This window comes from Capricornis sumatraensis, chromosome 15 (assembly GCF_032405125.1).
Source record: "Capricornis sumatraensis isolate serow.1 chromosome 15, serow.2, whole genome shotgun sequence".
NCBI classification, from domain to species: domain Eukaryota; kingdom Metazoa; phylum Chordata; class Mammalia; order Artiodactyla; family Bovidae; genus Capricornis; species Capricornis sumatraensis.
The window spans coordinates 71207780-71279868 of record NC_091083.1 but is presented as its reverse complement, the minus strand read 5'-3'; the positions used below and the strand labels follow the sequence as shown (position 1 = coordinate 71279868).

Here is a 72089-nt window from a genome sequence, read left to right as displayed (position 1 = left end):
TTCATTTGAGAAGCCTCTCTCCTTGTCCAGCCTGGGTCAATTGAAGTTGTAGCTCGTTGGAAGATTAGCGTACCCAGGGCTCATTACCATATTTAAGGCTCTGAGAGGTCCTACAGTAAAGGAACCTGGGTCACTGTGTTTAACACTGTTCTCCAAGCTCATTTGCACCTGGAACACTTTTTTTTTCCTTGAAACCCTAGTTAACATCTCCCTCTGTCCTTTTCTGAACCTAAGGTCTGCACAGTAAAACCTATGATGAGGAGAGAATCAAAGATGGCGGAGGAATAGGACGGGAAGACCACTTTCTCCCTCAGAAATTCCTCAAAAGAACATTTCAACGCTGAGCAAACTCCACAAAACAACTTCTGTAGGCTGGCAGAGGACATCAGGCAACCAGAAAAGCAGACCATTGTCTTCAAGAACAGGTAGGAAAAAATATAAAAGACGAAAAAGGAGACAAAGGAGGTGGGGAGGGAGCTCCGTCCCGGGAAAGGAAGCCCGTCCCGGGAAGGGAATTTTAAGAAGAGAGGTTTCCAAACACCAGGAAACACTCTCCCTGCCGAGTCCGTGGAGAGCCTTGGAAACACAGAGGGCAACATAACAGGAAGGGAAAAATAAATAAATAATTAAAACCAACAGATTACAAGCCCAACAGTAACTCCCCCAGCGGAAAAGCAGCACAGATGCCTGCATCCGCCACAAGCAAGTGGGGGCAGGGCAGGGAAGCGCGGGAGGCACGGGCTGTAGAGATTTGTAAGAATCGGGCAGGAATGCCCCATGAGCAACCAGAACGATCTAACTTGGGCTAGCAAACAAGACTGTGGGATAGCTACAGCATGAAAAGCTCGAACATAAGACACCGCCAGGACCGAGCACAGAGCAAAGGATGGAACAGAAAAAGCCGGCTGCAGACCATCCCCCACCGGGGACAGGCAGCCAGAGCCGTAAGGGCTGGAAAGGGGCAATTTGCAGACCCAGAGAGACTTTACTTACCTAACTGCAAGCAGGCTTCTTTGCTAAGACTTCTGGGGGTGCTGGACAGTCACCATCTGCCTCACAAGGGGCGCCAGCGGTCCACCCAGAAAACTGAGCAGCAGAGGCAGAAAAGGCGACAAGTCGCAGCGATCGCGCTCGCCAAACTCCTGAGCTACTCGGACCCGGGAAGGGCACAAAACGCAGTCCCAACCGAATCTGTGCCTCTGAGGGCTACCTGAGCACCGAACCTGAGTGGCTTAGACCGGGGAAGTGCACGCAGCCTAGGGCCGGCCTCAGACGGTTCCCGGCTGAGCATCGTAGAGCCGGAGCGGTTTGTGCGCCGCGAGCAGGGACAGGTCAAGCGGGGCTGAGACACTGTGTGCACACGACAGTGCTATTTGTTTGCAGCATCCCCCCTCCCCACAGCGCAACTGAACTAGTGAGCCTAAAAAACCAGCATAAAGAAGAAGTTAAACAGAGGGAACTGCCTTGGAAGTGACCCCACACTGCCCACAACATCAGAGAAGGGCCAGATATATTTTTACTATTTTTTAAATCATTCCTTTTTTTTTCTTTTTTCTTTTTTTTCTAACTTTTTTTTAATTGTTAAGTCTTTTATTTCTCCTCTAATTTTTATTTCTATAACCTACTATTACTATTTTTTAAAAAAAAACTTTTTTTTTTTTTAAGGCAAACACTATATATAGTCTTTGGGTGGTTGTTGGTGTGTGGGTTTTTTTTTTAATAATTCTTGTGTTTTTTTTTTTAATAATTCTTGGATTTTTTTCTTTTTACTCTCTCTCTCTCTTTTTTTTTCTTTCTTCCTTTTTCCTTCTGCTTCTTTTCTTTAATATTGTATTTTTGAAAATCCAACCTCTACTCTAGATTTTTAATCTTTGCTCTTTGGTTTTTGTTGTCAATTTTGTACATTTAAAAACCCAAACTTCACTACCCAATTTTACCTGAGAGCGAGATTTTTGGCTTGACCACTCTCTCCTCCTTTGGACTCTCCTTTTTCTCCACCAGGTGGCCTCTGTCTCTTTCCTCCCCCATCTCTTCTCTATCCAACTCTGTGAATCTCTGTGTGTTCCAGACGGTGGAGAACACCTAAGGAACTGGTTACTGGCAGGATTTGTCTCTCTCCTTCTCATTCCTCTCTCTTATCCTCCTGGCCACCTCTGTCTACTTCCTCCCTCTCCTCCTCCCTGTATAACTCCGTAAATACCTCTGAGCGGTCCAGACTATAGAGCGCACATTAGGAAGTGACTACTGGCTAGCTTGCTCTCTCCTCTTTTGATCTCACCCCATCTCATTCCAGTCACCTCTAACTACCCCCTCCCTCTTCTCTTCTCCTTGTAACTCAGTGAACCTCTCTGAGTTTCCCTCAATGTGGAGAAACTTTTCATCTTTAACCTAGATGTTTTATCATCAGTGCTGTATAGATGGAGAAGTCTAGAGGCTACTGTAAAAATAAAACTGAAAACCAGAAGTAGGAGGCTTAAGTCCAAAGCCTGAAAACGTTAGAGAACTCTTGAATTCAGGGGACATAAAGCAATAGGAGCTCATCAAATGCCTCCATACCTACACTGAAACCAAGCTCCACCCAAGGGCCAACAAGTTCCAGAACAAGACATACCACGCAAATTCTCCAGCAACACAGGAACACTCCCCTGAGCTTCAATATACAGGCAGCTCAAAGTTATTCCAAAACCTTTGATGTCTCATAACCCATTACTGGTCACTCCACTACACTCCAGAGAGAAACCCAGCTCCACCCACCAGAACTCCAACACAAGCCTTCCTAACCAGGAAACCTTGACAAGCCACTGATAGAACCCCACCCACAGTGAGGAAGCTCCATAATAAAGAGAACTCCACAAATTACCAGAATATAAAAAGGCCACCCCAAACGCAGCAATATAACCAAGATGAAGAGACAGAGGAATACTCAGCAGGTAAAGGAACAGGAGAGTTGCCCACCTAACCAAACAAAAGAAGGAGAGGTAGGGAATCTACCTGAGAAAGAATTCCGAATATTGATAGTGAAAATGATCCAAAATCTTGAAATCAAAATGGAATCACAGATAAATAGCCTAGAGACAAGGATTGAGAAGATGCAAGAAAGGTTTAACAAGGACCTAGAAGAAATAAAAAAGAGTCAATATATAATGAATAACACAATAAATGAGGTCAGAAACACTCTGGAGGCAACAAATAGTAGAATAATGGAGGCAGAAAATAGGATTAGTGAAATAGAAGATAGAATGGTAGAAATAAATGAATCAGAGAGGAAACAAGAAAAACGAATTAAAAGAAATGAGGACAATCTCAGAGGCCTCCAGGACAATATGAAACGCTCCAACATTCGAATTATAGGAGTCCCAGAAGAAGAAGACAAAAAGAAAGACCATGAGAAAATCCTTGAGGAGATAATAGTTGAAAACTTCCCTAAAATGGGGAGGGAAAGAGAGTTCCAAATAGGATAAACCCAAGGCGAAACACCCCAAGACACATATTAATCAAATTAACAAAGATCAAACACAAAGAACAAATATTAAAAGCAGCAAGGGAAAAATAACAAATAACACACAAGGGGATTCCCATAAGGATAACAGCTGATCTTTCAATAGAAACTCTTCAGGCCAGGAGGGAATGGCAAGACATACTTAAAGTGATGAAAGAAAATAACCTACAGCCCAGATTGCTGTACCCAGCAAGGATCTCATTCAAATACGAAGGAGAAATCAAAAGCTTTACAGACAAGCAAAAGCTGAGAGAATTCAGCACCACCAAACCAGCTCTCCAACAAATTCTAAAGGATCTTCTCTAGACAGGAAACATAAAAATGGTGTATAAACCCGAACCCAAAACAATAAAGTAAATGGTAACGGGATCATACTTATCAATAATTACCTTAAACGTAAATGGGTTGAATGCCCCAACCAAAAGGCAAAGACTGGCTGAATGGATACAAAAACAAGACCCCTCTATATGCTGCTTACAAGAGACCCACCTCAAAACAAGGGACACATACAGACTGAAAGTGAAGGGCTGGAAAAAGATATACCACGCAAATAGAGACCAAAAGAAAGCAGGAGGGCAATACTCATATCCGATAAAATACACTTTAAAACAAAGGCTGTGAAAAGAGACAAAGAAGGACACTACATAATGATCAAAGGATCAATCCAAAAAGAAGATATAACAATTATAAATATATATGCACCCAATATAGGAGCACTGCAATATGTAAGACAAATGCTAACAAGTATGAAAGGGGAAATCAATAATAACACAATAACAGTGGGAGACTTTAATACCCCACTCACACCTATGGACAGATCAACTAAACAGAAAATTAACAGAGAAACACAAACTTTAAATGATACATTAGATCAGTTAGACCTAATTGATATCTATAGGACATTTCACCCCAAAACAATGAATTTCACCTTTTTTTCAAGTGCTCATGGAACCTTCTCCAGGATAGATCACATCCTGGGCCATAAATCTAAACTTGATAAATTCAAAAAAATCGAAATCATTCCAAGCATCTTTTCTGACCATAATGCATTAAGATTAGATCTCAATTACAGGAGAAAAACTATTAAAAATTCCAACATATGGAGGTTGAACAACACACTTCTGAATAACCAACAAATCACAGAAGAAATCAAAATATGCATAGAAATGAGTGAAAATGAAAACACAACAACCCAAAACCTGTGGGACACTATAAAAGCAGTGCTAAGAGGAAAGTTCATAGCAATAAAGGCATACCTCAAGAAACAAGAAAAAAGTCAAATAAATAACCTAACTCTACACCTAAAGCAACTAGAAAAGGAAGAATTGGAGAACCCCAGAGTTAGTAGAAGGAAAGAAATCTTAAAAATTAGGGCAGAAATAAATGCAAAAGAAACAAAAGAGACCATAGCAAAAATAAACAAAGCCAAAAGCTGATTCTTTGAAAGGATAAATAAAATTGACAAACCATTAGCCAGACTCATCAAGAAGCAAAGAGAGAAAAATCAAATCAATAAAATTAGAAATGAAAATGGAGAGATTACAACAGACAACACAGAAATACAAAGGATCATAAGAAACTACTATCAGCAGTTATATGCCAATAAAATGGACAACGTGGAAGAAATGGACAAATTCTTAGAAAAGTACAATTTTCCAAAACTGAACCAGGAAGAAATAGAAAATCTTAACAGACCCATCACAAGCACAGAAATTGAAACTGTAATCAGAAATCTTCCAGCAAACAAAAGCCCAGGTCCAGATGGCTTCACAGCTGAATTCTACCAAATATTTAGAGAACAGCTAACACCTATCCTACTCAAACTCTTCCCAGAAAATTGCAGAGGAAGGTAAACTTCCAAACTCATTCTATGAGGCCACCATCACCCTAATACCAAAACCTGACAAAGATACTACAAAAAAAGAAAACTACAGGCCAATATCACTGATGAACATAGATGCAAAGATCCTCAACAAAATTCTAGCAATCAGAATCCAACAACACATTAAAAAGATCATACACCATGACCAAGCGGGCTTTATCCCAGGGATGCAAGGATTCTTCAATATCCGCAAATCAATCAATGTAATTCACCACATTAACAAATTGAAAAATAAAAGCCATATGATTATCTCAATAGATGCAGAGAAGGCCTTTGACAAAATTCAACATCCATGTATGATAAAAACTCTCCAGAAAGCAGGAATAGAAGGAACATACCTCAACATAATAAAAGCTATATATGACAAACCCACAGCAAACATTATCCTCAATGGTGAAAAATCGAAAGCATTTCCCCTAAAGTCAGGAACAAGACAAGGGTGTCCACTTTCACCACTACTATTCAACATAGTTCTGGAAGTTTTGGCCACAGCAATCAGAGCAGAATAAGAAATAAAAGGAATCCAAATTGGAAAAGAAGAAGTAAAACTTTCACTGTTTGCAGATGACATGATCCTCTACATAGAAAACTCTAAAGACTCCACCAGAAAATTACTAGAGCTAATCAATGAATATACTAAAGTTGCAGGATATAAAATCAACACACAGAAATCCCTTGCATTCCTATACACTAATAATGAGAAAATAGAAAAAGAAATTAAGGAAACAATTCCATTCACCATTGCAATGAAAAGAATAAAATACTTAGGAATATATCTACCTAAAGAAACTAAAGACCTATATATAGAAAACTATAAAACACTGATGAAAGAAATCAAAGAGGACACTAATAGATGGAGAAATATACCATGTTCATGGATTGGAAGAATCAATATAGTGAAAATGAGTATACTACCCAAAGCAATTTACAAATTCAATGCAATCCCTATCAAGCTACCAGCCATATTTTTCACAGAACTAGAACAAATAATTTCAAGATTTGTATGGAAATACAAAAAACCTCAAATAGCCAAAGCAATCTTTAGAAAGAAGAATGGAACTGGAGGAAGCAACTTGCCTGACTTCAGGCTCTACTACAAAGCCACAGTCATCAAGACAGTATGGTACTGGCACAAAGACAGAAATATAGATCAATGGAACAAAATAGAAAGCCCAGAGATAAATCCACACACATATGGACACCTTATCTTTGACAAAGGAGGCAAGAATATACAATGGAGTAAAGACAATCTCTTTAACAAGTGGTGCTGGGAAAACTGGTCAACCACTTGTAAAAGAATGAAACTAGATCACTCTCTAACACCGCACACAAAAATAAACTCAAAATGGATTAAAGATCTAAATGTAAGACCAGAAACTATAAAACTCCTAGAGGAGAACGTAGGCAAAATACTCTCCGACATAAATCACAGCAGGATCCTCTATGATCCACCTCCCAGAATTCTGGAAATAAAAGCAAAAATAAACAAATGGGATCTAATTAAAATTAAAAGCTTCTGCACAACAAAGGAAAATATAAGCAAGGTGAAAAGACAGCCTTCTGAATGGGAGAAAATAATAGCAAATGAAGCAACTGACAAACAACTAATCTCAAAAATATACAAGCAACTTATGCAGCTCAATTCCAGAAAAATAAACGACCCAATCAAAAAATGGGCCAAAGAACTAAATAGACATTTCTCCAAAGAAGACATACGGATGGCTAACAAACACATGAGAAGATGCTCAACATCACTCATTATTAGAGAAATGCAAATCAAAACCACAATGAGGTACCACTTCACACCAGTCAGAATGTCTGCGATCCAAAAATGTGCAAGCAATAAATGCTGGAGAGGGTGTGGAGGAAAGGGAACCCTCCTACACTGTTGGTGGGAATGCAAACTAGTACAGCCACTATGGAAAACAGTGTGGAGATTCCTTTAAAAATTGCAAATAGAACTATCTTATGACCCAGCAATCCCACTGCTGGGCATACACACCGAGGAAACCAGAATTGAAAGAGACACATGTACCCCAATGTTCATCGCAGCACTGTTTATAATAGCCAGGACATGGAAACAACCTAGATGTCCATCAGCAGATGAATGGATAAGAAAGCTGTGGTACATATACACAATGGAGTATTACTCAGCCATTAAAAAGAATTCATTTGAATCAGTTCTGATGAGATGGATGAAACTGGAGCCAATTATACAGAGTGAAGTAAGCCAGAAAGAAAAACACCAATACACATATACTAACACATATATATGGAATTTAGAAAGATGGCAATGATGACCCTGTATGCAAGACAGCAAAAAAGACACAGATGTGTATAGTGGACTTTTGGACTCAGAGGGAGAGGGAGAGGGTGGGATGATTTGGGAGAATAGCATTGTAACAGGTATACTATCATGTAAGAATCGAATCGCCAGTCTATGTCTGACGCAGGATACAGCATGCTTGGTGCTGGTGCACGGTGATGACCCAGAGAGATGTTATGGGGAGGGAGGTGTGAGGGGGGTTCATGTTTGGGAACGCATGTACACCCGTGGTGGATTCATGTCAATGTATGGCAAAACCAATACAGTATTGTAAAGTAAAATAAAGTAAAAATAAAAATTTTAAAGATAAATAAATAAATAAATAAAACCTATGATGAATCAGGATCAGCCATGCTTTCCAAAGGACAGCGCATGGTGAGTCACAAAGTACTCAACTTTATAGCCAATGGTATGTCAACAAGAATGAGGTCATTGCTCAGTTAACATCCAGACACTTTCAGCCTTGACAGCAAAGACACAATTTGGTAACAGACAACTCTAGTGTGGACCAAGTAGGAAAGGCTTCCCAAGATCCACAGGAGCTGTAAGAAGAAATTGAGGCCTGTCTGAAGGTTCATGGATTGATGCTTTCATTAGATTCAGGGAGAGAAGTGGTGATATTTATGTTTGATTGAAATGAATCTGTTCTTGAGGCATTTACTACTGACAGAATAGAATTAGCTGAATGCAGTGGTTTCCAAACTTGGCCAAGCATCAAAATCACCTGGGGCATTCATTTGCTGCACCAGTTCCTGGGCTTCAGCCCTCAGTATCCTGATTCCGTAGAACTGAGGTACTGCTGACGCTGCACTGCTAAAGTTCACCATTTCCCTCAACTGCATTCTGTGAGAACCAGTTCCAGTGAATGCTAACACATCTCACCCAAAAAGTATTCAATGTAATGATAAGGTGTGTTGAGCTCATGGTGAGTACAAAGAGAGAGAGGCAGAGATAGAGAGATCTTACTGGATTCTCACACAGCCTGATGAGATTAGCTCCCACGTTCTGGCAAGGAAATCAGGCATAGAGAGATTGATAACTTCCTACAGTCACATAGTTAATAAGGGCCCCATCCCTTGAGAGGCCAAAGATGATACCATGTGATGGGTGATGGGATGGTGGTATCACTCCCTGAGATGGGAAATTGAAAATGGAGCTGTTCTGAAGATGAGAGGAAGGAGATGGTGTGTTCTGTTTCAGACTCTGTACTTGAGGTGCTATAAGATTCACAGGTAGAAATGCCCACCAGGCATCAAATTATGAGTGTAAAGACCACGGAGGACATTTAGGCAGGAGTTAAAATGCTGAGAGTTGACAGCAATACAGATGATAGCTAAGGTCATTCTGGGCCTCCATTTCCTCTTCTCTAGAACAGAAGCTAACAGCTATCATCAATATGCTTTGTATAGATTTCTCAATCAGTTAAATATAAAATTACCATAGGACCCAGGGGTTCCACTCTTAGGTATGTACCCTAAAGAACCAATAACAGATATCCAAATCAAAATGTATACACAAACAACTATATCAGCTCTATTCACAGTAATCAAAAGAAAAACCAATCCAAATGCTCAAAAACTGATGAATGGACAAACAAAATGTGGTGTCTACATGCTGTGGAATGTTATTCAGCCATAAAAAGGAGTGAAGTATTGATACATGCCACAACATGTACCATCAGATGATACATCTTGATAAGCCTTGAAAACAGTAATGTAAGTGAAAAGGCTAAGCACAAAAGGCCCCATCGTGCATGATTCTATTTACATGAGATGTCCAGAATAGGTAAATCTATAGAAGGTGATGGCACCCCACTCCAGTACTCTTGCCTGGAAAATCCCATGGATGGAGGAGCCTGGTGGGCTGCAGTCCATGGGGTCTAGAAGAGTCGGACACAACTGAGCAACTTCACTTACACTTTTCACTTTCATGCATTGGAGAAAGAAATGGCAACCCACTCCAGTGTTCTTGCCTGGAGAATCCCAGGGATGGTGGAGCCTAGTGGGCTGCCGTCTATGCACAGAGTTGGACATGACTGACGTGACTTAGCAGCAGCATAGTGACAGGAAGCCTATTAGTGGCTGCCAGATGTAAAAGGAATGGGGAGCGACTGCTTAATGGGTACAGGGTTACTTTTCAGGGTGATCCAAGTTCTGAAACTAAGGGAATTACCTGGTAGTCCAGTGGTTAGGACTCCAAGCTCTCTGCTGAGAGCCCAGGTTCAATTCTTGGTCAGGGAACTAAGATCCCACAAACTGTGCAGTGCCACCAAAAAAAAGTTCTGAAACTAGATGATGACAGTTGTACAACACTATGAAGGTACTTGATATCACTGCATTGTACACCTTAAAAGGATTTAAGTGATATATTTTGTTATAAATATTATACAAGAAAAAATATGCTTTATACAAAAGTTACAAGACTAAATGTAGGTTTCAAAAGCATACATTTACATGGTGTCAGAACTCATGATGGGGCTTTGATGAGGACTTGGGAAATTTGATGTCACCCTTGACAAACTAAAGTCTAATTCTGATGTATAAAAAACAACCACATAATTTCTGGTTTCTGTAAAAATCACCTGTGGGCAAGAGGTGTGGAGAAAGGACTGAATAGATTCATACAACACTCATTCAAAAAAGTTACCCTCCTCAGAGGACAGCCCACTTAAAGCCCATAGCCATCCACCAACCATTCGATTTCTCTTCTCTCTGCTGCTGCTGCTCCTGCTAAGTTGCTTCAGTCATGTCCAACTCTGTGCAACCCCATAGATGGCAGCACACCAGGCTCCTCTGTCCCAGGGATTCTCCAGGCAAGAATACAGAAGTGGATTGCCATTTCCTTCTCCAATGTATGCTAAGTTGCTTCAATCGTGGCTGACTCTGTGCGACCCCATGGACTGTAGCCCGCCAGGCTCCTCTGTCCACGGGATTCTCAAGGCAAGAATGCTGGAGTGGGTGGCCATTTCCTTCTCCCTTCTTCTCTCCCCTCCTGATAAATAGCTCCTGCAGAAACCAGGTTGCTCAAGCCAGAAACCAGAGCATTATCTTCATCAGCTCCTTCCTTCTCACCTCCACTCCCAATCCATCAGCAAATTCTGTCAGGTCCATCTCCAAAATCTATCTCAAATGAGTCCCCCTCTTTTGTTCTCCATTGCCTCCAATCTTGGTCAAGCCGCCATCTTGGCTGGTGCACAGAGTCCCCTCTGTCTCTTTGCTCTGTTCTCCCATCCTACCATCCATTCTCCAAGCACAGTAACCAGAATGGTCTTTTTCTTCAAAAGGCAAATCTGATCGTATCAGAGGAGTAGCACCTGGACACCTCCTCCAATAACTGCTCCTTTGGGTCTAGGCTTTGTTGCTCTCCTAGCCCTTCCTCTGGGACATTCTCAATCTGTACACTTGGTCAATTGGTTGGAATTTGTATTAGTTGGCTCAGGTTGCCATTAAGTACTACACATTGAGTGGTTTAGGCAACATAAGTTGATTTTCTCACAGCTCTAGAAGTCGGGAGTCTGAGATCCAAGGTCAAGCAGAGTTGATTTCTCCTGTCACCCCCTCCCTGGTGTGTAGGTGACACCTTCTCCCCATGTCTTCCCTCTGTGTGTGTCTGTGTCCTAACCTCCTCCTCTTATAAAGACACTGTTGGTTTGGGGTTAGGACTTTTCTTCTAATGACCTGATTTAACCTTGATCACCTCTTTAAAGACCTTTTCTCCAAATAGGGTTATAATCTAAGGTATTGGAGTTTAGCACTTCAGTGCATGAATAGGGTTGGGGAACACAATTCAGCCCATAACAGAATGCAATGTGCTATTTGTGATGACTAGGTGTTCACTCAGCTTCTCTGAGCCTCGCTGCCCCTTCCATTCAGACGGATGCTATCCGCCTCTCCAAGTGGCCAGCATCAGAGAAAATTCACGGAAAGCCAACAGTTCCCTGCCAAGCATGGAGTCGGCACTGATCCTGGGGAACTTTCCTTCAAGACCACTGTGGGTGGAGGCTCCCCTGTGAGGAGGCATTTGGCTACATCAGCCCCATAGACCCCACTGCCAGCTTCAAAGGGTTAAGGCAGCAGGCAGAATTATTGACTGGGGCTTCTTGGCGGGTCCAGGGAAGCGTGACTGATTGGAAGCCTGTTCAGAGGAGGAGCCCACTTTGCAGGCCCGAAATAAATAAGGGCCTGTCGATAGCTCAGATCCCCACGCATCGACAGAGTCTGCAGTCTCAATAGGCAATTAACACTTTACAGGGGCCATTACCCAGCGGCCTCCCCACGTTTTACTGCACATTTTCTGCCATCAGGTCTGGTATTGAAGCTTCTAAATAAAAACATAAAAGTGAGCTAAAGCAGGCCAGCGCTTTGCCTGACTGCAGTCACAGGGCCCACACACAGCAAAGAGATCATATTTCCTCTGTGCTCCAACGCCCCTGCATCCCCCATCCTGCACTCGTGCTTGTGTGTACACACGCACCTGTCCACACACATACACACACAGACCCATCTCCTGAGTGTGTCTGGGGAGGGGGTGTTCTGGAATCAGACCACCTGGATTTTAACTGCCTCCAACACATCAGCTGTGTGGTCTTGCACAAATGAACCTCAGTTTCTTCATCTGTAAGATGGGAATGATAATACAGTCCACTTCACAGGCCAGTCCTGAAGACTAGATGCTTTTAGCACAAAGCCTGGCGCATAATAGTTCAGTTCAGTTCAGTTGCTCAGTCGTGTCTGACTATTTGTGACCCCATGAATCACAGCACGCCAGGCCTCCCTGTCCATCACCAACTCCTGGAGTTCACTCAAACTCACGTCCATCAAGTCAGTAATGCCATCCAGCCATCTCATCCTCTGTTGTCCCCTTCTCCTCCTGCCCTCAATCCCTCCCAGCATCAGGGTCTTTTCCAATGAGTCAACTTTTCGCATGAGGTGGCCAAATTAGTGGAGTTTCAGCTTTAGCATCAGTCCTTACAAAGAACACCCAGGGCTGATCTCCTTCAGAATGGACTGGTTGGATCTTCTTGCAGTCCAAGGGACTCTCAAGAGTCTTCTCCAACATCACAGTTCAGAAGTATCAATTCTTCAGCGCTCAGCCTACTTCACAGTCCAACTCTCACATCCATACATGACCACTGCAAAAACCATAGCCTTGACTAGACAGACCTTTGTTGGCAAAGTAATGTCTCTGCTTTTCAATATGCTATCTAACTAACTTTCCTTCCAAGGAGTAAGCATCTTTTAATTTCATGGCTGCAATCACCAACTGCAGTGATTTTGGAGCCAAAAAAAAAATAAAGTCTGACACTGTTTCCCCAGGATCAAGACCATCCCCATGGAAAAGAAATGCAAAAAAGCAAAATGGCTGTCTTGGGAAGCCTCACAAATAGCTGTGAAAAGAAGAGAAGTGAAAAGCCAAGGAGAAAAGGAAAGATATAAGCATCTGAATGCAGAGTTCCAAAGAATAGCAAGGATAGATAAGAAAGCCTTCTTCAGCAATCAATGCAAAGAAATAGAGGAAAACAACAGAATGGGAAAGACTAGAGATGTCTTCAAGAAAATTAAAGACACCAAGGGAACATTTCATGCAAAGATGGGCTCGATAAAGGACAGAAATGGTATGGACCTAACGGAAGCAGAAGATATTAAGAAGCGATGGCAAGAATACACAGAAGAACTGTACAAAAAGGATCTTCACAACCAAGATAATCACAATGGTGTGATCACTCATCTAGAGCCAGACATCTTGGAATGTGAAGTCAAGCGGGCCTTAGAAAGCATCACTACGAACAAAGCTAGTGGAGGTGATGGACTTCCAATAGAGCTATTTCAAATCCTGAAAGATGATGCTGTGAAAGGGCTGCACTCAATATGCCAGCAAATATGGAAAACTCAGCAGTGGCCACAGGACTGGAAAAGGTCAGTGTTCATTTCAATCCCAAAGAAGGGCGATGCCAAAGAATGCTCAAACTACCACACAATTGCACTCATCTCACATGCTAGTAAAGTAATGCTCAAAATTCTCCAAGCCAGGCTTCAGCAATACGTGAACCATGAAATCCCTGATGTTCAAGCTGGTTTTAGAAAAGGCAGAGGAACCAGAGATCAAATTGCTAACATCCGCTGGATCATGGAAAAAGCAAGAGAGTTCCAGAAAAACATCTATTTCTGCTTTATTGACTATGCCAAAGCCTTTGACTGTGTGGATCACAATAACTGTGGAAAATTCTGAAAGAGATGGGAATACCAGACCACCTGACCTGCCTCTTGAGAAATCTGTATGCAGGCCAGGAAGCAACAGTTAGAACTGGACATGGAACAACAGACTGGTTCCAAATAGGAAAAGGAGTGCATCAAGGCTGTATATTGTCACTCTGCTTATTTAACTTCTATGCAGAGTACATCATGAGAAACGCTGGACTGGAAGAAACACAAGCTGGAATCAAGATTGCTGGGAGAAATATCAATAACCTCAGATATGCAGATGACACCACCCTTATGGCAGAAAGTGAAGAGGAACTAAAAAGCCTCCTGATGAAAGTGAAAGAGGAGAGCAAAAAAGTTGGCTTAAAGCTCAACATTCAGAAAACGAAGATCATGGCATCCAGTCCCATCACTTCATGGGAAATAGATGGGGAAACAGTGGAAACAGTGTCAGACTTTATTTTGGGGGGCTCCAAAATCACTGCAGATGGTGACTGCAGCCATGAAATTAAAACACTTACTCCTTGGAAGAAAAGTTATGATCAACCTAGATAGCATATTGAAAAGCAGAGACATACTTTGCCAACTAAGGTCCATCTAGTCAAGGCTATGGTTTTTCCAATAGTCATGTATGGATGTGAGAGTTGGACTGTGAAGAAGGCTGAGCACCGAAGAATTGATGCTTCTGAACTGTGGTGTTGGAGAAGACTCTTGAGAGTCCCTTGAACTGCAAGGAGATCCAACCAGTCCATTCTGAAGGAGATCAGCCCTTGGTGTTCTTTGGAAGGAATGATGCTAAAGCTGAAACTCCAGTACTTTGGCCACCTCATGCGAAGAGTTGACTCACTGGAGAAGACTTTGATGCTGGGAGGGATTGGGGGCAGGAGGAGAAGGGGGCGACAGAGGATGAGATGGCTGGATGGCATCACTGACTTGATGGACGTGAGTTTGAGTGAACTCCAGGAGTTGGTGATGGACAGGGAGGCCTGGCATGCTGCTATTCATGGGGTTGCAAAAAGTCGGACATGACTGAGCGAGTGAACTGAACTGAACTGATGGGACCAGATGCCATGATCTTCATTTTAGTGAACATGTAAAATGGTGCAGACAGTTAACAATATAGTGTGGAGATTCCTAAAAACTTTGGGCTTCTCTGGTGGCTCAGACAGGAAAGAATCTGCCTGCAATTCAGGCCCAGGTTCAATCCCTGGGTCTGGAAGATCCCCTAAGAATGGAAATACCACATGACCCAACTATCCTACTTGCGGATATCTATCCAAAGAAAACAAAAACACTAATTCAAAAAAGTACATGCACCCCTATGTCCGTAGCAGCATTGTTTACAACAGCCAGGGTATGGAAACAACGTAAGAGCCTACAAATGGATGAACGGATAATGAAGACCAAGTATATGTGTATGTGACTATCTTTTTTGTGACCCACAAAAAAGAATGAAATTCTGCTATTTGTACAACTTGGATGGACCTTGAGAGCATTACACTAAATGAAATAAGTCAGATGGAGAAACACAAAAGACAAAGACAAAATATGATTTTTGTCATACACAGAATCTAAACAAAAGGTGAAAATAATAGTGAACAAATAAAATAAAACAAGAACAAATTCATAGATACAGAGGACAGTTTAGGGGGTACCAGAAGGGAAGAATGTTGGAGATCAGCTCTATGATGATGGTAACTAAACTTGCAGTAACAATCACTTTGCAGTGTATACACACATTGAACTAGAGGGCTATACATCTGAAGCTCACATGATAAGAAAATGATTATTTTTATGCATCAAATATTTGGGCATTATCTTTCCTTTTTTAATGATTTCCATTGGACATGTATATTAATGTTCACTTAATCTAATGTTTTCTACTGTTAGAAGTCCAGATGAGGCATAGATCATTTTTACATATTACTGAAATATGTAGTCTCATCACAATATACTGGTTGATAATACTGCATGCATGAGAGCTCTGTCACTCAGTCGTGTCTGACTCTGCGACCCCATGGACTATAGACCACCAGGCTCCTCTGTCCATGGGATTTCCCAGGCGAGAATACTGGAGTGGGTGGCCATTTCCTTCTCTTGGCGATTTTCCCAACCCAGGGACCAAACACAGGTCTCCTGCATTGCAAGCAGATTCTTTACCATCTAAGCCACCAGGGAAGCTCCAGTTGATAATAAAAATATACCTTTATTCTTAACAGCACAGCACATTCTTTTTTAAAAATATTTTATTTTTACTTTATTTTACTTTACAATACTGTATTGGTTTTGCCATACATTGACATGAATCCACCACGGGTGTACATGCGATCCCAAACATGAACCCCCCTCACACCTCCCTCCCTGCAACATCCCTCTGGGTCATCCCCGTGCACCAGCACCAAGCATGCTGTATCCTGCATTGGACATAGACTGGTGATTCGATTCTTACATGATAGTATACATGTTTCAATGCCATTCTCCCAAGTCATCCCACCCTCTCCCTCTCCCTCTGAGTCCAAAAGTCCACTATACACATCTGTGTCTTTTTGGCTGTCTTGCATACAGAGTCATCATTGCCATCTTTCTAAATTCCATATATATGTGTTAGTATACTGTATTGGTGTTTTTCTTTCTGGCTTACTTCACTCTGTATAATCGGCTCCAGTTTCATCCATCTCAACAGAACTGATTCAAATGAATTCTTTTTAACGGCTGAGTAATACTCCATTGTGTATATGTACCACAGCTTTCTTATCCATTCATCTGCTGATGGACATCTAGGTTGTTTCCGTGTCCTGGCTATTATAAACAGTGCTGCGATGAACATTGGGGTACATGTGTCTCTTTCAATTCTGGTTTCCTCGGTGTGTATGCCCAGCAGTGGGATTGCTGGGTCATATGGCAGTTCTATTTGCAATTTTTTAAGGAATCTCCACACTGTTTTCCATAGTGGCTGTACTAGTTTGCATTCCCACCAACAGTGTAGGAGGGTTCCCTTTCCTCCACACCCTCTCCAGCATTTATTGCTTGCACATTTTTGGATCGCAGACATTCTGACTGGTGTGAAGTGGTACCTCATTGTGGTTTTGATTTGCATTTCTCTAATAATGAGTGATGTTGAGCATCTTCTCATGTATTTGTTAGCCATCCATATGTCTTCTTTGGAGAAATGTCTATTTAGTTCTTTGGCCCATTTTTTGATTGGGTCGTTTATTTTTCTGGAATTGAGCTGCATAAGTTGCTTGTATATTTTTGAGATTAGTTGTTTGTCAGTTGTTTCATTTGCTATTGTTTTCTCCCATACAGAAGGCTGTCTTTTGACCTTGCTTATATTTTCCTTTGTTGTGCAGAAGCGTTTAATTTTAATTAGATCCCATTTGTTTATTTTTGCTTTTATTTCCAGAATTCTGGGAGGTGGATCATAGAGGGTCCTGCTGTGATTTATGTCGGAGAGTGTTTTGCCTACGTTCTCCTCTAGGAGTTTTATAGTTTCTGGTCTTACATTTAGATCTTTAATCCATTTTGAGTTTATTTTCGTGTTAACAGCACAGCACATTCTTAACGCTCCTGTGTTATAGAAAACCTCTGCTGATTCATGTTGGTATGGAGTAATTGTCCTCCAGTTAAAAATAAATAAATTTTTAGAAATGAGAAAAAAAGAGAATCTCTTAGATGTTCAGTATTACCCAAAAGTGGAAAAATTATTCACTGAATATACAATTACTGTCTTTCATTTTTTACAAACATAAATAAGTGTATGAAAAATACAAAAAAACCCTCATGCTATAAACCACATCAAAAAAATTTTAATGCATATATAAAAGGTGCTATGAGAAAAATTGGTAAGGGTATGGGATGAGCAGAACAGAAGAGGAAAGAGCAAAAGTATAATTTCTGGTGAACCTCAGCCTGATGCTGCAGGGAACTTCAGGGTATTACTACCCCTAGATCACATCCTTAAAACTCAACATTCAAATAATCAAAATCATGGAATCTGGTCCCATCACTTCATGGCAGATAGAAGGGGGAACAGAGGAAACAGTGACAGATTTTATTTTCTTGGGCTCTAAAATCACTGCAGACGGTGACTGCAGCCATGAAATTAAAATACACTTGCTCCTTGGGAGGAAAACTATGACAAACATAGACAGCATATTAAAAAGCAAAGACACTACTTAAGCTATGGTTTTTTTAGTAGTCATATACGATGTGAGAGTTGGACCATAAAGAAAGCTGAGTGCCGGAGAATTGATGCTTTCTAACTGTGGTGCTAGAGGAGACTCTTAAGAGTCCCTTGGACTGCAAGGAGATCAAACCAGTCAAATCCTGAAGGAAATCAATCCTGAATATTCACTGGAAGGACTGATTCTGACAATGAAGCTCCAATATTTTGGCCACCTGATGCGAAGAGCCAACTCACTGGAAAAGACTGTGTTGCTGGGGAAGACTGAGAGCAGGAGGAGAAGGGGGCGACAGAGGATGAGATGGTAAGATAGCATCACTAACTTCAAGGTCTGTCCAGGCAAGGCTATGGTTTTTCCAGTGGTCATGTATGGATGTGAGAGTTGGACTATAAAGAAATCTAAGTGCCAAAGAATTGATGCTTTTGAACTGTGGTGTTGGAGAAGACTCTTGAGAGTCCCTTGGACTGCAAGGAGATCCAACCAGTCCATTCTAAAGGAGATCAGTCCTGAGTGTTCATTGGAAGGACTGATGCTGAAGCTGAAACTCCAATACTTTGGCCACCTCATGCGAAGAGCTGACTTATTGGAAAAGACCCTGATGCTGGGAAAGATTGAGGGCAGGAGGAGAAGGGGACAACAGAGGATGAGATGATTGGATGGCATCATCGACTCGATGGACATGGGTCTGAGTGAACTCCGGGAGTTGGTGCTGGACAGGGAGGCCTGGTGTGCTGCGATTCATGGGGTCGCAAAGAGTCGGACACGACTGAGCGACTGAACTGAACTGAACTTTCAATGGTCATGAGTTTGAGAAAATTTTGGGAGATAGTGAAGGACAGGGAAGCCTTGTGTGTGCAGTCCATGGGATCACAAAGTGTTGGACACGAGTGAGCGACTGAACAGCACCAACCAAGACCACATCCAGTTTCAAGTATAGGATCTGGGCTTTTGTACGTGCATACCATTCAGTCGCTAGCTATGGGCCTCAGGGAGGAGCAGGGGACATATACTCCCAGGCACCTCTGGGATAGAACCCCATGCCCACCCTCACAGGCTTCTGTACCCCAGGCAATCCTCTGAAAAAGGTCGAAGAAGTGAGCAGTCAGCAACAAAGCACACTGGTGCTTTCACGCTGGTGAAAAGGATCCCTCAGAATCTGGGGATAATGCTGAACTCGACCTGTGCCTCGTGATTTTGGAAAACAGTGAAGATTAAGAAACCATGCCTCCACTGCTTCCCATCCCCAGAAGGAGAGGGTGAGATGAACTGAGAGAGTAGCATAGCCAGATATACACTACCATGTGTAGAATACATAGCCAGTAGGAACTGCTGTATAGCGCAGGGAACCCAGCCCAGCTCTCTGTGAAGACCTAGAGGGCTGGAATGGGGGAAAGTGGGAGGAAGGTTCAAGAGGGAGGGGATGTATATACTTATGACTGATTGGCTTTGATATATGGGAGAAAACAAATGCAACATCATAAAGCAATTATCCTCCAATTAAAGATTTACAAAAATAAAAAATCAAGTTAAATGTACAATCTCTTTAAAACAGCAATTTCACTTTAATAATTAAGTTTATAGAAATATTTCTACATGGATACAGATATAAACGGGCTTCCCAAGTGGTATTCAGGAGGTTCAGGAAATGCAGGTTCAATATTTGGGATGGGAAGATCCCCTGGGGGAGGAAATGGCAACCCACTCCAGTATTCTTGCCTGGAGAATCTCATGGATGGAGGAGCCTGGCAGGCTACAGTCCATGGAGTTGCAAAGAATCAGACATTACTGAGCACGCACGCATGCTCTACACAAATATAAACATTGCTTATAATCACATGATATTGAGAGCTCATCAATAGGATGATTAAGTAGAGTATTAATTATCCATTTAAAAAAAGAAAGAAAGAAATCCCCCCACCCTTTTGTGTCCCAGGAAACAGAATACTGCAAAGAAACCACTTGTCCCCATGTGACTTAGGTAAGTGTCACCAAATGTCCCCTTGTTTTACCTTTGACAAGGCAGACACAAGACTTTCACATTCTTATTCTTTGCCTCATAAACGATTAGTCGAATAATGTTTTCTCCTTACTTGCAAATTCAGATTTGTTTTGTATTGGACAGGGCACAACAGTGCCCATGACTGAAGCCATACAGAAAGTGGTAGGACAAACCTCAGGCCTCCACTCCCAGACTCATCACCTCCCCCAGGGATGAAATTCTCTCTGGGCTCACCCCCAGGCCTTTATTTATGGCATCTCTCCCTTCCCAGGCTCTACTCCTTCCTCAAAATCCTGTCCATCCTCCCAAGCTTACCTCGTCCCTATGTCTTCCTCAGTACAATTGAACTCAATAGAAGCCTGTCCTTATTGAATAAACATCACTCCACTGATTCACTTGGACATGAAATGGGCTCTAGGCTGAGTCTGAGATCCCAGGGGCAGCTTCATGGGCATCTACAGGGTGATCAATATCAGATAATCTCATAAAGACATACAGTCAGTTCAGGTATAAGGGGTTGCTCTTAAGGCAGAAATTTAATTCTTTCACAAGAGCAGCTAGGGACTCATCTCTGCCAAAGTGAACCAGCAAAGCACTCTGCCTTTTTCGCTCTGAGAAGAGCCACTTAGAAGGCTCTCTCGGTTATGCAAATAAGGTAGGAGGAGACACTACACCCAGGGAAAAGGTCTAATGAGGACTCTCCTCACCTGACACAGCACACTTCTCACAATGAAACTAGGGGTGCAGAAATGTCTTAGAAGAAGTGAGTTCAATCTTTTAAGGAGTCAAGAATATCCTAGGAAGGAAGGGCTTGAAATCCCGAACCTGAGCCCAAGCATGAAGTGCAACATTATTAGAACATCTTTAAGTTAATTGGATGGCCTGCTCATTTTCAGATCAAACAAACAATAAGGGTTCCAACAGAAGATCAGCCAGAGGGAAGAGGGAACCTGGACTGGGGGCCCATGTTTGCAGTTTCTTAGACGTGTAACCAAGGCTGTAACTCCTCTGAGCCCAGCCACTCTCACCAAGCTTCAGAACCAGTGAAAGATCATGTGATTGTGAAATAGGGTTTCCAATGACTTTCTTAACTCCGTGTGTCTGCCCCAATTCTCTGGGCTTCTGAGTGAGGAAAACAAAAATGGATGCTGCTTCCTTTCTGCCCTCTAAATCTTGCCTGAAGCTGTACTTTATGATCCACCTTAACAGGAAACAGAATATTGGAAAATGCAACTAAACTTAGCCAAGTTGACACCCCATAAAACCAACCCAGATAAAACCAACCCAGTGAGACATAGCCAACACCCTGATCAAACCATACCTAAAGGCTGAATCTCTGAACTAGTTGACTATAGCCAATACATTTCCTGTGTCATTTAGTGTAAACTGGTTCTTTTTAAACTTGTAAACCAAAAGTATCATAACTGTTATAGCCAGGGAAGAACATCAGGGTCCAGCACTGGCCAGGAAGAAGAATGAGGAGTCTAAATATCCTAGAGAAGGAAAAAGAGCACAGAATAAGAGAGACTATGTTAGTTCTTACTGTTCTAAGTTAAGCTAAGGAATCTTATCCTGGGGAAACTTAAAGGTAACTTGTAGTCTGACACTTCATTGGAAGGACTGATGCTGAAGTTGAAGCTCTAATACTTTGGCTACCTGATGAGGAGAGCTGACTCATTGGAAAAGATCCTGATGCTGGGAAAGATTGAAGGCAGGAGCAGAAGGAGACAACAAAAGATGAGATAGTGGGATGGTATCACCAACTCAACGGACATGAGTTTGAGCAAACTCCAGGAGATGGTGAAGGACAGGGAAGCCTGGCATGCTGCAGTCCGTGGGGTTGCAAACAGTCAGACACAATTGAACAACAACAAGAAAGTCTGACACTAAGTGTTTCGGTCTGAAGAGCTCACCCCAAACTCTGGAGAAAGGAAAAAATATTATACAATCCACTGCTGGGGCAATGAGCCTGTCTCTCATGTCACTTCTTGTAACTCCATCCTCAGTGGTTGTTAAACTAGTTCATCAGTGTTTAATTTTTCAGCTTAGGCTCTGTCACTCTCATCACTGAATAGGACTCAGTGGCTTCTGCTGACTCTCATAAAGAATAGTTCCCTCCTAGAAGAAAACATTGGCAAAATATTCTCTGACATAAATCATAGCGATGTTTTCTTAGGTCAGTCTCCCAAAGCAAAAGAAATAAAAGCAAAAATAAACAAACGGGACCTAATCAAACTTGTAAACTTTTGCACGCAAAGGAAATCATAAACAAAACAAAAAGTCAACCTACAGAATGGGAGAAAATATTCACAATGTGACTGTTAAGGGCTAAATTTCCAAAACATACAAATAGCTCATACAATTCATTATCAAAAACAAACAACTCAACCAAAAAATGAGCTGAAGACTTAAATAGACATTTCTCCAAAGAAGACATATATCGATAGATGGTCAGAAGGCAGTTGAAAAGATGCTCAACATTGCTATTTATTAGAGAAATGGAAATAAAAACTGCAATGAGGTATCACTTCACTCCAGTCAAAATAGCCATCATCAAAAAGTCTACAAATAAATGCTGGAGAGAGCGTGTGAAACTATACTAGCTACACTGCTGGTGGGAATGTAAATTGGTACAATCACTATGGAGAAGAGAATGGAGATTTCTCAGGAAGTTAAAAGTAGAGCTACTGTATGAGCCAGCAATTCCACTCCTGGGAATGTATCCTGCCGGGAGCCAGCGTGAGGAACTCCGCCCATGGCAAAGGTCATGAGGAAGGAGGCTTGGCATACGCAAAGGTGTGATCGAGCCTCAGGAAACCCCCTGTTCCCGAGCACCTACCCCCAAAACCAGAGTCTATCTACTTTACTGTTTCATGCTCTCGCCTACACCTCTGACTTTATGGGGGGCTGTTTCCCACCGGTTCTCTCGGAGAAGGAGTAAACGTGCAGCTCCAAGTCAATAAAAATTCCTGGATGTGACAAGAGTGTTTCAACTTACGAACTCCTCTGAAGGTTATCTAGCCCACTTGTATAGGTTCGTCCGGCCACATATGATTGTTTACAGCCTCCCAACCTGAGAGGCACGAGATGTTTTAGACTTACTAACAGCAAATTCTTTTGGGGAGTTAGAAATTATTAGTATAGTGGATTGGTTAGGAATTATATTGGTGAAGGGTTTTTCATTTGTTGTGCCAATAATTGCTGCTAATTCCCTGCCCTGGGTGTGACAAATGTGTCTCAGGTCAAACCTCTCTGCTGGCAAACTAGCTTGTGTGACAGGATTATCCATACTCCTGCCACTACCCACATGATTGTTTACTACCTCTCAACCATAAACAGCACAGAGAGTTTGGAGTATTTTGAGAATCTTAATTAGCATAGGGCTTTTCTCATTGTTGAGTCAATGATTGCCGCCAGGCCTCCATATCCTTAGGCACCTGGGAATATATTAATCAATGTATTTGGAATATAGCAAAGGAAATAAAGTAGTTTTTAAGGTTAGCAATACTAGACTTTTTGAGTTAATGAATTTTCTCTTTTGTAATAGATCACTGTACTTTGTTATAAATCACTATGTCCTTGCTATGTAAAAATGTAACTTTATCACTATCTTAAGACTAAATAGATCTTAAGGGGAACATTGGTGAAAGGATTTTCATTTGTTGGGCTGATGTTTGCTGCTAAATCTCCATATTCCCTGCCCTTATAATGAATATAACTAACATATAAGAGAAATAAGTATTAATCTTTAAGATTAATCATGTTAACCTTGGGTTAAATAAATTCCTTTCTTGACTGTAACTCACTACACCCTCACCCTATAGGAATGCAACTTTATTTGGAGGGTGGTGCCTGGTTTAAGAAAAAACACCCTTGGAAAAAATAAGTTTTTTGGTTATCAGAAAAAAAGAGTCATAAAATGTCAGCAGGCCTCATGGCCAGAAGATGATGTAAAACCCCTAAGATCTTTTTTTATTTAAAGCACCTGATTTTGATAAAGGTCAGGACTGCTGACCCCCACGTGACTCTGTATTCATCCCTATGTGTAACAAAAGGTATATAAGCAAACCCAAAAATAAAGAAATCGGATCCGTTTCTGGAAAGACTGATTCCCCCATGTCGTTCTTTCTTGCTCCCCGTTTTTCTGGCTGAATTCCCATCTGGAGCATGGGTGCCTGCCACGTCTACTTACTTGCCCTGGCTTTCAAGCCCACACGAGAAGGAGCCCAAGGAGAGGCACCTTCCGATATTCAAGTGGCGCCAGTGGCCCAACGTAGATGGTGCAAATTCCTTGTCTTGGAATTTTATTGGTATCCCATGTAAACCAAGTTATTCAGCCTCTTTTTCTCTCCTAATATTTTCTGGCTGAATTCCCATCTGGTGCATGGGTACCCACCAAGCCTACTAATTTTGCCTGGGCTTCTAAGATCAGACCGGGGGGGCCTCAGTGCCTCCTCTCCTTTGGGAGAACGTGAAGACGCCTGCAGCCTATGTAGGTGGTGATTGGTATTCCATGTAAACCAAGTTATTCAGCCTCTTTTTCTCTGCTAATTTTCTATTCCCTCTCTATCTGTAATTAAATAAGTTATTCCCAAGGACGCCGACTCCGTCCCCACCTTCAAATCACCCTGGATCCACCGGGGCTGGACCCCGGCAGTATCCAAAAAGATTCAAACAACAATTTGAAAAGATACATGCACCTCAATTTTCATAGCAGCATGTTTTACAATAGACAAGACATGGAAGCAACCTAAGTGTCTATCAACAGATAAATGAATAAAGAAGATGCAATATATTTATATATATATATATTACACCTTCTTTATGTATATATACACAAGCTCTTTATATATATATACATATCTGTCTTCTTTATAAATATACATATACATAATGGAATATTCAGTCAATTCAGTTCAGTCGCTCAGTCATGTCTGACTCTTTGCAACCCCATGAATCGCAGCACACCAGGCCTCCCTGTCCAACACCATCTCCCGGAGTTCACTCAAACTCACGTCCATTGAGTCCGTGATGCCATCCAGCCATCTCATCCTCTGTCGTCCCCTTCTCCTCCTGCCCCCAATTCCTCCCAGCATCAGAGTCTTTTCCAATGAGTCAACTCTTCGCATGAGGTGGCCAAAGTACTGGAGTTTCAGCTTTAGCATCAGTCCTTACAAAGAACACCCAAGACTGATCTCCTTCAGAATGGACTGGTTGGATCTCCTTGCAGTCCAAGGGACTCTCAAGAGTCTTCTCCAACACCACAGTTCAAAAGCATCAATTCTTCGGCGCTCAGCTTTCTTCACAGTCAAACTCTCACATCCATATATGACCACAGGAAAAAGCATAGCCTTGCCTAGATGGACCTTTGTTGGCAAAGTAATGTCTCTGCTTTTCAATATGCTCTCTAGGTTGGTCATAACTTTCCTTCCAAGGAGTAAGCGTCTTTTAATTTCATGGCTGCAATCACCATCTGCAGTGATTTTGGAGCCCAAAAAAATAAAGTCTGACACTGTTTCCACTGTTTCCCCATCTATTTCCCATGAAGTGATGGGGCCAGATGCCATGATCTTTGTTTTCTGAATGTTGAGCTTTAAGCCAACTTTTTCACTCTCCTCTTTCACTTTCATCAGGAGGATTTTTAGTTCCTCTTCACTTTCTGCCATTACCCAGCCATAAAAAAAGAAAGGAATAATGCCATTTGCAGCAACATGGATGGACCTAGAGATTATCATATTAAGTGAAGTAAACCAGACAGAAAAAAAAAAAAAACATAATATAACATCACTTATTTGTGGAATCTTAAAAAGGGATACAAATAAACTTATTTACAAACAGAAACAGTCTCACAGACATAGAAACCAATGTATGGTTACCAAAGGGGAAGGTGAGGGAGAAATCAATAAGAAGTTTGGGATTAACAGATACACACCACTCTATATACAATAAAGAAGGACCTATGTGCAGCACACGGAATAACAACTAAAAAAGAACAGGCCTTAATACTTGTAAACATTAAGGAATAATGATTAAAAGAACAGTCTTAGAAGGAAGTTGAATCTATATTCAATTTGTCTCTGTACCATCTACTGAATATAATATATTGAGCCAAGTTACTTAATCCATCTAAGCCTCAATTTCCTCATCTGTAAAGTACAATAATAACACCAATCCCACAGAGTTACCAAGAGGATTAAAAAAGATAAAGCATAAAGACTTACATAGTGCCTGCACTTAATAAATTGTCCCTCAATAAATTGCTATTATGACTATTCTTTCCACCGCTATTTTAAATGCTCGATTATTACTACCATAGAAGAAATATGACTTCATTACAAATGATTAGGAAAATATAAGAAAGTGGGAACTCTAAGTTGTATTAAAAAGCGTGATGTCAACCTACATATTAATCTTTTGGAGAGATCTCTAAGACATTGAATAAGGGGGGAAAACAGTTGCAGAATAGAGTAAGTTTATGTTTGTGTAAAACTGATATATGACACAATATACACTTCTATTTAGTGATAATCTTTCTAAGTGCATAGAATATTACTTGAGTAACACACAAGAGCCTGGTACCAGAGGTTGCCTCTGACAAGAATGATGAAGACAAGGCAGGACAGATCAAGGATGCAAAGGGACATTCACTCTTACAAAGGCTGAATTTTCTACCATGAGAGTGTACCCTGAATATTTATATCACGGTTACAAGTTTTATAAATGTCAATATTTAGTATTCTTTATTCTCTATACTGGCTTCCCTGGTGGCTAAGTGGTAAAGAATCTGCCTGCCAATGCAGGAGACACAGGTTCAATCCCTGAATCAGCAAGATCCCCTGCAGAAAGAAATGGCAACACTCTCTGGTATTCTTGCCTGGGAAATCCCATGGATGGAGGATCCTGGCAGGCTACAGTCCTTGGGGTTGCAAAGAGTCGAACATAACTTAGAGACTGGAACAACAACAACAACTCTCTATACATCAGTAGTTCTCCACGTGGTGGTGGTTTAGTCACTAAGTCGTGTCCAACTCTTTGCAACCCTGTGGCTGAGGCTCACTAGGTTCCTCTGTCCATGGGATTATCCAAGAATGAATACTGGAGTGCCATTTCCTTCTCCAGGGGATCTTCCCGACCCAGGGATCAAACCCATATCTCTCGAGCCTCCTGCATTGGCAAGCAGATTCTTTACCACTGAGACACTGGGAAGCCTATTTCTCCAAGTGTGGCCCTCAAACCATCAGCCTCATCACCCTGTGAGAACATGTTAGAAAGGCAGATTCCCAGGCTCTGACATGAACCTAGGGAACCAGAAACTCTGGGATGGGGCACAGCTGTCTGTTTTAGTCAGCCCTCCAAGTGATGCTGATACAATGAAAGTCTAAGAATACTATTTAAATGATCTTGTTTTGCTAATGAGCCTGCTTTCTTCTTAGTAAGAAAGTCTATGCTTACTCATTTGACACCCAGCTGCTGTGGAGCAACTACTCCATTGCCTTGAAATTTTACACACCTTCCAGGTCTCAGAATCCCTGAGAATCAGAATCCTTGGTTTGAGTTCAAGCTCAGCCACTCCCTAGGAACACTTCCCAGAAGCAGTGCTTTGTATCCATCACACTATTTCCTCTCTCTCTGAACACAGAAAGACTACATTTCCCAGACTCCCTCGTGTTTAGGATAGCACCAAGTTACAGAGTTATTACCAATGAAAATATGAGCTGAAATGTCACTTCCTGCCCAAAGCTGTTTCTGGCGTGTTGTTTTTTTTTTTTTTTAATTTGGCTGCTCCAGATCTACATTGCAGCTTGTGAGATCTTTATTTGTGGCCTGCAGGATTTAGTTCTCCAACCAGGGATGGAACCCAGGTCCTCTGCATTGGAGTCTTAACCACTGGACCACCAGGGAAGTCCCATCGAGGCTATTCTTAAGTCACAAGTGGGACTTCTCCACTCTCTCTCTCTGGTCTGCATGACTGGACATAAGAACACTGAGGGGACAGAGCTACCACAGCATACCTTACCCTATACTAACTAATATATCACCTGCATAGCTTTCAAGAAACCAGGGAACCTCTCTCAGACAGTTTCTTCAGGCTCATTCCTCCACTGAGCACCTACCTCATAGCGTTATTATGAGGTATAAATAAGATGATCCACACAAAATGCTGAATACAATGCCAGGCATATTAAATGCTCAATAAAGTGAAAGTGAAGTCACTTAGTCGTGTCCGACTCTTTGCAACCCTGTGGACTCTAGCCTACCAGGCTCTTCCGTCCATGGGATTCTCCAGGCAAGAGTACTGGAGTGGGTTGCCACTTCCTTCTCCAGGGGGTCTTCCCAAACCAGGGATCGAACCCGGTATCCCACACTGGAGGCAGACACTTTAACCTCTGAGCCACCAGGGAAGCCAAAGTTAAGCTGCTTCTATTTTTATTATCAAACACATTAACTATAGTCCCACTATCTTACCATAACCACCATCCATATTGTTCCTTAGCAAATTTCTGCATAAACATTAAAAATATCATTTATAGGACTTCCCTGGTGGTCCAGTGGTTAAAGAATCCACCTGCCAGCACAGGGGAGAGGGGTTTGATCCCTGGCCCAGGAAGATCCCTCATGCCGAGGGACAACTAAGCCTGTGCGCTGAAACTACTGAGCCCACGTGTCACAACTACTGAGCCCGTGCTCTGCAAGTACGGAAGCCTGCGTGCTCTAGAACCCATGCTCCTCAGCAGGAGAAGGAAACACAATGAGAAGCCCATGCTTGCAAGGAAGAGTAGCCCCCCTCGCCGCAACTGGACAAAGCCTGTGCACAGCAGCAAAGATCCAGCGCAGCCAGAACAAAAAATCATTTACACCCTTCCATATACTGCTTTACATTCCACTTGGGATTTGATAGTAAGCATTTTTCATGTTACTCTATAGTCTTCCTGACCACGGTTACCATTTATCACAAGCATGCTATGGGGAAGCTATAGAATTGAAGACCATTTCATGCTTCTGGGCGTAGAACTCCCAAAAACTATTTCTTAATCCATTGATTTGCCTAATAACAGTCTTCAAGCTCTCCCTGCACAATAAGAAATTTGGGCCTTTCCAAAAGTTACCCAGGACCCTCTGGCTGTAAGCAAATCAGGTGCCATTTCATCAGTCAATTTAAATCTAATGCCAGGTTCTTTTAACAGCTAAATGCTTCTCTAGGAACTGCCCTGTCCTTCACGAAGCCAGCATGGCATGTTTCCAGAAGGTAAAGCGTGCTCTAACTGCTTTGCTTGCAGTATAACTTGGCTTCTGTCAAACTCCAGTTATTCTTCCATGTTAATAAACGCTGCATGGCAAGGTGGAAACCAAAGGTCACATGGATATGTAAGTATATGTATATTTATATGCAAGTGCTAACCATGCATGGAACACACGTATTCCTTCATCCACTTATTCATTTAATAAATGTGCTGGAAATTTTACTGTATCCAAAGTTGGAAATATACAAATATTTCATTCTCCCTGAAAAGGATGGCGAGATAGGGACCAAGGACATCTTATGGATCTCACAATAAAGGCCAATATTCTTACCATGTTTTCTGAGGCTCTACATGCTCTGCCCCCTGCTGACTCCTCTCAACTTTAGCTGTGACCAAGTGATTGTTAATTTTATATTGTCAACTTGACTGGGCTAAGAGGTGCGCAGATAGTTGGTAAAACATTTTTCTGGGTGTGTCTGTGACGGTGTCTCAAAAAAACAATTAGCCTTTGAATCAGTTGGTTGAGTAAAGAAGACACCCTCACCAATGCAAGTAAAATAGTATTATCTCCACTGGCATATTTTACGAGAGCAAAAGATTTAAGGGTTATGGTAGCAAGAATAATTCCCATTTACCCCCCAGAAATGCCCATGTCCTGATCCTCAGGACCTGTGAATGCGTTAAGGGTACGTGTCAAGGGTTGCTCATCAGCTAACCTCAAGATAAAGAGATTATTCCGGATTATCCAAATGGGCTCAATGTAAACACAAGGGTCCTTAAATGGGGAAAAGGCTGAAAGGTCAGCACCAAAGAGATGACACCATTAGAAATGCAGACCAGCCATTCATTGCTGATTTTGAAGAGGGAAGGGGGCTATGAGTCAAGGAATGTGGAAAGTTCCAAGAAGGTGGAAAAGCCCAGAAATGGATTCTCTTTTAGAGCTTCTAGAAAGAATCCCACCTTGTCAACACTTTTCTTTTGGCCCTGTAAGACCCATTTCAGACTCTGCCTTTTAGAATTATAAGGTAATAAGTCTGTATTGTTTTCAGCAACTAAATGTGTGGCCATTTGTTAACAGCAATAATGGGAAACTAATACAGATTTTGATACCCAGAAGTCGGATCTATAATAAATAGCTTAAAATGTAGAACTCTGTATCCAAGAGATACTCAAATCCAGGTATTCAAATCCAGATTCAAATCCGGGAGTTTGAATACAAGGAGGTGTAGAAGCTGCAGGAAAGAAAGGAAGTACAGACCCCAGCATGGGAAAATGGAAGATAGCAATTAGAGCTAGTCTGGGGCAAGTTACACTCACCCCTGGTAGTTATCCAGGAGGAAGCTTCCCACAATATAGAATCCTCAAAATAGCCTCCCTACTGAGCCCAGAGAGATCCCACTCTCTGATTTCAGGGTTTACTACTTCTGTACAAAGCAAGACAATTCTGACTCTGTCTGCCCACTCAACCGTAATGCAGGAGGCATTCGTGCAGACTTCCTCAGTGACTGGAAGAAACGGGTTAACCTCCTCTCTGGCTAATGTGACTGTCCTCCTATCTCTCTTCGGGGCAGAAATCAATGAAGCCTGTTCTCATCCAAGAAAAAATAAATCTTAATCACCTTTGTAAAGAAGGAGAAGATAAACAGGCAGTGTTCTAAAAATGAACTCCTCTATTTAACAACTGTTAAGTGCTATTTCTTGAACAATAGCAAAGATGACATCACATTCAGGTTATAGGGTGGGCATCATCAGCTGCTGATTAGGGAGTAATCGAAAAGGGGGAGGGAGGTAAATGACAATGTATAAATAGATTCAAAAGAGTTTGTGCAGAGGGCTCTCTGAATGTGTAAAGCATATGGAAATGAGCAAGCCAGCAACACATTTCTAACACTGAGGGCTGATATCAAAGAAGATATTCAGGTACCCCTATATTCCTCTTGGGGCTTCCAGCATCATGTCCTAGGCTAGGCGGACTGTTAAGGACCCAGGAGGCCATATGAAACCATAAAAACTATCAGCCTACATGCCTTCTGTTTTCTGCCCCTCTCATATCTCCCATCCTTTCCCTAAAGCCTTCAGTTCAACTTCCATCTTCCCTCCCTCCTGCTGCTGAAGATGCCTGCCCAAGGGTGCTCAATGGCTCCATTTTCCATGTTGTTGGAATTATTTATTCCTTCATGACCTGTTAAGAGGACATGAAATCCCATTGACTTTGGGCTTGACCATGTGACATGCTTTGGCCAGCAGCAAGTGAACAGATGTGACGTATGCTAGGTCCATGTAGAAGTTAAGAGGCATTCCAAGTTTCTACCTGATCTCTTAATCTTCCCTTCTGTCATGAGAATACTATGTCCTAGATTTGAATGAGTCTTTGACTCTTTCAACCTGAATTCCAATCTTATTAATGATTAGAGTAAGCAACGTAAGAGAGTAGTGAATTTGTGTTGTGAAAGGGACTGACACTGAGGTACTGTTTGTTATCTATCAAAATCTGACTATTAATGACTTCTTTAATGACTTCAGCCCACTTTAATGACTTCTCAGTTTTTACCCGGCTCAGTTCCTGCAAAAGCATTTCCCAAAGTATGTCCTTGGAGTCATAGTCATGAGAGAGTTTTAACTGGAATAAAGTGAAATTCTGCACAACCACTCTTGGAGACTCACATGCCCATTAGCCTATTAAAGGCTCTGAGAAGTCCTATAGAATATGGTAGGGGCTAAAGTATGCACTCTGGAATTGCCTGGATTTGGATCCTGGGTCTACTACAGCTTACTGAGTGAGTGGCATTGGCAGGTCACTTCATCTATTCGAGCCTCAGTGTCCTCACTTAAAAAGTGAAGACAATGAGAGGACCTTCACAAGGTTATTATGAGGATTAAAGGAAATAATAAAGTACTAATGGACTGCTGTCCAGGTCAGAGAATAACCCACCCTTCCTCAAACTCTTACAAATGGCATATGAAATGTTTTCAAGTATTAAAAGATATATATATATAAGATCGATGATGTTATTTACAAAGCAGAAATGGAGAGACACAGATGTGGAGAACAAACCTATGGATATCTAAGGGGAAGAAGGGATGGGATGAATCGGAGATCGGGACTGACATATATATAGTATTGAAACTATGTATAAAACAGGTAACTAATGAGAACCTGCTGTACAGCCCAGGGAACTCTACGCAGTGCTCCGTGGTGACCTAAACAGGAAGGAAATCCAAAAAAGAGGGGATATATGTATAGCTGATTCACTTTGCTGTACTTACTATTTCTCTTAAGTACCACTTCAGGATTTCCTGAAGTCTTTGCAAAAGATTTTACGGCCATCATATGGACATCACCTTTAGACCATGCTTTCCTAGAAGTGCCTCAAATTTTATATTTGTCTATTCCTTAATTTTCTTCCCTGGTGGCTCAGACAGTAAAGAATCCACCTGCAATGTGGGAGATATCAGTTCAATCCCTGAGTTGGAAAGATCCCCTGGAGGAGCATATGGCAACCCACTCCAGTATTCTTGCCTGGAGAATCCCCATGGACAGAGGAGCCTGGCGGGCTACAGTCCATGGGGTCGCAAAGAGTCAGACACAAGTGAGCGACTTAGCACAGCACAGCCCATTCCTTACTTTTAGCATCATTTGCCACCCAAAGACCCTGAAAACTTTCGAAACTGTATAGTCTGGTTCCTTCTTATTTTATAGTCCTTTCTTTAGCTTATCTCTCTCTTCTCACATTTTACTAAAAGGAACAAGAGACCAGGTGGCTCCTTCAACACTGGACATTCTTCAACACTCAATTCAGCAGGTATGATTCCTACTTCTCACATTTCTGTAGGCAACAACATTGCTAAACTCCCTATGTCACTACGTAACAAGGATCCCCTTTCTTTCAATTTCAAGTAACATTTCCTGGGTTTCATGGAAGCCCTTATCAGCATCCTCCTCCGAATCCATCAGACTTCTGTTAACCATCTGTTCAAAGGAATTCCCTGATGGTACAATGGTTAGGATGTGGCACTTTCACTGCCAGGGCCAGGGTTCAATCCCTGGTTGGGGAACTAAATTCTTATAAACCACATGGTACTCAAGGAAAAAAAGAAATAGTTTGTTAATTCAAGGCACATTAGTTTTTCACTAACACTTTCCTCAAAGCCCTTCCATTTTCTGCCACCAACAGTTTCCAAAGCCACTCCCATAGATGGGTTATAGCAGCATGTATTCCCAGGTACCAAAATCTGTACTTGTCATCTATTGCTGCATAACAAATCAGTCCCAAAACTCAGTAACTTAACATAGTACACCTGTATTATCTCACACAGTTTCTGCGCGCCAGGCATTCAGGAGTAAGCAAGCAAGTAAGCTTGCCAATTCTGGCTCAGGTTCTCTTAGGAGGTCTCAGTCAAATGTTGAAGCTGATTAAATTACATGAAGGCATCACCGAGTCTAGAGGATCACACAAAGCTTATTAAGGTCACCATTCTGTATGGAGTTCATGATCAAAGTCTACCAAGCACCAGCACCCCCACCCATAAAAACAAAGAACTTAAAGCCTTAACCAGCATTCTCCTAAAACTTATATCTGGAGCAGTCACATCCCACCAGCCCCACTGTGGGGGAGGTGGGGGGCTTCTACTCGGAATACTGTAGATGAGCTGAGCCCTTAAGGTCAGACGCAGGGGTTCAAATCCCAGCTCTGGTTTTTATGAGCCATGAAGCTTCAGACAAGGTACTTCTTTTCTCTGAACTTTGCCCTCTTTTAAATTAATAGGAGTTCCTGCCTCACAGGGGTTAAAGGAATTCACCTTCCAGTGTAGTGCTCAGTGTAGTACTTGGCGCATGGTAAGGACTCAGTACATGGCTACTCTGACTGGTCTTTTGTCTGCCTGGCCCATAGCCTCTGGTTTGGCTGGCTTAATTCAAACAATCAAGCCAACTTTCAGTGCCATCTCAGAGGCCCTCTGACCTCAGGTCTTCACACAAGCAGATGTCAGAAATCCCATCCCAGGACTGGTTCTTCCATCTGTGTGAAGCTCAGCATCTGGCACGGATGCTTTCCTCCAGAACTATCTCCTCTCCCAGATGTTTTCATGGCCTCCTGTGGCCCCTCAGTAGCAGTGAGACTCACAAGGACTGTGGAGCTTGTGGACTTGGGGGCTTTCAGCCCCCTCCATCTGCAGGCCAGCTTAGGACTCCCACAGCAGCTAGCAGATGCTCCACCCCTGGGCAGCGGTGCGGGGAGCTGGCCTCTCTCTGCCCCAGCGCACAGCAGCTGAGCCATCTGCTCACACCAGGGGACACAGCAGTTCACTGTGAGGGCAGCCTCCTCTGAGCTCTAGCAAATTCATTCATTCCACATGCAACTATCAAGCACCTACTAAGAGCAACTAAGCACACACACACACTAAGTGCCAGATTCTGAACTAGGCACTAGGAATACAAGCTTTGCCTTAAAGCTCACAGCTTTGTAGGAGGGACAGATTTTCTTTTCAAAGAAAGTAATATTGTATATCAACTGCACATCAATTAAAAAAGATTGGATATATTGGTCTTAGCAGGTAAACAAGAAGAAAGAAATTATGAGTTAGTGTAATTAGTCCTAATCGAGGGCTTACCTAATCAAGGTAAGCATAGAGGACTTCCCTGGTGGTACTGGGGATGAGAATTCACTTGCCATCGCAGGGGAAACAGGTTCGATCCCTGGTCCGGGAAGATCCCACATGCTGCAGAGCAACTAAGCCCATGTGCCACAACTACTGAGCCTGCGTGCTGCAAGCACTGTAGACCGCCTGTACCTACAGCCTGTGCTCCACAACCAGAGGAGCCACCGCAATGAGAAGCCCGTGCACAGCAACAGACTCAGCTCTGTCAAAGAAAGAAATAAAAAATAATAAATAAATAGACTAAGAGAAAAAGCTTTAAAAGGTAAGCATAGACGTCTTGGGGAATAAGAGAAGGAAAGACCTAACCCAGCCTTGGGAGTTTCAAGGAAGAGAAGACCTCCTGGAGGAAGTGCTTCCTGAGACAAGAGATGAAAGACAAAGAAGACTGATCAGGATAGAAAGGAGCATGAAAAGGCGTTCCGGGTAGAAGGCACTACATACTGCTCTTGGAGCCACGAACACTCAAGGGACTTCCTGCCTGGCACCACTCCCATTCTGAGACCTGCCACGCGCATGTACACTAGGGCTGCCGTGTGTTTCTAGGACAATCGTTCCCCTAGTCCAGGTTCGCTGGGCTTGGGTTGCCAGACATACAATGGGCCCTGGAACCTCTAACCCCACTCTCAGGGATTTTAACTTGGGGCCAAAGGGTGGCTGAAACTGTAAGATGACAAACCAAAGAATTGTCGCAGATCAGGTTTCCAGCAGCAAAATACGGTGATTTCAAACATGATCTTTCTCTCTCTCTCTTTTTGGCCGTGCTGGCTCTTCGTTGCAACGTGCGGGCTCTCTCCAGCCACAGAGCACATGCTTCTTGTTGTGATGGCTTCTCTTGTTGCAGAACTCAGGCTCAAGGATGCGTGCACTTTAGTAGTCGTGGTGCGTGGGCTAAGATGCTCCATGGCGTGCGGATCCTTAGTTCCTGGATCAGGGATCGAACCCACGTTCCCTGCATTGGCAGGTGAATTCTTTTTTTTATTTATTTATTTTTATCTATTTATTTGTCTGTGTCAGGTTGTGGCATCTAGTTAGCTGACCAGGGATTGAACCCAGGCCCCCTACCTTGGGAGAACAGAGTCTTAGCCACTGGACCACCAGGGAAGTCCCAAACATGGTGTTTCTCTTATGAAGAGATGAATCTGTAGTCCTGCCCCTTGAACCTGGAGAAGTCTTTTTGACTAATTTGACGCACAGACTGTGGCAGAAGCAGCTTCCAAGATTCTATTAGAAAAGACCATGAATCTTCTATCAGTCTCTTTTGGGACACCAGCCTTTGGAGCTCTGAGCTGTCATATAAGAACTCTGGCTTATAGGGTGCTATTCTAGAGACGGCACATGAAGAGACCAGAGAGTGATAGAAAGAAATGTGTTCAGAGTCCCAGCCATCCCAGCCCCAGCCCAGGATTCAGATACATGAGTAAGGAAGATGACTTCAATGTCAACTGAACTGCAACCACATGAAAGAACCTGGACAGGAACCAACCAGCTGCTCCAAGTTAACCCTTAGGACCATGAGAGATGGTAATAAATGATTGTTGTTGTTTCATGCCATTAAGATTAGGATGGTAAAGAGAGCATAGAAGAAGCCCCTTTGTGATGAGAAAGGATGACACTGACATGCTGGAATAGATGGAAGTAATTACTTGACTCCTTGGTCTAGTTGTCTGGAAACTCTTGTCCCTGCCCTCCCTGAAATAATTCCTTAGATCCCTTGAGCCACTGAACTCTTCTTATGACCTAAGTTAGCTCAAGTTGGATTTATATCTCTGGCATGTAAATGAATATAGATGATTTAGGATGAACCCAAAGAGCTTGATGTGTTTGGAGCACACATCTGGGACTGGGTCAGGGAGGAAAGAGGAGGTGGCAAGTAGTAAGAGATGAAAGATGTGGGGTAATCCCCGGGAAGAGCACTGATGAACTGTAGGACCCTGCAAGGAGCATTGTTGTGTTTACTTTCTATCTTGCCTGTCTCCACAAATGGTTTGGGGTGACCACCAAGGACTTTGGACTTTATTATAAAGACAGTGTGGAGCCAGTGAACAATTTTCAGCCAAAAAATGAAAGGCTCAGATATGTATTTTGAAAAGGTCCACCTGCCAGTTTAGATGATGTGTTGGAGAGAAGCGAACGGGTCAGGTGTCTATTGACGTGATGCAGGGAAGAAATGATGAGACTGAACCAAGGTAGGGTAATGGGGGTGGAATGAAAAAGTAGTGAGCATTAAGGTAGAATGGACACACCTGGAGTCCTTTATGAGAAGCAGGATGGGAAATGACTAAGGTGGTTTCCAAGTTCATGACCTGAGTACCTGAAGAAGCAATAGTGCCTTTGCCAAGATCAAGTCAGGGGGTAGGATGATGCCTTGAGCTTTCACTCGCAGAGCTTGAAGTGTCTGCAGCTATTAAAGGGGGAAGGTAATAAATACATTAGTTCATTCATATAACACATTTATTAAACACGTTCTATGCCAGGCTCTGGCAAAGTGTTGGTAGGCAAAATGGGCATACTGTTTGCACTAATAAATTTTCCAGTCTGGAAGATCAGACAGAAATTAATTGAATGTGTAAATATGCAATTTCAAACTCTTGAAGAATGCTATGAAGAAAAATATCAGAGACTTCCCTGGTGGTCCTGTAGCTAAGACTCCATGCTCCCAATGCAAGAGACCCGGGATCGATCCCCAGTCAGGGAACTAGATCCCACATGCCCACAAGCCACAACTAAGTGTTCACATGCTTGCCAAGACTAAAAGACCCCAGATACCACAACTAAAGATCAAATACACACACACACACACACACACATATATATATATATCTCAGAAGCTCTAGTGGCATATTAGAAGGAAGCATGATGTAGGTATGGAGATAATTACTGTGATTATCTAACAACTAACCACAAAATTTAGGGGCATAAAACAACTATAATAATTCATTAGCTCTGACAGCTTCCATGAACCAGGAATTCTTGAGGGGCACTATGAGAACACTTTGTCTTTGCTCTATGATATCTGAAGCCTCAGCTGAAAGACCAAAAAACTAGGGTCTGAAACCATCTGAAGGTCCATTCACTCGCATGTTTGATGGGCAATGTTGGCTTCCCAAGTTATCTCTCTGCATGGGCTGGTTGGACTTCCTCACAAAATGGTGGCTGAGTACAATGAACAAGTGGAGAGGGAGAGGAAAGGCAGAGAGGGAAAGAGATGCTCCCTTCTACAGCTCTGTCTTCAAAGCCACACAGCTTGAATCCACTGAAGGCTTTCCAAGCAAATAAAGAAATATCATCTCCATTTGCATACTTCTAGTGACAGAGAACTCACTACCTTCCCAGACAGCTCATTCCACTTAATGACCAGCTCCCTGCAACTTAGAATCACAGGAGAGTCTTCCACCCCCAGTCACCACTTCTTAAGGTTCCTTCTTTCTTGGGAGTTGTTCCTGACTCAGTGCTGAAACCAGGCCCTTCCCCAAACCTCTTCCCAACCAAAAGATCAAATTACAATTCCAAAAGTCATGCTTGACTTGGAAATGCTAGCAAGAAAGTTCTATTTCTCTGTATCTCTAAAGGAAAAAAGACTCCCTGTCAGTTTGGAGCAATTAGCTGTGGGAGATGATGACGGAGCAGTGAGAGTTGCTGCGAGGGGGCAGAGTGGCAGCGGAAGCCCCAACTCAGACAGACATGCCGCAGATGGCACAACGAGATAACGCCTTTCACATTTCAGAAATCACATTGTCAACAATGTTTCCAGACTCAGAAATTAGCTGAAGTCATCAGGAGTGCCTGGCACCAACCAGCAGGCGCCTTGGCGGGGGCCGCTCATTTGACATTATACGTTGGTGCAAAGAGAAACTGGCAAGGTTCACGGCAAAGGTTGGTCCAGTGTCCCCTGAGGCTGCAGGAAGGGTGAACCTGGGGCATATTAAGGCATTTACCTGGGGGTTGACAGTCAGAAGTCTCAATCTTCTGTCTCTTGTCTCAAAAGTAGGGGATTCAGGATTTCCCACTGGCTAAGAGTCCACCTGCCAATGCCAGGGACACAGGTTTGATCCCTGGTCCGGGAAGATCCCACATGTCTCAGGGCAACTAAGCCCGTGTGCCACAACTACTGAAGTGGCGCTCCAGAGGCTGTGCTCCACGGCAAGAGAAGACATCTCAATGAGAAGTCCACACACCACAACTAGAGAAAACCCAGGCAGAGCGATGAAGAGCCCGTGCAGCCAAAAATAAAACAAAATATTTTAAAACTAAGGAATTCACTCCAAGTCTCAGAATGTAGCATCTTCCTCCTCCATGCCTTGTGGACTGATGTTTCCTCTTTAGAGCATTACAGAAAGCAAAAATGATAAAGTCAATCACCCATGTCTTGAATAAAAATTATGTTATTTTTAACAAAATCACCTTTGTTAAAATAAAAAATACTCTCTTTGCTAAAGATAAGGCCCCATCAGAGGCAGTCCATACCAACTGTCTGAGCTTTCCATTATAGTCTCCTTGCCTCCAGCATCCTTACCCTAGAAGAGCCAAGAAATAGAATCAGAAGTTGGTACCCTGTTACCCAGGACATCCATGACTCCAGCCAATTACAATAACAGTGGAGGGGGTGGGATATGGGCGCTAACTATTGTTGGGTGCTAACTATTGTTGCAGCCCTGATTAGTGCTGTAAGCAAGCATGAGATGCAAAATGGAGTTAAGATTACATACCTCATGGAAGGAATGTATAGTCTAGGAGAAAAACCATCTTTATCCCTTGCTGAATCACCTTCTTATGTTTTTTCCTGGAGGAAATCGGGGTTACTACCCAAACTGCAAAATCACACTTACTAGAGCAAAGGAAAGAGGTAAATCATTCTCCCTGGGAAATCAAAAGTGCAAAAGCTAAACTGGAACAGGTGCCTTGGCTTCGAAGGCTAACTGTTGGGAAGTAGGGAGTAAAATACTCTCTGGTGCTTACGATGACACAGATCATCGAGACTCAGCTGGAGATTTCCAACTGAAACTACCCATCCTGCAGCAAGTTTGAGCCCCAGGAGGTATCTGAGACCCTTCCTTTGAAGACCCTGGAAAATTTGAGGACTTCTCTGCCACCGCAGGACATCCAGCATCTGGCAAACAGCTTTGGACAGATGGGTGAAACCCCTAAGAGATGGGATGAGAGGGAAGGATGTAGTTGAAGATCTTTCCCAAAGAATGTGGTGTGTGGGCTTCCCTGGGGGTCCAGTGGCTAAGACTCTGCCCTCCCAATGCAGGGGGCCCCAGGTTCTATCCCTGGTCAGGGAACTAGATCCCACAAGCAACAACTAAGAGTTTGCATGCCACAACTAAAGATCCTTCATGTCACAACTAAGACCTGATGCAGTCAAATAAAAAGATTTTTTAAATGAAGTGGGCTTCCCTGAGGGCTCAGTGGTGAAGAATCTGCCTGACAACGCAGGAGACACAGGTTCAATCCCGATCCAGGAGGATCCCACATGCCGTGGAGCAATTAAAACCCTCGTGCCGCACCTACTGAGCCTGGGTTCTAGAGCCTGGGAGCCGCAACTACTGAACCCACGTGCTTGGAGCCTGTGCTCTACAAGAAAGGCCACTGCAGTGAGAAGCCCGTGTATAGCAACTAGAGAGCTGCCCCTGCTCACGGCAACTAGAGAAAAGCCCACGCAGCAATGAAGACCCAGCACAGCCAAAACTAAATGCGTAAATAAAATTTTAAAATATGAATGCAGTCTGAACACCCTAGAATCTTTATAAAGGTCAGTGTGCTGGGGCTTATCACCAGACCAGCTCCTGGCACTGGGAAAATGTCAAATAAGCAAACCCCAGGAGAAGACAGTCCTGCTTGTGGAGGCTTGAAGGGTTAAGGACCCCAGGGGCAAAGTCTCTTTTATCATCAGATGGGCTGCAAGAGGAGGGGAAGCCTATTGAGTTATCCCCCAGACTCTCCTCTCTGCACAGCTTCTCCTGAGGGTCAGTTGCAGCCAAATCTGTCTTATGGGTCAGAGATGGAAGGAGGAAACTAGCCTTGACTGCGCATCCTCCACAAACCAGATCTTTCACATATATCATCTCAGGTCATCCTCTCAAAAGACTCTTGGCCAAAGGACAACTAACATAATAAGCATCTGAATGGGGTTACAGTTGCATTGCTCTGATAAAGACCCTGCTCTATTCCTTAAAAAACTGGCAATAGTACTGCCATATGACCCAGCAATCCTACTGCTGGTCATACACATTGAGGAAACCAGAATTGTAAGAGACACGGGTACCCCAATGTTCATCACAGCACTGTCTACAATAGCTAAGACATGGAAGCAACCTAGATGTCCATCGGCAGATGAATGGATAAGAAAGCTGTGGTACATACACACAATGGAATATTACTCAGCTATAAAAAAGAATGCGTTTGAATCAGTACTAATGAGGTGGATGAAACTGGAACCTATTATACAGAATGAAGTAAGTCAGAAAGAAAAACACCAATACAGTATATTAACACATATATATGGAATTTAGAAAGATGATAATGATAACCCTATAGGAGAGACAGCAAAAGAGACACAGATGTAAAGAACAGACTTTTGGACTCTGTGGGAGAAGGCGAGGGTGGGATGATTTGAGAGAATAACATTGAAACATGTATATTACCATATGTGAAATAAATGGCCAGTCCAGGTTTGATGCATGAGACAGGGTGCTCAGGGCTGGTGTACTGGGATGACCTTGAGGGATGGGGTGGGGAGGGAGGTGGGAAGGGGTTCAGGATGGGGAGCACATCTACACCCATGGCTGATTCACATGAATGTACGGCAAAAACCACTACAATATTGTAAAGTAAAGTGAAAGAAAGTGAAGTCGCTCAGTCGTGTCCAACTCTTTGCAACCCCATGGACTATAACCTATCAGGCTTCTCCGTCCATGGGATTTTCCAGGCAAGAGTACCAAGTGGGTTGCCATTTCCTTCTCTAGGGGATCTTCCCGACCCAGGGATCAAACCCAGGTCTCCCACATTGCAAGCAGATGCTTTACCCTCTGAGCCACCAGGGAAGCCCATAATTAGCCTCCAATTAAAATTAATTAATTAATTTACAAAAAAGAAAAAAGACCCTGCTCTAGCTGCCCCAACCATCACCAAAGTCAGCTGACCACTCCTGAAACAGCTCCTGTCACTCACAGGAGTGGACTGAATTTTATCTCAGATTCCCAGGTCTAGGACAACCTGGGCAGGCTGGCAATCAGATAATTAGGCAGGAACTAACAACTCAAAGGAACCAAGAGTTGGGATTTTTGCAAATTTTTAAGAAGGTTTTTTAAGGAAGGCTTTGAATGGCCTTTCTCTAAACCAGGAGTTCTCAAAGCATGTACCCTGGGCCCATAGCATTGACATCACCTGGGAACAAGTTAGAAATCCAAATATCACTATCTTTCAAAAATATTTGCACCCGCATGTTCACTGCAGCATTACTTACAACAAATAAGATGGAAGCAACCTGAGTGTCCATCAACAGATGCATGGATTAAAACAAAGATGTGAAACAGATAAATAGATAGATATAGGCACAGCTGTAGACACAGATATAAACACACGTGATGGAATATTATTCAGCCATAAAAAAGAAAAGTTTGCTGTTTACAACAGATGAATTGGACCTTGAAGGCCTTATGCTAAGTTAAGTAAATCAGACAAAGAGAAAAACTGTATAATCTCACTTATATATAGAATCTTTAAAAAAAAAAAAACTGAACTTGTAGATACAGAGAATAGATTAGGGGTTTCCAGAGACAGAGGATGGGATATGAGCAAAATAGATTAGGTGTTGAAAGTCACAAACTTTCAGTTATAAGATAAATAAGTTCTGGGATGTAATGTATAGCAGGGTATGCTTTTTTAAAAAAAGAAAGAAACACAAATTCTTGAACTCTACCCTAGATCTGGGGCTTCACAGGTGGCTTAGTGGTAAAGAATCCTGCAATCAGGATAGTGGTATAGTCCTGCAATCAGGAGACGTGGGTTTGATCCCTGGATCAGAAAGATCCCCTGGAGAAGGAAATAGCAACCCACTCCATTATTCTTGCCAGGGAAATCCCATGGAAAGAGGAGCCTGGCGAGCTACAGTCCATGGGGTCACAAATGAGTCAGACACGACTTAGAGACTAAACAACAACACCCTAGACCTAGTGAATCAAACATTCTGAGGATGTGGCCTAGCAGTCTTCACTTTCCTCAAGGCCTGTAGATGATTCTGACACACGGGTGTGTTTGAGAATCAGTGCTCTAAACCTGGGAGCTCAAGTTAATGGCACCTGTTTCTTGTAAAAGGGACCAAGGACCTCAGAGTCAGAATAGCTAAAGCCCTTTGAACGTGGGCTCCATCCCACCTCCCCATCTACACAGATCCAAGCACTGGTCTGGCTGGGCCACACCCCAGCCCTGCCTGGCCCTGCAGCCTGGTCTCAGCTGAGATACAGAGGGACACTCTGGCCTCTGGAACTTAGGGGGACACTGGGGACTGTTGTGTCTTGGGAGTTCTTGCTCCTCTCGGAAGCTGCCACGAGGAAGACAAGGGGCTCTGTTCAAGAAATGCCCAGAACCCCAGCCTAGGGTTTTCCCAAGACTAACCCCCAAAGAGTGAAACACTCAATCAGGCAAGGCTCCACTACCCCCAGGAGCCTGGCAGGAAGCAAACACACAGGCCCAACCCAGGGGTGCTGAGCCAGGGGGTGCCTGTCACATTTGAGGAGGCCCAGAGGTGCCAGCTCTGCAGTTGGATTTCGAGGACAGTGCAGTGCTGCCGGCTGATGGATGGCTTTCCAATGAGGGTGCTGTGCAGGCTGCCAGCTGTGCCAGTACAGGCTGGTGATAAGCATGGCTGCACGCTCCCCTCCCACATGTGCCGGGAACATCACACCTCCCACGAGCAGCAATTAATCTGTGTGGGAGACAGGCCGGGACAGACAGGACCAGGGAGCTGCCAGCAAGTCACTGTGCCCTGTCTGCCACCCCTGGATGGTCAGCCAGGCTCTTGATACACGCAGTCTACCAGCCAGCGATGCCACCAGCTTGCCTTCATCAGCAACCCTGGGGGTAGGCAAACAGTGGGGGTACTCTGGTGATGAACTGAGAGTCGATAGGTACAGGTTCAAATCCCAGCTCTGCCACTGACAAGCTATGAGGCCTTCAGCAAGTTTTGTCATTTCTCTAGGCTTCACTTTCCACCTGTGGAAACCTGCAACCTCTCAGAGTTAGGATGAGAAGACAGGGAGTTTGGGATGGACATGTACACGCTGCTGTATTTAAAATGAATAACAAGTGAGGTCCTACTGTATAGCACAGGGAACTCTGCTCAGTGTTTTGTGGCAGCCTGGATGGTTAGGGAGTTTGGGGGAGAATGGATACATGTATATATATGGCTGAGTCCCTTTGCTGTCCACCTGAAACTATCACAACATTGTTAATTGGCTATACCCCAAAACAAAATAAAAAGTTTAAAAAAAAAATGAAAGAAGAGAAAGAAATGACTTGTGTGAAGTCCCTGGCACACGGCAGACACAGAGCAAACAGTGATGTCTCTCTTCTGTCCCAAGCAGTCCACCTAGACACTGGGGTTCTCCCAGGAAACCCCACAGGATTACTAAATAAGCACAGAGCACCTCCCCCAGGCCAATGAGGTCCCCCCAAAAAGGAAGAGTTGGAGAGCAGATATCTTTCTATGAATCATTCAATATGGAAACAACCTAATGGAGGGAAAGAAAGGAGCCTCGTGCAGTCAGCTTGGGTCCAGCTGGTCTCCCATCCCCTGCCTCATCCTGCCTGGCCCACAAACCAGAGCCCCAAGAAGTGACCTCTAGAAAAAGTTCAAAATCACAGCCCTGCCCTATTTTTACAGCCCCACGTGGATCCTTAAGGCTGACAGAGCTAAGTAAAGATGGCTAACGTGGCCTTCAATGCCAGATTCAAATATTCTGAGTCTCACCCCTCACCATGAACTTCCCCCTTTCAGCTACCCAGAAAACAGTGCCATTCCCAGAATGCACCAGGACATTGCAAGACTGGGCCTTTGCACATACTGCCCTCCTACCGGGAAAGCCTTCCCTGAGCTCTTATTCATTTAAAGCATTGACCCTCTGTGACTCAACTTTAGAACGACATCCTCTGATACCCCCTGCCACAGGCATAAGTAGTTACATGGGCTTTCTTATACCCACACAACTATCTATCAAGGTCTTCTACCCGTAAATATCTATTTGATTTTGGGTCCTCTCCATCACTGAGCCGTGAGTCCCTCCAGTCCAGAGACCATATTTGATTTCTCTCACATCTCTAGCTCCTGCAGCGTGCAGGCACATGCTCTATAATGTTTCAGTAACTCAGTGCAGTGCTTACTTACAGCCATATAATCATACCCATCACACCATGAACTAACGATTAATGAAGCCACAGATGACTGACCCACAATGAGGAGACGGATAAACCAAGATCCTAACACACCCAGTCATCTCCAGCCCTGAGTCCCATGGTTCAAGATGTCTCAAATTAGAGGGTAGTCTGCTGACCCTTCATGCCCCTCACTGTATTAGCTAATGTCCTATTCTGACTCAATTTACCCTTCTGTTGTCAAACCTAAAAACCACTCGGAAACAGTACCTTTAGTCATAGGTACTTAAATCAGTGCCCTCCTAGAACAGTCAGAGTGTCATCAACCTCCTGAGAATCTCAGACCAGCAGCTACTGTACCTCCATGATCAGCCCCTCCCCTGATTCAGGTGGCCCCAGAGATCATCAGAAATTTAGAGAATCAAAGAGCCCCAGGAACAGAAAGGAATTCTATTAGGGTGCAACTCATCTGTCTGTTCACTCAATGTTTATCTTAATAGTCTCCTTCCCCAGCTTGAATGCTTCTAACAACAAGGAACTCACTGCCTCTTCAGTTCAGTTCAGTTCAGTTCAGTCACTCAGTTGTGTCCAATTCTTTGCAACCCCATGAAACGCAGCACCAACTCCCAGAGTTCACTCAGACTCACATCCATCGAGTCTGTGATGCCATCCAGCCACCTCATCCTCTGTCATCCCCTTCTCCTCCTGCCCCCAATCCCTCCCAGAATCAGAGTCTTTTCCAATGAGTCAACTCTTCGCATCAGGTGGCCAAAGTACTGGAGTTTCAGCTTTAGCATCATTCCTGCCAAAGAAATCCCAGGGCTGATCTCCTTCAGAATGGACTGGTTGGATCTCCTTGCAGTCCAAGGGACTCTCAAGAGTCTTCTCCAACACCACAGTTCAAAAGCATCAATTCTTCAGCGCTCAGCTTTCTTCACAGTCCAACTCTCACATCCATACATGACTACTGAGAAAACCATAGCCTTGACTAGACGGACTTTGATGGCAAAGTAATGTCTCTGCTTTTCAATATGCTATCTAGGTTGATCATAACTTTCCTTCCAAGGAGTAAGCGTCTTCTTATTTCATGGCTGCAATCACCATCTGCAGTGATTTTGGAGCCCCAAAAAATAAAGTCTGACACTGTTTCCACTGTTTCCCCATCTGTTTCCCATGAAGTGATGGGACCAGATGCCATGATCTTCGTTTTCTGAATGTTGAGCTTTCAGCCAGCTTTTTCACTCTCCTCTTTCACTTTCATCGAGAGGCTTTTTAGTTCCTCTTCACTTTCTGCCATAAGGGTGGTGTCATCTGCATATCTGAGGTTATTAATATTTCTCCCAGCAATCTTGATTCCAGCTTGTATTTCTTCCAGCCCAGCGTTTCTCATGATGTACTCTGCATATGTTAAATAAGTAGAGTGACAATATACATCCTTGACGTACTCCTTTTCCTATTTGGAACCAGTCTGTAATGATATCTTATTCCATCCTTGGTCAGTCAACCTCCTGGATGCCTCCAGATCCTACAGTTTTCCATAGATCAGTGGTTCTCATCTCCTCAAGTCTCCTTCTTTCATAAAATGAGGAAGCAAGCATTGTTCCCCAAATCTTGACAGATTTTTGAAGGAAGCGAAGTGGTTCACCTTTCACCTGGATACCCCAAATATGCATGCAAGCAAGCTCTGTTGCATCCAATTCTTTGCAACCCCTGTGGACTGTAGCCTGCCAAGCTCCCCTGTCCATGGAATTTCCCAGGCAAGAATACTAGAGGGGATTGCCATTTTCCTGCTCCAAGGGATCTTCCCAACCCAAGGATTGAATCTGCATGTCCTGCATCTCCTGCATTGCAGGCAGATTCTCTACCACTGAGTCATGAGAAGTCCCACCCCTGGTCTGTTACAGAGTAATTTGTTACTACCTCCGGCTGCCCCACTGACCTGCCAGAGAAAACGACAGACTGATGTCTCAAAAAACCATTTTATCTGGGTCTGGATTCCAGGATCTTTTACAGATCAGTGATGGGGGGAGTTGAGGAAACAAAGTAAAAAGACCATTAATCTTGCAAGTATCTCCTAGAATGGCAAGCCCCAGGCAGAGGATGTGTTCATTTCTTCTTTCCTTCCATCTGCAGGAGGACAGGGTTCTGAACAAAGGCACTTTGACAGTCAGGCAGAAGGGCAGGATTCTCTGATGCAGGCCCTTCTGTATGATTATAATAACAAAAGCAATGAAAAGCAAGTCAAACAAACAGTTCCAACATGAGATCGAATTGACTTTTCCCTGCAACGGTTCTGACACTCTCCTTCTACTGAATTCTCATTCTATGCCCAATATCTCAGCTCTTCTGTATTTCCATTAACATTGTCTGAGAGCAAACTGGCTTGGGGGGTCCATATCACCCTGGTTACTTATATGAAGTCAAGCATGAACTAAAAGCCCCAAGACATTAAAGACATGCTAGGATAAGCTGGAGCTTCCCTCACCAGGATTTGGGTCATTGCTTCTGTATCCCAATGCAAGACACTCCATTATTCTTGTGCTGATTCATTTTTTAAGATTTGGCCCCACACAGGTAGCCAAGGTCTTTTCAGATACTGATTCTTTCATCTAGCCTCTTCACACTTTTTATTTTTCATCTCTATTTCATCTGTGAATCTCATCAGTGGATTTTCTATCTCTTCATCCAAATCATTCGTTAAAAATGCTAAATAGAGGCTTCCCTGGTGGCTCAGGGGTAAAGAATGCACCTGCCAATTCAGGAAACACAGGTCAAATCTGGGAAGATCCCACATGCTGCAGAGCTATTTAGCCTGTGCACCACAATTCTGGAGCCCAGTGTTAAGGGACCAGACCTGAGCCATGACAGGCTCAACGAGCTACACTAGGCCTAAGTTTCGGGTTCTTGTAAACCTGAGTCACGATTCCGGGAAGCTACGCCCGAGCCAATCAGGAAAGTCCCACTCGCGCCAAACCCGAGCCAATCCGGATAGGGATGCGGGATTTAAAAATTGCGCACGCGCACGTGCGCCCGCGTGGATTAGCCAATCATCACCCGCCAGCTATGCTGTTACAGAAACAAAGAACCGCCTGTATAAAAGCAGCTGTGATTCAGAGCTCGGGGATCTCGTCAAGACTCCACTGCACTGGATGAGACTTGAGCCCTAGCTCGAGCTAGCAATAAACCCCTTTTATGCTTTCACATTGCCGTGGATGTCTTATTCTCTCAGTTTTGGGAACTCAGACTTTGGGCGTAACACCAGGAGCCTCAACTACTGAGCCTGTGTGCAGCAACTACTGAAGTTTGCATGCCTAGAACCAGTGCTCCACAGCAAGAGAAGCCACAGCAATGAGAATCCCACGCACCACAACTAGAGAAGTCCCTGCTCTCTGCAACGTGAGAAAACCCCGCAAAACAAGGGAGACTCAGCACAGCCAAAAACAAATATGAATTAAAATGCTAAATAGGATCGGGAATGAAATTGAGCCATTAGGCACCCCAGTAGAGACCTCTCTGCAGGATAATATCCACTCTAATCTATTCTAAATAGGTAAAGCTAGTTATTTATCTATTGGGATTTTCTAAAACCCAGTCCATATTATCTGTCTTCTCCCTAAGAATAGCTGAAGATTCTTTTACAAGTCCTGCTGAAACTCTGCTGAACCCCAGATCAACAATCTACTTCATGGAGCAGATATTGCTATAGATTACTCATTGGCCAGCCAACACCCATTCTTGCTGACTTTTGCAGGGAGACAGTGCACCAAGATACCAGCTACTTTGCTCAGTCTCCCTTGAAAATAGCAGTGGCCATGTGAGTTATTCTGGCCAATGAGGTCAAGGTGGAAATTACTGGGTGGACCAGCCCTCTTGACACCATGAGTGAAAACCCAAGTCAATCACAAACTCACCTCAGCCCTAAAGTCATGAGTCTTTGAAATCAATGCTAAAGACCACCTGCCTCAGCTAAAACAAGTTGAGTCTCATGTGTCAACTTCACTTGGATGCCCAAATATTCAGTTAGACATTATCTCTGAATGTTCCTAAAAGAGCATTTCTGAATGGGATTAACATTTGAATTGGCAGACTGAGGGAAAATTATTTTGGGTGGGCCTCATCCAATCAGTTGAAGGGCTGGATAGGACAAAATGGCCAACCCTCCCTCAACTAACAGAGAATTCCTCCTGTATGATTACCTTCAAGCCATGATGTCAGTTTTTCCTGACTACGAATTTATATAGAAACATCAGCTATTCCCAGGTCTTGAGACTCCTGATCTTCAGTTTTGAAACTATACCATCAATTGTCTTGGGTCTCCAGATAGCTAAATAATAGATGAACAAATAAATCCTATCAGTTCTGTTTCTCTGGAAAACCCACCTCTGAAGGAGACTGTTAGAGCCTCCTGGCAGCACTGTAGGTCTGTCCCTGCAAGGGAGAAGGAGGTGAAGAAGGAATAGATATGAAGGGTCTTGGACTACGTGTTAATCCCAGTTGCCAGGAGGATGCAGAGTCCTCAAGCCAAAGTGGCCTGGAGGAGGACCCGGCATACTACAAGAGTAGGTCTGTATTAGTAACCCTGCTGTGGTCAGTCACTGCTGGGAACAGGCTACGAGAAGTGTAACCCTGGCCCAAACATGGTGATGGCTTCACTGAGACAGCAGCTGGGTCATCAGTCAGTTGTTTCCACAGCTGATGAATTTTTATGGCCATCACAGAAGACCTTTCATATGTCTTGGAGGATTTCTTACTCACCCTTCTCCCCAGGTTGCAAGATGCTTTAGGGTATTGCATCTAAAGCATATTGACATATACTTGACATTTCTTTGACAATATCTCTGGATTCTACACACATATTTCAGGGCACCAGTGAAAGTCCCTTTCAAAACCCTATTTTAAGCCAAATGAAAACTTTTGAAATGTACCAAATTTGTACCTAAAATTGTTAGTCCTAGTTACTTTCCTAGTTACAATTTAGCAACAAATAATAAAAACAAACAAGCCAAATGTTATTTTTGGTAGGTTAGAATACATTTTAAAAAAAAACACATAATTCATAAAATTTGAAAGAGATGAATTAGTAGAAAGAAAACATTAGTAGAATTTTTTGTAATCCAATAGTTGGATCTTAAAGGAAAAGTAACAATTGCATAGATAAAATCATCAGCTAGTTTAGATTTTAAATAATCCCCAGACAAAACACAAATATTCTGAAACAGGAATGAGATTAGAAAAGAAGTTAAAAGAAAATTACAAGTGCCTCATTTAAGTAGTGTTGCCTGGGGAGGCATTGCCAAAAAGGTGACATTCAACCTGAGACTTCAATGGGAAGAGGTTCGGCAAAGACCTTGGAGAAGGCACTTTCAGGTGCAAACAAGCTTAGATACTTGAGGAACAGAAAGAAGGCCACATCCAGATGAGAAACCGAGATGCTGAGGTCTTAAACATCTTGCCTAAGACTACTCTGCTGGTAAAGGGTGAAGTTGGGGCCTGAACCCAGAAGTTCTAACCCAAGAATCTGCACTTATCACCACTACATTATGGAATTTCTCTTAGACACTTCCACATGCCTTAAGAATTAACAGTGGAACTTCCTTAGTGGTCCAGTGGCTTAGACCGCTCTCTTCCAATACGAGGAGTCTGGGTTCTATCCCAGGTCAGGGAACTAGATCCCACGCTCTACAACTAGAGATCCTGTATGCTGCAACTAAGACCCAACACAGCCAAATAAATAAACAAGTAAATAAATATTTTTAGAAAGAAGAAGAAGAAAAGAATTAACAGTGACACTGCCCAGTTGCTTTTTAGTTGTCTTTTCCTGAGTGGGCCTCCAGAAGAGTCTCCAGGTCAGTCCCTGGAGAACTGGGGTCCAGGAAATGACATCCACTGACCTGCTCAGGCCCCAAGGGACAAAATCAAGGAGGAATCAGCATCCATCCCTTCTGGTGCAGCCACCCAAGTGTGATGGACTAAACTAAGGTGATGCACTCAGGACACAAAGCTTAAGGAGATTCTCACTCATTTTGTTTTAATAGAAGTATAGTCGATTTACAGTGTTGTGCTGATTTCTGCTGCACAGCAAAGTGATTCAGTAGGAAATGGCAACCCACTCCAATATTCTTGCCTGGAGAATTCCATAGACAGAGGAGCCTAGTATGCTACAGTTCACGGGGTCACCAAGAGTCAGACACCACTGAGTGACTAACACACACATAGTTGGTTTACATTGTTGTGCTAATTTATGCTGCACAGCAAAGTGATTCAGAGTACATATATACTCTCTTTTTTTATTTTCTTTTCTACTATAGTTGATCATAAGATACTGAATATAATTCTCGGGGCCATATCCATTCCTTTTTTTAGATTTCTTGGTTTGCTTTTGCTTTTGTTTGGTAGTCTGGCATACAAGATCTTAGTTCTCAACCAGGCCCCCTTGCAGTAGAAGTGTGTAATCCTAACCACTGGAACGCATGGAAATTCTCTTTTCCTTTTTTTTTTTTTTTGGCTATACCAACAACTGTTACTGTTACTCCTGCATTTGTGATGTCAAAACCCAGTTCATGTGCCTGATGCAGCGAATCCAAACAAACCAAAACACCAGAGTTTAGAGCAGAGAAATGGTTATTGCAGGGCCAAGCAAGGAGAACGGGAGGCTCGTGCTCAACAGACCTGAACCCCTCAATGGTTTGGTGGCAAAGAGTTTTTATAGGCAAATCTCAGGGGAGGGCCACAGAGGGTGTGATTTTCCTCAGATAGGTTGGTGATGAGGCAACAGGGTGATGTTCCAGGCATTTCAATCATCAGCCATCTGGTTCCAACCTTTAGTCTGTGGTCCACAAGCTCAGCCTAAAATTACCAACCTCCACCCGGGTGGGGGCCTTGGGTCCTCTAGAGGAACTCAGAGATGTGCATCAGGTCGTTTTGAACGTCCCTGGAGGAGGAACCAGGTCCCTGCCCCATGACTGCACTGTTGTTTCCGGACTGCCTTTCCCTTGGTTCTGTATGCCCTGACTCCTCTAAGTAGTAGCTGAATCTGCCCTTTGGAACTCAGAGAAGCTCTGGGAGCTGAAGCCTTTTTCCTACCAACAAGAAACAGGAGACATAGAAAGGCTTTTGCATGTGGGAGGGCCCCACGGGGTCCTGCTGGGTTTTATTTGCACAGTCTCCTTGAATTTAGCACCCTGGGCTCCTCACATGCCTCACCCTAGCCCCAGTCCTGCACCTGTGCCAGAAGCAGGATATTACCCAGAGCCCTTCAACAGGCAGGAGCTAGTCATTCTGGTGGCCTCCCACTGGCTTCTACTCCATCCCCTTGGCTGCATCTATTACGCCCAGGTCACCTGGGCTCAGCTGGGTCTGTCCCTAATACTCTGTGGCTGAGGTCACAGCACACCCTGTGTCCCAGACCATCCCAGTCAGGACCATGTGTGGGCTCATCAAGGTGGCTCCCCCAGCCATGAGCTCATAAGGGCTGTGCGTGTCCCTCAGAATGACAGCTCTTTTATCACTGATGTCACAGCAAGAGCCACAGAAGGAGGCAGGTGATGAGACTGTAAAGTCCTGTTTCCAGAAATGCCAACCAACCTTTGCTGACACCACACCTGGACCTCCAGTCCTTCTGCCAACTTCCGCATTGTTTTATTATAATGAGCAACAAGCTCATTAATAACCCTTCCCCCCGAAGTCCCTGCCACAGGGGGGACCAGCAGGTGCAAGGGGCTGACAATTAGTCCTTTACAATGCATGGTTGGCAATAAACTCACTCTGAAGCTGCGACAGCCAGGACCTGGCTCCAGGTAGTGTCTACAGTCACTAGAGTAATTAAAGGCAGAGGCACAGGCTAGAGAGTGTATGTGTTAACCCTTGAAAAGCCACTGAGCCTAGAATTCTTGGAAAACTGAGAGCATAAAAAAAAAAAAAAAAAGGAAGCATCTCACACGCTCTAAAGAAAATGTCCAACTTCTATCTCAGTCTCCCTGCTGTGTTTCTCTTCAGTAAATCAGGTCCTTATCATTACCTCTATGAAAACACCCCAAAACTTGATACTTTCACTATCTTCTCAGTCCTACATTTCCAGTCGGTTCTGGGGCAGTCTATTGGCATCAGTCCAAAACTGAGACATCTGAATGTAAGTACTGGGGCCTTTCCCAATAAAGAACAGCCTGGGGCTCAAGGAACAATCATGACGTTAGGAGTAGGTACTATGGGGAAAAAAAAAGTTCTCTAGCTACAGCTCAGCAGGGGGGTGGACATTAAACAGATATGGAAATCATAAATGTCTAATGAACCCAGTCTCCACAGTTGTATGGCTTTCTCCAGCAGTAGGACTGACCAGGGAGTGTAGCACAGAAGCCCTCAGGTGGTGCATGACCCATGGGACCTAGATGGCATCTGGAAAAGAGTAGATTCAGGAAGAACTGATAAGAACATGAGTATAAATATTCATGGGGGAGTTCCCTAGCAATCCAGTAATTAGGACTCCGTGCTCTCACTGCCAAAGGCCCAAGTTCCATTCCTGGTCGGGAATTAAGATCCCACAAGCCATGCAGTGTGGCAAAAAAAAAAAAAATCTTTTTAATTTTTTTAATTTAAAAAATAAAAATAGTCATGGCTTCAGAGTAAGGTCAGAAAGGCAAATCAATGAGAGTGAAGGAAAGGAAGAGGAAGGAGAACAGAGAAGGAACTCTGAGAAGCTAAGGTTTCAGAGGTCAAGAGTTCAGATGTGATGACCAGATCCATTCCATAGCCATGAGTATGGTTACCTGTCAAGAGAGCCATCACATTGCATAACTCCAAGGACCACTGATCATACAGAATTCAGTGAAGCTGTGCAATGGCCCTGGTGGCTGAAGAAGACTTAACGTGAAGGTCATTGGAGATGAAGAGACCCAGGGAAGGGAAGGCAAGGGCACTGAATGGGTGGCATACATGAGAACTGAAGATGCCCTGGACGATGGTGGAATTCAGGACAGAAAGGGAGACTACGATACAGAAAAGGTATGACCTTGACCCCAAGCAAGCCTGACCTCAAATACAGTTCCACCAATTGCTCGTTGTATGCCCTTGCCGTAAATCTCTGAACTCCTCAGGGTTTCTGATGTCTCACATTTAAAATGTAATCATGTACTTAACTTCAGGATGGTAATGAGAATTTTTTAAGATGTTTTATGTGCAGTAGGGGGCTGTTCTTAGACTTGTTTGCTGTCAGATCAGTTCCTCCCTATTCCCCTGCTTTTCTCTCTAACAAACAGAGCTGACTTCTGAGTCAGATCCAAGGTCAGATGGTTTCCAGCAGGGCTGAACCAGTGGGAGGTATGGGTGGGAGATTGAAAGGCAGAAGGAAAGCAAAATCAGTATTTCTCATCACTTCCTTCCTCCCTTCTCAGGCAACATCTCTAGCAAGAGCTGAATCTCCTCCATTGTTTCAGCTCCAGTAAAACAAATCATTTTAGGCTCCAACTTCTGCCCCCAGGCTCTGATAATCCCATCTTCTTCCTTTGTCTCTCTAGCCCTGCCAGTTGTGGCAGCTTTCTGCTATTGCATGAATTCCTGATGGCCTCACCATTTCCTGTTCAGCTTCTCAACTTTTCCATCACCTGTGTAATCAATTCCCTAATTAAATTCTCTCTGTTGTAAATATTTACAGTAGTTTCTGTTTTCCTCACTGGACTTAACTAGTACAAGTACCTGGTGTCATGCTTGGCACATAAGGTGCACTTAAATAGCTTGTACTTATTATAATTATGTTTAGATTGCTATTAACACTTCATTGCCCAAGCCCTTAGTATGTATTCAGTCCACCAAAGATGGCAGCCAGGATGATAACAAGATGGCATAACAACCTGCCATGTCTTCTAAGAACAGAAGTAGCTAATGGATAATTACAGGGGCGTATTATTTACTTGAACCTTAGAATCAGCCTGCAATACAGGAGACCCTGATGGGATTCCTGTGTCAGGAAGATCTGCTGGAGGAGGGATAGGATGCCCACTCCAGTATTCCTAGGCTTTCCTTGCGGCTCAGCTAGTAAAGAATCTACCTGCAATGTGAGAGAACCGGGTTCGATTCCTGGGTTGGGAAGATCCCCTGGAGAAGAGAAAGGCTACCCACGCCAGTATTCTGGACTGGAGAATTCTATGGACTGTATAGTCCATGGGGTCACAAAGAGTCAGACATGACAGTGCCTTTCACTTTCACTTTGAATCTCACCTCTGGAACCACGGGCTTCCCTGGTAGCTCAGCTGGTAAAGAATCTGCCTGCAATGTGGGAGACCTGATTCGATCCCTGGATAGGGAAGATCCCCTGGAGAAAGGAACGGCTACTCACTCCAGTATTCTGGTCTGGAGAATTCTATGGACTGTATAGTCCATGGGGTCACAAAGAGTCGGACACAACTAAGTGACTTTCACTTTCAATTTCTGGAACAGGGACTGAGGGCTTTGACTTTATATCCCTGGTACCTATCACAGGGGCTGGCACAGAGCAATTCTTCAAAATAATGGTTATTAGACTGACTTGAATTCTTTCTAGTTATGTAATCAGAACAGCATCTGTTTATGAGTCAGGAGACCCCTGAGTTCAGGTTGTAGGCTCTCACCTGTGTATCCACTGAATTTTTGAAAATTAGGGATATTAGGAAATTTAGGAAAATTAAGGAGGTCCAGGATTAAAAAGGTAAGATGAATAAGACACTCTCATCTCCAGCATAAAATCTAAAGATATGCCAAGAAAACCCAGAAATCAAGATACCTACTACTATAATGCAGTATTTTTTTTAAACATCCTTAATGCAAAAATCTATGATAAATAAAATAGCAAAATTTGAATAAAGATAGGATTAGTATTTCTGATTTTTCCTTTTGCATCAGGATCCAAGATGGCTCAGCGCAGCCCTGACTGTAACTGAATCACTGCCTCTTGTCATTCCTTCACTGTTTCCTCAGGGACCTGAAGTCACTAGAGCTAAAATGCAAGCCTCCCCCCCGACCACACTCTTCCTCCAGACACACACACTACTGTCTTTTGGCTCTGGAGCAGGGACAGTGTCTGTCCTATTCCCTGCTGTAACTGCCTGGCACATACGAGACGCAAATTCACGTGCATGATGAATGAATGCACAAATCCCCTCCTCTGAGTTGGGGAGATTCCATCAGGGTCACCACTAAGATATTCTAACAAGGCACCTCTAAAAAAAAAAACATTCCAACTCACTAAGAATCAAAGAAATGTAAATTGAAACAATAAAGTGCCATTTTTCACTGCTAGAATTAGCAAAGATTTAGGAGATTGACAATACCCAATATTGACGTGGAAATCAAGAAAAGGGCACTCCTATGCACTACTGCTAGGGCTGCAAATTAATATAGTGGCTCTGGAAAGCAATTTGGCAATATGTAACAAAAGCCCTTCAAAAGTACATTGCTTTTGACCTAGCAATCCCACTTCAAAGAATTTATTCTAAGGAAATAATTAGGCAAGTGCCAGAAGATATATCTTCCAAGGTATTTCATCATAGTACTGTTTCTAACAACAAGAGCTTGCAAGCAGCCTAAAGATCCAGAATTTTGGACTTACTAATATCATTAATAAATGTTAATAAAAATAAAGGTATCACATGATGGAATATTATGCAGCCATTTTAAAATCATGATGTGGCTCTATATATACTTAAACCAGAAGGTTGCTCACATTGTATTAAATGGAATAACAGATTATAAAATATATACATAATGTAACCACCACTTTAAAAAAAAAAAAGAAAATCTGGAAGGCTGAATACTAACAGTGGTTATCTCCAGGTTGTTGTTGTTTAAAGGTTAAGTTGTGTCTGATTCTTTTATGACCTCTTGGACTATAGCCCACCAGGCTCCTCTGTCCATGGGATTCTCTAGGCAAGAACACTGCAGTGTGTTGCCATTTCCTTCTCCAGGGGATCTTCCCGACCCAGGGATCAAACTCACCTCTCTGGCATTGGCAGGCAGGTTCTTTACCACTGAGTCACCAGTAAAGCCCTATCTATAGGTAGCAGGATATTAAATAATTTTAATTTTCTTAAGATTTTATTTTTCAAAGCAGTTATAGGTTCATATTGAAATTGAGAGGGAAATAAAGAGATTTCCCATATACCTCATCCCCACACCTGCATAACCTCCTCCATTAACAATGAAAATGAAAGTGTTAGTCACTCAGTCATGTCCTACTCTATGTGACCCCACGGACTGTAGCCCACCAGGCTTGTCTGCCCGGGGGATTTCCCAGGCAAAAATACTGAAATGTGTTGCTATTTTCTTCTCCAGGGGTTCTTCCCAAAACCGGGATTGAACCCGCATCTCCTGTCTCCTGTGCTGGCAGGCCGATTCTTTACCACCGAGTCACCAGGAAAGAATTCCAAAATCTCAACAATAAGAAAACAAACAACCTGATCTTAAAATGGGTCAAAGAGTTTAACAGACATCTCACCAAATAAGATACACAGATGAAAAGCATACAATGAGCTTCCCCGGTGGTTGAGGGATTAAGCTTCCACGCTTCCACTGTAAAGCGGCAAGGGTTTGATCCTTAGTTGAGAAACTAAGATCCTACAGGCAGCACTGCTTGGCCAAAAAAAAAAAAAAAAACAGAAAAGAAAGGAAAAAAAGCTTAAAAATAGATGCTGCACACAGTATGTCATCAGGGAAATGGAAATTAAAACAGCAATGAGATATCATTATATACGTAATAGAATGGACAAAATTCAGAACACTGATACCACCAAGTGCTGGCAAGGAAGTGGAACAATAGGAACTCTCACTCACTGCTGGAGGGGATACAAAATAGTTCAGCCACTTTGGGCACAGACTGTACCCTACCCATTAGGTCTATACTTGTTTGTCCCGTGCCAGGGTTACTTATCTTCTGCAAGCCTGTTTCTTCCTCATCTTCTAGAAGAAAAATGATATTGACTGCTTGGGGTCCGTTCTTCAGGAGGGATAAAAGACCCGGTTTTGGAAGGCACAAGGGCCTCTGTGAGATGGGGCAGCATATATTATCCAATGTCAGGTCAAAATGGCTCCTGGATATGAAAAGATGCTCAACATCGCTCATCATCAGAGAAATGCAAATTAAGACCCCAAATGAGATATCTTCTCACACCTGCCAGAATGGCTATCATCAAAAAAAGACCACAAATAACATATGTTAGTGAGGATGTGGGAAAAAGGGAACCCTTGCACACTGTTGGTGAGAACGTAAGTTGGTGCTGCCAGTGTGGAGGTTCCTCAGAAAACTAAAAATAGAACCATCATATGATCCAGCAATCCCACTCCTGGGTATATATCCAAAGAAAATGAAAACTTTTTTCTTTTTTTTTTATTTAAATTTTTATTTTTACTTTATTTTACTTTACAGTACTGTATTGGTTTTGGCATACATTGACATGAATCCACCACGGGTGTACATGAGCTCCCAAACATGAACCCCCCTCCCACCTCCCACCCCACACCATTCCATTCAAAATGATACAGGCACCCCCAATGTTCATAACAGCACCATTTATAATACCCAAGATATGAAATCAACCCAAGTATCCATCAAGAGATGAATGGATAAAGAAGATGTGGTATATAAACACAATGGAATACTATTCAGCTATTAAAAAATAGGGAAATTTATGTCACAACAGCATGAATGAACCTAAAGGGTATTATGCTAAGTGAAATCAAAGAAAGACAAATACTGTATGTTATCACTTTTATGTGGACTCCAAAACTAAAATTAGTAAATATAACAAAAAAAGAAATAAACTGACAGATATAGAAAACAAACTAGTGGTTACCAGTGGGGAGAGGGAAGAGGGGTGCAAAATAGGGGTACGATATTAAAAGGTACCCCCAGAGAAGGGATAGGTTACCCACTCCAATATTCTTGGGTTTCCCTTGTGGCTCAACTGGTAAAGAATTCACCTGCAGTGTTTGGGAGACCTGAGTTCAATCCCTGGGTTGGAAAGATCCCCAGGAGAAGGGAAAGGCTACCCATGCCAGTATTCTTGCCTGGAGAATTCCATGGACTCACAAAATTCCATGGGGTCACAAAGAGCCAGACACAACTGAGCAACATTCACTTTCACTTTTCACAAGCTACCATGTATAAAATAAATAAGCCATGAGGATATTTTGTCCAGCATAGGGAATACAGCCAATATTTTATGGCAACAATAACAGGAGTATAACCTTTAAAACTGTGAATCACTATGTTATACACTTGAAATTTATAATATTGTAAGTCAACTATACTTTAATAAAAAGGGAGGAAAACATCTGTGTATAGGATAGATATAAACTTTATTGCCATTAACTTTAAAGATTGTGGAAATTCAGGGAAGTCATTACAACTTTCTGAGTCTCAGACTTCCCTGGTGGTACAATGAATAAGAATCCACCTGCCAATGCAGGGGAGATGAGTTCGATCCCTGGTCTAGGAAGGTTCCACATGCTGCTGCAGAACAACTAAGTCCATGTGTCTCAACTACCAAAGTCCAAGTGTCCTAGAACGCGTGCGGCACAACTACTGAGCCCCCTTGCTGCAACTACTGAAGCCAGTGGGTCTAGAGACCGCACTCCGCAAGAAGAGAAGCCACCGCAGTGAGAAGCCGGTGCGTGTCAACAAAGAGTAGCCCCTGCTCACGGCAACTAGAGGAAGCCCATGGAGTGCAAGGAAGACACAAAGTAGCCAAAAATAAAAATAATCAATTAAAAAAACTTTCTGAGTCTCATTTACCCTATCTCTGGTAAATGGAGGGAACAATACAAATCTTATAGGTCACTGCAAGGAAAATAAAAAACTAAGTATATTAAAATGCTTTTAAAAATACTTTTTTCATATGGTGCCTGGAGCAGCTCTAGAACTTCTCTGCATGTTCACGCGTTGGTGAGCGAGAGGATGACAAGTGTATTCTAACAGGACCCAGTGGATCCCTGGGCCCCTCAGTTATTGAAGGAGACGTGTCTTCACTCAGCCACTGGGGTGTACGTGTCACGATCTAAGAGCAGCAGACAAACCCTGACGGGTGCGTCCTCCTCACCATCACACATACGCACACAGGCACGCACGTGCACAATCGCCTCTAGACAGCTCATGCTCACTTGCACTCACATCATAAACACCACTCTGGGTCCATGTCATACGCAGCGTGAACTCATGCTGGAGCCATGTACACTCAATCCCTTTGGCTGATTTATTGTCCTCCAGAGTTGGACACGACTGAGCGACTTCACTTTCACATTTCACTTTCATGCATTGCAGAAGGAAATGGCAACCCACTCCAGTGTTCTTGCCTGGAAAATCCCAGGAACGGGGGAGCCTGATGGGCTGCCATCTACGGGGCCGCACAGAGTCGGACACGACTGAAGCGAGTTAGCAGCAGCAGCAGCAGTGTGCAAAGAGGCGGTCGTGTCTGAAGCGACTTAGCGCACACACGCGCACAATGTGCATGTATTCCATGGATCCCTATGGAGTTACCGTTCTGTAGGCTATTCCCTTTGGCTCAAACTACTGGACACACAACTCCAGAAAGTCACACGGGTGCAGACAACCACACACAGCACCCATACCAGCCCAAACCCAGAACAGGCACGCACACATCATGTACGCATGCGCCACCGCGCATACACCTTGCCCCCGGTCCCCCACCCACTGCCTGACCCAGGCCACGGGCTTCGTAGCAGTGAATTCAATCACTGTCGCCACCAAGGCTGCTATTAAAACTCAGCTCTAACCATCCAGGAAATCAGCCGCCGGGGGCTTGGCCCCTGCGGCCCTGGCTTCACCCTAGCAGCTGTGCTCAATGTCTGCCCCACCCCCACTCCATCCATCTGCTTGGCTGGTCTTTAACCCCGAACACCCCCACTTCCCCACTGCCCTCATCTCCTGCACAGCCTGCTGCTCACCCTGAAAGGCTGCCTGAATGAAAGTCATGAAGCCCGTCTCTCTGCCTTTGATCCTGCCCCACTGTAAATCTCCACACACAAAGGGACCAAGGGGTCCTTTTGCTACAAGAGGTAGTGGAAGACAGGAAAGGTCCCTGGGGCTCAGAGCTGCCAAAGACCTTCGTGGAAATATTTATTGACCACTAACCCTGTGTCGCTTGCCAGGTGACTCAGTGGTAAAGAATCTGCCTGCCAACGCAGGAGACTCGCTTTGAGCCCAGGGTTTGATCCTTGGGTCAGGAAGATCCCCTGGAGAAGGAAATGGCAACCCATTCCAGGGTTCTCATCTGAGAAGTCCCATGGACAAAGGAGCTTGGTGAGCTACAGTCCAGGGGGTCACACAAGAATTGGAGACAACTTAGCAACTGAACAACAGCAATAACTGTATGTCAGGCCCTCTACTAGGTGCTAAAGCTATGGTCATAATACATACGCAGTCCCTGCTTATATGGGTTCTCATGGTCTGGAAAGGGGGAAACTTTTTTAATGCACAAATAAACCTAAAATTTGAGCTCTCTCAAGTGGTATGAAGAGATGTGAATGAGAATGTAACATACCACAGGCTCCTCAGCTGCTGAAACAAGATCAGAACACCAAAGTAAGAGGGTTGATGTGGAGTCCATGAAATAATATGTATAAAGTACTTATTTAGTAAATATTGGTCTGAATAAATCCACTATACAGACGGGCTTCTGTCCAGTTATTTATTACAGCATAATAAGCTACCTCCAAACTTAGCAATTTAAAATAACGTCTCATTCTCGGTGGATGGACTGGGCTCAGCTGGGCGGATCTCACCTGGGGCCTTTTGTGCAGACGTGGTCACATGGCTGCTGCTGCTGTCATCATCTGAAGGCTCGACTATGTATGTTTGGCACCTCAGCTGAAATGGCTGGGGGAGATGGGGGCTGCTTGGTCATCTCGCTCCACGTGGCCTCTTCAGGTAAGTAACTTCAGCTTCCTCACAGCATGAAAGTCTCAAGGCACTTAGGCTTGTATAGCGGCTGGCTTCCTCTAATGCAAATGTTCCAAGAAAAGGAAAGTAAAAGAGTCCAATTCTTTTAAAGGGTCCCTAGGTGAGCTGCAGTCCATGGGGTCGCTAAGAGTCGGACACGACTGAGCGACTTCACCTTCACTTTTCACTTTCATGCATTGGAGAAGGAAATGGCAACCCACTCCAGTGTTCTTGCCTGGAGAATCCCAGGGATGGGGGAGCCTGGTGGGCTGCCGTCTATGGGGTCGCACAGAGTCGGACACGACTGAAGCGACTTAGCAGCAGCAGGCCCAGAAATGGCACAGCATCACTTCTTCCATATTCTATTGGTTGAAGCAGCCATGAGACTTGTCATTCCACTTCTCGGTCAGGGAGTAACAAATATGATAAAATGCAGGGATCATTATCCATGGCTGCCTCCCTGGAAATATTGCAACCTCTAAGTAACAAAGAACAATTCTGAAGTTTTTAACTATGATAATAATAATTATGATAATAAATATGAAGTTTTTAACTATGACAACTATGATAATTATAATTTGCTGTTCAGCTGTTCAGTTGTTAATTTATGTTTGACTCTTTGCAACCCCATGAACTGCAGCATACCAGGCTTCCCTGTCCTTCACTACCTCCCTGAGTTTGCTCAAACTAGTCCATTAAGTTAGTGATGTCATCCAATCATCTCATAATAATAATTGTTATTATTATTATTATCACCATCATAATCACTTACTTTGTGTCAGGGTGCTTGCTTAGAATTGAGAGAAAGAGAGAGAAATCAGTTATCCTCACAACCATTATTCTCACTGTATAGGAAATGAAACTGAGGTTCAGAAAGGCTGAATGATTTGCCCAAGGTCACACAGCAAGTGACAGAAATAGGACACAAACCCAAGACTACGTGACTGCAAAGCTCACCGTCTCGACCACTGACCAATCCACTGGACTCTGATCCATCTCAATTATTCCTCACCTCAATATTCTTTGGTTCACATTTCACAGATCCCCAGCACCTAGTCTTCTTGGCCTTGCATCATGAAGCAAATCTGCTAATAGCTCCTCCTTAAAGTATTTTGTCTTCAAAAATAATGCTCTGCTCATCAGCAATGAGTTGGGAATGACCTGATAGCTCCAGAACTGCAAGTCATATTTCTGCAGGCAGCCCAAGAGGAGCTGCCAATGTACCTCTCAGCCCAGCCAGGTTGAGCAGGTAATTAGATTGAATCCTCTCTTTGGCTCGGTTTTCTTCCCAAGCAGACTGGCTATTGAGCAATCCATTCTCCAGGCACTAATACATCACCTGGGAGCACCCAGTCATGATGGATGAGCTAGGCCATCAGCGGAGCCCACGATGGATGGGTGTCATTCATCACTGCAGGAAGCCGATGGAGCCATGAGTTACTCAGGCCGTGGCACCTTCCACCCCCATTGGGGCCAGAGCCAGGAGGACTGAGGCTGGAGGAGGGAGGTGCAGAACTAAGAGGACTTCTCTGGGAGACATGCCAGCAACCACGGGTACGTTCTGTCTGAACCACTTCAAAGCAGGGAGACGTCTAATGGAGTCTGCAGCTGGGACAGGGAGTACAGAAGGGAAAGAGAATGTAACAGATCATGGGTTTGGGACATCATTCTTGCCTGGCTAGTGCCCTTGTTCTGTATTTTCTTTGCTCTGTAAGCTCAAGCGAGGCATTCACCTCTCCGGAGCTCAGTTTCCTCATCTCATTCCAGGTTGTTCCTTTCCACTTCTCAGCCCCTCCTGGTTAGGTGGGGCCCTGTGACAGCTTCCAGTTAGTGAAATATACAAGCAATTGAAAGAGTCACCTCTGACTGAGACGATGGAAGGTCCCCATGTGGTTCTCACCCTCTCTTCCCCTGCCATTACCAGCCATGGAGGGGACATCCCAGGTGGTCCAGTGGTTAAGAATCCACCTGCCAATGCGGGGGACACTGGTTTGACCTCTGGTCTGGGAAGAGCCCAGGATGCAGGGCAACTAAACCTGGGTGCCACAGCTACTGAGCCTACGCACCTAGAGTCAGTGCCCTGCAACAAGAGAAGCTACTGCCATGAGAAACCCACTCACCACAACTAAGGAAAAGCGTGCGCATATCAACAAAGACCAGGACAGCACCCCCAAAAAAGGAAAGAAAGAAAAAAACCAAGGAGCCTTGTGTTATGATATCAGAACTACTGGATCAGAAGAGCCTGAGTGACTGATCACCTGGAAGATCAATGCCCTGGAGGGTTGCAAAGACCTTCTCTGGCCTGAGTCAGCAAGAGATAAACCTTTATTAGGCTAAATCACTGAGGCTGAGGGCTGTTTGTTACCACAGCATAACACTAGCCTATCCTGACAAATGCTGTATATCAGAGGCCGGCCAAGAGCAAGACAGTAAATATTTTAGGCCTTGCGGGTCAGATAGGACTCTTATATTCTTCTTTGAGTTTGTTTGTTTGTTTACAATTCTTGAAAAATGTAAAACTCATTGTTAGCTTGTGGGCCTACAAAATAAGCTACAGGCTTGACTTGGCATATGGGTTATAGTTGCCTTAAGTCATGAGGTTGCTGTGAAAATTAAATGAGATGTGAATGTAAACATTATTTAAATATTAGCTGCTACCACCTAATGGTGGGAATTATAATTATCTATAAATAGTAGATATTTATGCCAGACATTGCTCTAGCTCCTGGTGACTCTCAATGAACAAAATAATAAGGAGCTTCCTTTGGGGTTATTGTTGTCGTTACAGCAGTGGCAGTGGTGGTGGTAATAGTTTATGGGAGGAGTGTAAAAATTGGACTAATCCACAGGGCCTAAGTTCTTGTTTCTGTTAGAATTTGGGACCCCTGTCAGGGCAGAGGCCTGAAAGATGCACCCTCTTGTCCAGACTCTGTGGTTTCCAGGGACAAAATCATCTGGCCCTTCCATGTGGCATCCACACCACTGCGTGTGCTGTGCATGCTCAGTTGTGCCCGACTCTTTGCAACCCCATGGACTGTAGCCTGCAAGGCTTCTCCGTCCATGGAATTCTCCAGGCAAGAATACTGGAGTGGGCTGCCGTTTCCTCCTCCAGGGGATCTTCCCCATCCAGGGATCAAACCTGCGTCTCTGGGATCATCAGGTAGATTCTTTGCCACTGTGCCACCTGGGAAGCCCCACCCACACCACTAACACTTAAACAGTCCAAGTTCACGTTGCATCCTATCCAGTGTTAACCCCCTCCCACCACACACAGCCCAAACCAATGTCCCTATAACTGCAGGAGGCTCAAAGTTGCCTAGCTCACCTGGTGCAGACAGGTACAGACCCCTGGACTTGAAGGCATTCATGCCCAGGTTTTGCTTGACTGAGCAGAAAACCCTCCTTCACGTCTGTGGCTTCAGATATAGCTTCTCCATTTCTATAGTAGTCCACAACCTGCTTTTATCGAGGGCCTATTGTGTGCCAGAAGAAATCCCATGTAATCCTCATGACTCGGTTGACCAGGGGTGGCATCATTCCTATTTTTCAGATGAGGAAGCTGAGTCTCACAGAGGTGACAAAATTTGCCCAAGACTTCTGGTGCTGCTGTGTCGCTTCAGTCATGTCTGATTCTGTGTGACCCCATAGACGGCAGCCCACCAGGCTCCCCCTTCCCTGGGATTCTCCAGGCAATAACACTGGAGTGGGTTGCCATTTCCTTCTCCAGTGCATGAAAGTGAAAAGTGAAAGTGAAGTTGCTAAGTCGTGTCTGACTTTGCAACCCCATGGACTGCAGCCCACCAGGCTCCTCTGTCCATGAGATTTTCCAGGCAAGAGTACTGGTGTGGGGTGCCACTGCCTTCTCCATGCCCAAGACTATATGGTACATAAGTGGTCACCAGGCAAGCAAACAGGCCAGCCTTTACTGACTCCAGATTCCATGTGTTCCACCTAGCACACCACATTGCCTCTAAAGAGGAGAGACTCATCAACTGTGCCTCAGAGAAACTTGCCCCAAGGAGGCACTGGTTCTGAGAGCCATGCCCACTTTATGGGGGAGGGGTGGGAATTTACCTTAAAATACTAGCTAGCCAGGGCTTCCCTACTGGCTTGAATTGTAAAGGATCTGCCTGCAATGCTGGAGATCAGGGTTCCATCCCTGGTTCGGGAAGATCCCCTGGAGAAGGGAATGGCTGTCCACTCCAGTTTTCTTGCCTGGAGAATTCCATGGACTAAGGAGCCTGGTGGCTTATGGGCTACAGTCTATGGAGTTGCAAAGAATCTGACACGACTGAGCAACTAACACACACACACCCTAGCTAGCCTGGCACGGTAACACTTCCTCCATCCTGTGACTTTGGCAGACATGGCTAATTGATCGTAATACTCTTTCTCATTAGGGCCAGATTTTCTTCTCAACAGACAGCACCAACCAACACAGTGGACCAGGGTTAGGACACAAAGATGAGCTAGACTGTGAGCTTCTTAAAAGTGAAAGTATTAGTCGCTCAGTTGTGTCCGACTCTTTGCAACCCCGTGGACTGTGGCCCACTAGGCTCCTCAGTCCATGGCAGAGATGCTTGATTCATTTCTGAAACTCCACCACCTGTGCAAAGCCTGCAAACAATAGATGCTCACCCAGCACAGGGCCTGGCAGTTTCTGGATGATTCCTGACTGCAAAATAAAGGCAGAGAGCCTTCTTCTTGGGACTCTGATGATAGAAGGAGGTGATCCCACCTGTGATGACTTGGGTGGTTGATAACTCATCACTCACCTCTAAGAGAATTATGGATAAGCAGGTTCCTCCTACCAGTGACACCACCAACCACCCTGATGCTCAAACTGACAACTACAGTCATCTCTGCCTCCTTCCTAACTTCTTACCCAGCCCATCAGCAAGTCCTGTTGACTCAGACTTCCAAACAAACCTGAGAGGCAGCCATTTCCCTCTGTCTCACCCATCTCATCACAGCCCAAGCCACCATCCTTTCTTCCAGAACAACTTCTGCAGCCCTCCTACAACTTGCTGCTTTTTTTCTTGCCCCTCTTCAATCTATCGTCCATGTAGTAGCCATAGGGATATTTGCAAAATAAAAATAAAATCTTGCTATTCCCCAAAATGTACCTCATTGCTCTTAGAAGGGTTAGACCTGGGATTCGAACTCCTGACCTATGGACCCTAGCCTGCCTGCCTACCTGCTTGCCTAACCGCTAGGCTAGGAGCAGCAGTGTCTGAAAAACAAGCTGGTTAACTCTTGAGAGTCCCTTGGACTGCAAGGAGATCCAACCAGTCCATTCTGAAGGAAATCAGCCCTGGGATTTCTTTGGAAGGAATGATGCTAAAGCTGAAACTCCAGTACTTTGGCCACCTCATGAGAAGAGTTGACTCAATGGAAAAGACTTTGATGCTGGGAGGGATTGGGGCAGGAGGAAAAGGGGACAACAGAGGATGAGATGGCTGGATGGCATCATGGACTCGATGGACGTGAGTCTGAGTGAACTCCCAGAGTTGGTGATGGACAGGGAGGCCTGGCGTGCTGCGATTCATGGGGCCGCAAAGAGTCGGACATGACTGAGTGACTGAAGTGAAGTGAAGTGCTCTTAGAAGAAATCCCAATGGCCTCTCATCACCTACAAAGCCCTGTAAGGTCTGAGCCCTGCCTACTCCTCCCATCCCATGGGGTACCACTTTCACCCTTTTCCACCCAACATCCTGGTCTCCTCTCAGAGTCTATAATACACCAAGCCCTTTCCTCCTTGGGGCCACTGCTAGTGCCTGAAATGCCCTTCCTTCATTCCCCATAGCCAGCAACTTGGAGGTCTTTGGAGAGGCTTTCACTGACCTTTCCCATCTAAATAATTTTCCTCACCCCACCGTGAATCTCATCACCACATTCATTTGCTTCTTAGCACTTAACACAAGCAAAATGTTCTTCTCATTTATTTGTTTAGTTATAGATGTATTTGCCTTCTGGGCTGTGAACTCCATGAGGACAGAATCTGTGTCCTCATCACCCCAGTGTCCTCCAGGGCTCAGCACAGGGCCTACCGCATAGTAGAAGCTCAATAAACATTCATTGATTTTAATCCACTGCAAAAAACCTCCGACCAGAGTACGCGAGCTCCCCATGTCGGACACATCCTTATCCACCCACGTTCACAGCCCTTCCAGCCCCCTGCTCTCACCAGCCACTGTCCCTTTGCCTGCAGTTCTCACTCCCACGGACTTTTGAGAAAGTTCCAGAAGCAGAGAAAGTGTCCTCTGTGCCTTTGTGTCCTCAAAGCCCAGGACAGCGGGCAGGTGCACAGGAAAGGTTGATGATGAGGCAAAAACTGCGCTTCAAGGCAGCATCGCAGACCAGGTGGGGGGAGGAGGAGACACAGCACAATCTCGCTGATGTCATCTGAGAGTCACATGAAGGATCTTTGTGAAATCAAGAGGAATGTTAGCAAGGCCAGAAGATAAATAATGTATTGATTTTCCAAGAAAAGGAAACCATCAGATTCAATCCCAAGAAAAATTGTAGACCTTCTTATTAACTGGTCAGTTGGCAACTAATTTACCAAAAATGAGGCAATTACCAAGATCTAAGGTCCATCCCGGGAGAATGTCAAGTGAAATTATTCTAATTTCCTTCTTGACAAGGTGCCCATGCTTGAGAGAGATAGTATCTATCTATCTATCTATCTGTCTATCTATATATATATATATAATTTTTTAGACTTTTTTGATGTGGACCATGGTTAAAGTCTTTATTGAATTCGTTACAAAATTGCTTTTGTTTTTTGTTTTAGCTTTTTGATCAAGAGACATGTGGGATTTTAACTCCCCAACCAGGAATGGAACCCACACCCCCTGCATTGGAAGGTGAAATCTTAACCACTGGACCACTAGGGCAGTCTTGTTATCTGTATTTCAGACAAGTATTCACTCAACAAATATTTATGGAGGGGCTACCCAATGCAGGCTCTGTGCTTACAGTGAGGATACAAGATGTGAAAAAAAAAATGGTCAGGACCTGGGTCCTGGTGGGGGCTGCACAAGGTAAAGAGCATGGCCAGCACACAGCCAGGTGTCATATGTGGTCTAACCAATGGCAGTGAGCTCATGGAGAAAAACCAAGCAAGTGAAGGGGAGAGATGCATGGGGAGGGAGGCCAGAGCATCACGTAGGGTGGTTATGGAAGGTCCCACAAAGGAGATGGCTGGGTTGAAACTGAAGAAGGTGGAAGGGGGAGCCAGGCAGATACCTGGGCCTTGAGCAACTCGAAGAGAGGGAACAGCCTGCAGTGAGACCAGGGTGTGTGCCAGGTTGTGTAAAGAACAGCAGACCCTCCTGGCTGGAGCAGAGGACGCCAGGGAGTAGGGGGAGATGATGGTATGGGAGGGGGTGCAGAATAAGGGCTCTGTGAGGATTTGGCTTTGACTGAGAGTATATAAGGCTTATAGTTGGTTCACTACAGCAACTCAGACTCAAGCAAGACAGGAGAACATGCCCCTTAAATGTTTCTTGGAAACATTAACAAAATAAATCAGTGAATGGAAGAATATGATAAGAGACAGCCTTTGCGATTATAGGCCTGGGTCCAAAACGCAACACCTATGACCCAACGATTTCACTCTTGTGTGTGTATATGCTAAGTCGCTTCAGTCGTGTCCAACTGTTTGCAACCCTATGAACCATAGGCCGCCAGGCTCCTCTGTCCATGGGATTCTCCAGGCAAGAAAACTGGAGTGGGTTGCCATGCCCTCCTCTAGGAGATCATCTCAACCCAGGGATTGAACCCACATCTCTTATGTCTCCTGCACTGGCAGGCATGTTCTTTACCACTAGTGCTACCTGGGAGGCCTCAGTAGAAAAACAAACTAGGTTCACCAAAAGGCATGTTCTTGACTGCTCACAGCAACACTGTTCACAATCGCCAGAAATGCCCGTCAACAGAAGAAAGGAGAAGTACACTGCCATGTACTCACACCATGGGATATGCCACAGCAAAGAGAACGAGTGTTATACAACTTCATGCCGCACTATGTGTGAATTTCACAAAGATGACATGAAAGACAGAAGCCAGAAACAAGAGTTTTGTTCGGTATGATTCCATCAAAAATGGGCAGAACCAATCTATGCTCTTGCAAGTTAGGACAGGGAGAACTTAGCTCTTGGTCTGGGTGCTGGTTGCATGAGACTGCTCATTTTATGGAAATCCACCATGCTGCACGTGTGTGATCTCTGTAGTTTTGTTTCATGTGATGCTTCGAAAAAATGCTGAGAATAAGTAGTTTAGGCAAAAACAATAAATTAGAATGACTGATTTAAAAAAAAAACAATGACATGGGTTGATTCAAGGTCTGTTGCTTATTAGCAGAGTAACTAGGTCCACATAGCCTGTTTTCTTGTGTCTAAAAGACAAGTCCCCCTCAAAAATTTATGGAGTCTATAAAAGAGCTATTGTGAGGATCAAATGGAAAATGTACATAAAAGTCCTTTAGAAAATAAGTCTCATGATACTGATGTTAGTTGTTGCAAATGAAACCTCACCTTAAGGAGTTCTCTGGGGGTCCAGAGGTTAGGACTCCATGCTTTCTCTGAAATGGCCCAGATTCAATCCCTCACGGGGGTGCGGTTAAAAATATTAAATAAAATTTTAAAATAAATGAAGCAATAAAAGGGGCTTCCCAGGCAGCTCTAGTAGTAAAGACTCTACCTGCAATACAGGAGACACAAAAGTCTTGGGTTCAATCCCTGGGTCGGGAAGATCCCCTAGAACAGGAAATGGTAGCCCTCTCCAGTATTCTTGCCTGGAGAATCCCATGGGCAGAGGAGCCTGGCAGGCCACAGTCCCTGTGGCTGCAAAGAGTTGGACACGACTGAGCAACGGAGCACAGAGCACAGAGTAATTAAAAAAAAGAAAAAAACTCACGTTGGGAGTGCTCAGGATGGGACAAGTCTCTGGAGGTGGACCATGTACTCAGTTCTTACCGTCCTCTCTTACGACCTGGAGAATGACTTATGGAGAGACTTAGAGATGACCACTGCCCTTCAGATTGAGAAATAATGAATCTGTCAGAATCAAAAGGAGCCCAGCAGACTAGAAGACTGGAACAAAACCAGCAGAAGAAATTCAACAAAGATAATTCTAGGGTCACACACGAAGGTCCAAAGCATGCATTACCCAAGCATGAGCTCCGGTGCAGAGGAAGAGAACTCAGAACCATGCCAAGCCCCCTGTAAAACACAGGATGGTTCAGCCAGCAGTAGGAACGTGGCCCTGAGAAGGGGTCCCTCTTCAGTGGCTCCATGCTGCCCAGAGCATGCCTAGAGCCTTGAGTCCACATCAGGGTCTGCCCTTCCCTGTCCCAACCTAAATCAAAGGGACAAGACCTGTGTTTGGAAGAACATCAGACCTGTGTTTTTAGGGAAGTTTCTAGCAGATGATTGTGGGCTGGTTTACTCTGCCCTTCACCCCACACCTAGACTCCTAAAGGTGGTGATGAGCACATGTTCTGAGATCCCAGCCATCCATCACCGATGCCTCTGTTTCCTTCCGCAGAGATGGAGCGACAGTGAGTGAGCCCCAGGGCAGACTGGGAAGGTGTTTGACTCTATTAACAGCCTCTGGTTCGAATCTAAAGAAAGTTCCAAGACTTCCCTGGTGGTCCAGGGATTAAGAATCTGCCTACCAATGCAGGGAGCACTGGTTTGACCGCTAGTCCGAGAAGATCCCACATGCCAAGGGGCAACCAGGCCCTTGTGGCACAACTACTGAAGCCCAAGCACCTGAAGCACATGCCCTACGACAAGAGAAGCC

The 72089-nt window shown here is 43.9% G+C and overlaps 1 non-coding gene across 1 annotated transcript; it reads left to right on the top strand.

Moving 5' to 3' along the window:
* The first annotated feature begins 33316 nt into the window (after window positions 1-33316).
* On the top strand, window positions 33317-33388 carry TRNAE-UUC (transfer RNA glutamic acid (anticodon UUC)). The gene has a single exon. It is a non-coding gene; the product is annotated as a tRNA-Glu (tRNA).
* The last annotated feature ends 38701 nt before the right edge of the window (window positions 33389-72089 follow it).